General features: G+C 48.3%; 1 protein-coding gene and 1 long non-coding RNA gene across 2 annotated transcripts; one reads left to right on the forward strand and one right to left on the reverse strand.

Annotated features, from left to right (window-relative positions):
- Nucleotides 1-2,157: 2,157 nt before the first annotated feature.
- ADRA1D (adrenoceptor alpha 1D) lies at nt 2,158-22,536 on the reverse strand. Its single transcript, XM_036323492.1, has 2 exons — nt 21,090-22,536; nt 2,158-4,158 (listed from the first exon to the last, which is right to left on the reverse strand). The coding sequence occupies exons 1-2, from the start codon at nt 22,210-22,212 to the stop codon at nt 3,584-3,586; spliced, it is 1,698 nt and encodes a 565-aa protein (XP_036179385.1). The 5' UTR covers nt 22,213-22,536; the 3' UTR covers nt 2,158-3,583.
- On the forward strand, nt 6,326-10,120 carry LOC118663657. The gene is made up of 3 exons (XR_004970106.1): nt 6,326-6,441; nt 6,834-6,983; nt 9,885-10,120. It is a non-coding gene; the product is annotated as an uncharacterized LOC118663657 (long non-coding RNA).
- Nucleotides 22,537-71,409: the final 48,873 nt, after the last annotated feature.

Consider the following 71,409-nt stretch of genomic DNA (forward strand, 5'->3'; position numbering starts at 1 on the left):
GAATAGAAACAGGGTCAGGGGGAACACTGAGGAGATGGAGTTATGACAGGTCACTGAGGGGAGGGCCACCAAGGTCCCAACCTTTCCCCAGTGCCTGTCGGCACCTGGAGCAGTGGTGGTGGAGGGGGCCTTTTGGGGAGCTGGGGCTCCAGGTGGGAGGGTTGGGTGGTCTGGAGGGCACGTGGGGCAGGTGGTCCTGCAGAGGTGCAGGGTGCAGCTGGCTCTCCAGCTGGGGGAGGACTAGGCTTTAGCTCCGGAGTATTGATGGGACCAGATGGGGTGAGGGTCTTACAAAAATGGTGATGTTGAGCCAGCTACCAGGTGGACAATGGTGCAGTGTCCCAGGGAAGGGTCAGTGGACTCATAAATCCAATCTATATATATAAAAGCCTAATATGCAAATGGTCCCTGTGGGAGTTTGACCGGGAGACCAATCGCTTGCTATGACATGCACTGACCACCAGAGAGCAGCGCGGAACGAAAGCCCCAGCCGGCAGCCAACAGCCAGGGAAGGGAGGCCCCAGCAGGCAGCCAGAAGGAAGGCCCTGATCGGCCCTGATCGCCAGTCAGGCCTAGTGACCCTACCCATGCACGAATTTCGTGCACCAGGCCTCTAGTATTTAATAAAAACTCTTACCCAGTCCTGAGCAGCCATGAGAACAGACAGCTCTCTCCCTGATGGACACAGATGTGGATTCTATCAGTGGACTCTTAGCCAGGGTGATCTTGATGTGAGCTACCAGGAAGACTGAGAAATGCTCAGGGATTAGTTCCAGGCAAGGCATCTGGGAAGGAGGTCTTGGGAAGATAATGAGGTGTGGAGAGGACAGGCAGGCTCAGGGCCTTGGGGAGCCTGAAGCCTCAGCACCAGTGGCCTTGTCATGCCTGCACAGAGCAGATGAGATGCTTTGCAGAAGATGAGTGGGCTTGCACCTGGGTGTCTGGGGGCCATCTGGGGGAGAATGAACACACACCTCTGGATCTGGAGCTAGACCCTTGGGAGACATTTATGTATGTGACTGAGGTGATTTTGAATGGGTGAGATTGTGTGGAGAGTTGAGAAAAGGAAGAAGAAAACCCTGGGGGACATTTAAGGACAGAGAGAGGCGCCTGCGCAGGAGAGAGAGTGTGGTCAGGGGACCAGAGAGATCCCAGGGGCGTGGCTCAGCAGCGGAGGGACATCTCAGGAAGCAGGAGTGGCCACTAGTGTGAACTGCAGCACAGACAGATGATGGGAGGAAATCAGGGAAATGAAAGGTCCCAGGTGATTTGCAAAAGTGGTCCTGTGGAATGCTGGGGACAGAGGCCCTGAAGAGTGTGGGAAGCAAGGCAAGATGGGTGGTAAGAGCCCAGCTTGAGAGGGAGGGTGGACTGGAGCTAGAGGTTTTGGGTGGGAACAGGAGTGAGGCTTTCTAAGGAGGTGGGGGAGGGTAGGTCATTGGACAAATGCCAGTGTCTTTGGAGACTTGCTTTTTCCCCTGTCACATCTCACAGGACCATGCCCTTCTCACTAACAAACTCCCTCATTTCTTGAGGATTGTGCAAAGGAACTCTTACTCCCATTTTGATGGGTTCTGAGTCTTCCCTATTTCCCTAATCACCTTGGCATTTCAAGGTGATAAAAAAGGGACAATGGCCCCTTTTTATAGGCACGACAGGGACAGTCTTTAATGAGTTGTGTGGGCCAGGCTGCGGGTGGGAGGGAGCTAGGGCACCTGAGGTCTCAGGAAATGGTGCAGTGAATGCACTTCTTCCAAATGCTCCCAAATCACTGGCAAGAGGCTCCCTCCTCCAGAAGGGCTGGCGCTACTCCCTCCGTTCCTCTTGGCCACTTTACAACTTTCTGGCATGTCCTGAGACCAAGGGCAGCGGCTCAGTGCTTTATTGATGATCAGAACGGGGTCCCTGGATGCCCCTGTTGAAGCACAGCCTCTCTGGGGCCTCTCCCCCATCTCCTGAAGGCTGGGTACCTGGTATGGGGGGTACAGGAGGAGGCAGCTGGTGCAGAGCGGAGATGGCTGAGGCTTGAACATTGGACATGTTTTGCTGATCATCGTGCCGACAGAAAGTACTGGCCAAGCTGCCCACACTGCCTACCTCCATGTCCACTGTTATGGGGACAAGGAGGCTCCCTCCCCCACTAAAAACCCTCCTGATGAAGACTCCCTCCCCACCTTGCTCCCTGGTCCCCACTCTTGACCTCCGGTGGCTTACCTGCCCTGACATGTGGGAACCAGTGTTCACCCTGTGCGGGGACCCTCCCCTGCTAGGGACCCCTGCCCAGGAGCCCAGTGTTCAATCGTCTGATTCTGGACCCCTGGTTTGACCAACAGCCCCCACCCCTGTGAGACCATAAGGGCTGTCCCCCAGTGACCCCAGCTGTAGGGTGGCCAAAGTGCTGCAAAGTGGGGCCCTCTTGGGGTGCCAAGCATGGTTCCCGGGTAGGTGTTCTCTCACTCAGCATGCACACCTGTCTACTTGGGCTTGTATATTTTTTCTTGTAACGTTCCACCCACTTAACTGATGACTGCATCACAGGTACATCTGGGGAGACTGGCAACGCGGAGATTTGTGTTTATGATTACTGTTTTGTTTCCCAAGACTAGGCGTGTGAATTTAAAACCTCCTCCTCCTCCAGAGGCCTTTGGTTATGCTACAAGTCCCAAAGGGGCCGTTAAAGAGCCAGTTAAGTTGAAACTAGAAAGGTGCACGAATACCCAGTCTATCCTGTTGTGGGCCTTTCGTACTTGAAGAATTCTAGAAAAGAAAAAAAAGTAGTTCTTTATAGGTTATAAGCTAAGGAGGGACAGTTTGCACGGTTTGGACAAAATAGAAGTACTCTTGCCAATAAATATGTCTCAAAATGACAAATAAAGCTCTCCCCATGTGACAGCTCCGGATCCCAGCGGGAGGTGATGGGCACAGGCACAGGAGCTATGTACAGAGTGTAAACAGTAAGGCCCTTGGGGGGGGGGTACGGGGGGGCAGGGGCAGGTGATGCGGTGTGCAAGGAGGAGTACCGGCAGGGTCCACGGGTAAATACAACAGGCTTGTAAAAACAGTCATCCCTCTGCCACCAAAGCTTGCGGGTGGCGGTGACAGGTCTCCAGGTTCCTCCAGGCGGCAGTAAGGAGAAACTGTGTCCCAATGACGTTTTCCTAGGGAGGCAGTGGGGTGGCCATGCAGGCCCTCCCTGCCCCTTTCTCCCCGAGAGGAGGGACAGGCCTGCCTGGCCAGACTTGGGGCTGTCTACCCAGAGTTCAAGGCATGGATGGGGCAGTGTTTCTCAAATAGGGGTTGGGAGCAAATGGCCCCCCACCCAGGTCCGCACCACCTCCCTCGGAAAGGAGGAGCTCAGGCATCTGTGTCTAGTGGGGGCCCATCACCTTCCACCCACTCCAGGGCACCGCTCCGCCTCCCTTCCTCAGGGCCGCTGGAGAGCAGCTGCCCTGATCAGTTTCGGATCCCTGATCCACGGGCCTCTTGAACAAAGCTAGCCGCTCCTCACATCCTCGCCCTCACCCCACCTTATCCACCTCCCCTAGCACCCCCCGCCCCGACCCAGGCCTAGCTCTGGGGGTGCTTAAATATCAGTCTCCCGGAGGTCGTCGCTGTCCGCCAGTTCGTAGGGCTGACAGGTGGCGCCCTCCACGACGTTGTGGGGGACGCCAAGGGACACAGCCTCCACCTCCGCGCGCAGGGCGCTCCCGGCGCGGATCTTGTGCGACAGGCTGGAGACCTTGGCCCGCAGCTGGGTGGTGGGTCTCCGGAACGGCCCGGGCAGCCTCCACTCGCGGAAAGCGCACGGCTTTGCGCGGCCGGCGACGCCAGCCTGCGCCTCGGGTGTGCCCGGAGAGCCTGGGGCCGCGAGCTCGGCGAGGGCCAGGGGGGCCCCGGGGAGCGCAGCACCCGGGCTGGGGGTGCAGTCGGGGCGCGGCCCGCCGGTTGAGACCCGCCAGTGGTGGCCGTAGACCCGCCAGAGGGGGCGGCGGCGCCGGCGGCGCCGGCACTGGCAGCGCAGGAGGCGGAGGAAGGCGCGCTTGAACTCGCGGCTGGAGCAGGGGTAGATGAGCGGATTCACGCAGCTGTTGAAGTAGCCGAGCCAGAAGATGACCTTGAAGACGCTCTCCGAGGGCTTCAGCTCCGGGAACAGGGAACCTGTGGGGAGCAGAGACTCACGTGGGTTAGATGCTCCAGGAGGAGGGAGGTCCAGGCGGCCCCTGGACGGTAAGGGGCGACCCTCCCCGACCTCCAGGGGCCCTGGCTGAGCGGTTCTCAACCTGTGGGTCGCGACCCCTTTGGGGTCGAACGACCCTTTCACAGGGGTCGCCTAAATACATCCTGCATATCAGATATTTACATTACGATTCATAACAGTAGCAAAATTACAGTTATGAAATAGCAATGAAAATAATTTTATGGTTGGGGGGTCACCACAACATGAGGAACTGTACTAAAGGGTCGCGGCATTAGGAAGGTTGAGAACCACTGAACTCGGGGCTCTCAAACTACTTCTCCCCAAGGGGGTCCCTGATATAACTCCAGGGGGTCCATGAACTTAAATGGGGGAAAAGAGTCATCCTTAGTTTTACTCACAATACCGGAAAGTGAGCATTTCCCTTAATGATGAGGGTAGGCAACAAACCGGAGTAGAATTGGGCAAAACCATATGAAATTACAGTTTTTGTAGCTCGAAACTGGTGCAACATTGGCGGTTTCCTAAGGCTCAACCTAATATTACCAGGTCCTGTAGATATTTTTCTGTCACGTTCAGTTGTTGCAGATGTTCTGAAATACTGTCTATGTGCCTCACTATTGGAGATGATGATCACTGGAACACCCCTCTAGATCTCATTTCGTGCCTTAACGTAGAAGCACATTTATTACTATATCATAAATTTCACTTGAAAATATTTTGGCAAAGGGTTCAATGAAATCTGCCTCACTGGCAGACCTTTGTATTTTATTTAGTGCAGTTGAAAGGGTGACTCTGAGAAGGGCTCTTACATAGTCCCTAGCACAAAAAGGGTACGAACTCCTGACCAGCGTTGAGCAAGGCTTGCCCCATGCCAGGCACTGCGCTGAGCTCCCTTCAAACATGGCCCTGCTCCCTTGTTAGCAATGTGGACCCAATATCTTGGGAACGCAGGTGGGATCTCAGAGAACGGGCAGGAGCCAGCCAGGATAGGAAGGGCAGATGGTGTGGGAGTAGAAAGGACAAGAGGGTAACAAGTCTGGGGCCTGGGAGTGTTGTGTATGATGCACTCAGAAAACTTGGGACAGAAGGGCCTTAAATTCTGGGAAGTTCGGCTTTTATTTTGTGGGTAGTGAGGAGCCATGGATATTTTTAAGCAGGTGAGAGACAGGGCCTAGAATCAAACCTCAATAAACAATGTCCATGGTTGTCGGAATGCAGGACAGTGGGCTGTCCCAGTGGGCATGGTCAGGGAAGGCTTCTGGGATGGCTTTCGGGGAGCAGTGCCAGGCAAAAGGGGGTGGAGCTCTAGGGTCTGAGCTATGCCAGGAAGATCCTCTCATAAACCTGTCACCTGGCGTCTCTATCATGTCTCTGAGAAGCACCCAACAAAGCGTAAAGGCATGATCCAGGGGGCGAAGGCCACTCTCTCAGCCTCACTCATCCTCAGCAGCAGCAGGGGCAGAGGGTAGGTGGCAGGAGTGTCCCATTCTGGGCAGAAGCTGCAGGTGCCTAAGAGGCTGAGCAGCCAGGGTAGGGGGCCTTGACAAATCGTGAGACCTGCTCGATCTTCCCCTTCCCCCCAAAGAAATAAGAGCAGGGTCCCCTACTGGGGCAGGGCACTATGTTCTCCTCTTGAATGTGGGGCACTTGCATGTCACCCACCCCCATTTAGAGAATTGCGGGTGCTTAGAGACACCGTGGGGGAAGAGGAAGAGTACGCAGCATTGTGCGGCATAGGCCATTCAAACCTTGGTTAAGTAGCCCTGAGTCAGTTATTTGGCTAAGTCTCACTTTCCCTTTCTGTGAAATACAGTCAATAATATTTCTCTGGCTCGGCCGGCATGGCTCAGTGGTTGAGTGTCGACCTATGAACCAGGAGGTCATGGTTCGAGTCCTGGTCAGGGCACATGTCCGGGTTGCAGGCACGATCCCCAGTGTGGGGTATGCAAGAGACAGCCAATCAATGATTCTCTCTCATCATTGATGTTTCTATCTTTCTCTCCCTCTTCCTTCCTCTCTGAAATCAATAAAAATATATTTTTTAAAAATAATACTTGTCTGGCAGGGGTTTTGTGAAGATTCATAAATTTCAGGGTCTAGCACTTAACAAGTTCTTAATAAATACTTCTGTTACTCATGCCCCCTTTCCCTATTTCTGTGGCTTTTGAGAGAGGAGACCTCAGACCTGGAAGGCACCCACTTCCCAGCTCTGGAGAGTGGCCAGAAACAGAAGCCTCGACCTGGTATGTTTGGGGGAGGCTGGGACATCGGTCAGGGTGTGTTAAGGAGACACTATCCCCTGGGAGAGGAGTTGGATAGTTGTCTTTGGAACATGGGGTCCATCAGGGTTGCCCTCAGCCTCCAGGAAAGCAGCCCTCGGAACAGCATCCCTCAATGGCTGAGAGTAAGACAGAGTGCTGAAAATAACGTTCTGACTCAGGCCACAATTTTTTATATTTAGCCCAGGATGACAAATCGGTGGACTATGCTTTCAGCAAGGAGTCTGAAGCTGGCCAAAGGGCATTGTTATCAGTGTGGTTTTGATTCGGATTAGTAGGCGACATGGCATACTGTGTGGCCATGGGCCTTGTTGTAAACATTCACATGCTAATTTATTCTCAACCAACCTGTACAGGAGCCTGCCGCCAGCTGCGGATTCCTTACATAAAAGGAGCTGGGATTCAAACAGCCTTGCAGCCTCCGTTTTTCCTACTGTGTCCTGCTGACATCCTACTTTAGGCTCCCCCAGAAGCAGGCCCCCCCAAGACAAGTTGTTATTTGGGAGGTAAGTGAATCCTGGGTAGTGGAGTGGGAAATACGAGAGAAAAGACAAGAAAGCCAATAAAAGCCTGGGAGCTTTGGGAGCCAGTGGAGAACAGGAACCTCAGAGTTACCCCCTCCCCTGGGATGAAGTATCTATACACCCACTCCCATAGTTATTCCATACTTCCTGCCTACTGTGTGGGTGGGCAAGGGGGATTCTGGTGGGCAGAGAAAGCCCCCAGGCAGAGAGACGAAGGCAGGTGCTGGGGTGGAAGTTAGCCTACTAGTGCACTGAAGGTCTAGGTCTAGGGAGATGGATGAGGCACCGACAGCATCTGCCACAACTTTGTTTGCTCTCTGCCCACTGTGTGTAGACATCTTGCCTGAAAAAAAGACATCTGTGCCTTGGGCGCCAGCTTCCACAAGCAGTAACTCCCAAGAGACATTTCCTGTTTCCTTCATAGAAGGCAGAGTCTCACACCCACCTCTGCCCAGAGGTATTGTCAGCATTGTCCCTGCCCTGCTGCCCTGCTGCCCTGCTGTGGGGACATCAGTGGACAAGTGCTTCTCAGCCACTCCCAGCTTTCTCCTCCCCCAGCTACTCTTGAGTTATGGCTACTCAGGTTGACCAGCTGACTCCCCTGTCTTGCCTCCTCACTCCTCTCCAGCTGCCCAGCACACACCTTTGCCAGCACCTGTAGCTCAGATACAGGAAAACCTCAATGGACAGCTGGGGACTCTGAGACAAGGCCACTCTCTCAGTGCCTGGCAGCCCCCTTTTCTGGCTCTCTCTCCCACTCCCCACTTTGCCCACAGCCTTCCTTGCAAGCATGAAGCCCAGCTGTGCTAACTCATCTTGGCAGCCGTCATTGGAGCCAGAGGCTCACATGGCATGCCCTCCCTCACCTTCCCACCTCTCCATCCAGGAGCCCAGCATCGCCCCCTAGCTCCCTTTCCTCCTGTGGTTCCTGCTTCTCTCTGCAGTCTTACTTCTGTCTTTACGTGCATTAGGTAAGTGGCCACACTGACTTCTCACTGCCCTCTGGCCATAGCGGGCTCCTCAGTCTTGCCTTTGGGCTTTTGCACGTGGTCATTCTGGATGCCCTTCTTCTTTCCGCCACCTGGTAGTGCCAGCTCCAATGGCACCTCCTCTTGGAAGCCTTCCCCTGCACTCCCTCCCAAGCCAGTAGGGTTTAGTTGGACTCCCTCCTCCTCACCACTGCCCCCACCCCAGCATATCTACTCACTTCTAAATGCCAAGAACACCGCAGGTAGCTATCAGTTTCCTGTCTATCTTAACCTTAAATGGTAAGCTCCCCACACCATGCTTGGCATATCGTAGAGGCTCAATACATTCTGACGCCTCTCTATTGCACCCGACATCCCATCATTGCCAACTCCTATCAGTCCCAGAATCCCCCCACTGTGCACCATCCCGTAATCACCCTGGTCCCAGCACCATCAGTCCCAGCTACCGCATGCAGTGCCCTTTCAAGTGGACTCCTGCCCCATAACCCTGTTCTCCACAGCAGCTGGGGGATTCTTTTCAAACATGTCTGAGCATTTTATTTCTTCACTTAGAACCCATTTCCACTGCTGACTGCAGCTTCCCTCCCCCCTCTCTCATCTGTACTTTGAGCTGCCCGCCCCTTGGTTTCTCCCATCAGCTCTTTCTGTTTGCTTCCTTCTTGGCTTGGCTGAGACTCCAACTCTCTTGCAATGCTCCCACATCCATGTCTTCTCCAGCCAGATCCTAACTCTGGAGCGATTCACCCTAAACACACTTAAGGTCTCGACCTCAGTGTAACGTCCTTTATTTCCAGCAGTCTCGCCACTGTCCTCAGCCAGCTCTCCCCTATTGCTGCACTAGCTCCTTTGAGCCTTGACTCTTTTCTGCAAGCCTTGCGGTTGCCCCTTCACCTTCTCCAGAGCACTTGACCTCACTTCCTGTTTCACAGGGAAAACAGAAGCTAAAGAAGTTGGGGACGCGCTCAAACTTTCCTCCTCTCTCTTCCCCTTGGTCAGAAAGGAGTCACTCCTCTCACTCAAGGCTCATCACCTACTTGTGCTGTGGTGCTCTTGAGCCACCAGTCCCCCGTGAGCTTGTCTCTGTCACAGCTGCACCCTCATTCTCTCCACTCTTTCCATCCACACCTGTCTCCTCTTCCCTACCTACTTTTCACTCTACCACCTTGCCCCACAGTCCCAACTCACACAGGTCTCCACCCTGAAGACACTTATCCTGTACATCCTGGACACTTGTCATCTCACATGGCTTCCAGGTGCCACTCTCTTGGATTTTTGACTCTGTGTCAATTTCCTTTGCTGCTTCCTCGTTATGTCCCCACTGCTAAATGTAAGAGTTCCCTTAGAAGAGTCTTGTAAAGGCAGTGAGATCTCTCTGACTTTCCACTTAAAATTACAGTGTCCTCCCTATAGCCCTGTGCTCTCCACCTCCTCAACCGGCTCTATTGTTTTTCACAGCACACATCACCTTCTCCTGTACTATTTGAGTTACTCTTCACTGTGTCCATCAGCTTTGTCCCCACAGTTCACAGTTCAGAGAGGAAGGGAGAGGGGGAGAGAGAGAAACATCAATGATGAAAGAGAATCATTAATCGGCTGCCTCTGCATACCCCACACTGGGGATCAATGCCCAACCCAGCCATGTGCCCTGACCGGGAACTGAACCGTGACCTCTTGGTTTACAGGTTGATGTTCAACTGCTGAGCCACACTGGCCAGGCTGTACTTCTCATTTAACTCTCATGGCACTGGCATCCACCTTGCAGGAAGATTCTAGTTATCTCCAGAGGGCAAGGGATAGGGTCAAGTTCTGAACTTGAATCAATCTAGCCCTAAAGCACTTGGTCTTCCTGTAGCATCTTGTAAAGATAGAAATAGAACTTCTCTTGTTCTTCCAGGGATTCTGGAAGAACCATAAACACTAGCTGCCTCATCCCCACCTCTGGGCTTTCGCATGCTGGCCTGGCCAGGATGGCCCTCCTTCTCTCTCCATAGTGAGTACTCCCCTTCTTCAACTCGGGCCTAGAACCACCTTCTCTAGGAGTGTTTCTGTGATTAACCCCCCTGCCCTGGGATAGTAGTTTCTGGACTGTGTGTTCCTTGAGCACCTCTTAATTCTGCCTCCAGCAGGCTAGGTGGCATTTGTTAGCCTTCTGTGTGGCATCTAACGTGCCCCATGGGACCTGCCACATAGGACACTCATAAGAGCTGGGCTGTTTGGGGGAGCTACTTCTCAAGAAAGAGTACCAAACAGACCCCCACCATCTAGGAGGAGCCACAGAGCTGCTTGGCCATCTCCTTCCCCTCCTTCAAGTCTTTGCTCAAAAGTCACCCCTCAGGTTTGAAGTAGATGCTGTTGGTGCCTCGCCCAGGTGCATCAGCCCTCAGACACTGAGTGGTGGATGCTAAAGCTCATAGTACTTCCTTCTCTGGAGAATTGTCCTCGGCCAATGAGAGCTGCTTCAACTGGGAGATGACACCTCCACACCAAGGGGCAGCTCACAGCCAGGGACAAACTGATATGGGATAGGAAAAGCCAGCTCCCTGGCCTCCAGGTGGTACAATTCTGTGCTGCCAATCTTGCTCCAGGGCTCTGGTAGGACCAGGCTGAGGCCAGACTTTGAGACCATATCCTGGGTTAGCTCTTTCCTGCCCTAGCCTACTTCCTTACTTGCAGGTGCCTCCTGAGACCCTCCCTCAGTCCATCACTTGCATAAGAACCCCCTTCTCAGGCTCTGCATCTAGGGACCGGATCTAAGACACCCAAGGACTTATCTTCAAGCCATTTTGCTTGCTTCCCAACCTACAATGGTGGGATTACGTCTTTGTCACTGGACCAATTCTTCTGCCGACTGCTGGGAAAGGCAGGGCATGAGTACGCATATCTGTGTCCACTTCTCCCTACTCAACAGACAGGATGGTGCAAGGCAGGCAGACATCGCTGGTCAGAAGTGGCAGGGCCTCTTCCTTGTCAGCAGGTGAGCTCACTCTCTGGCATGTTGGCTGGGCCATTCTGGCCTACACATTTTGGGGAAACTGAGGTAGCAGCTTGTGAGGTTAGGGGTGTGTGTATTTGCAGTCTGGATCATCACAGTCTAGTCCCCTCTCCCGAGGAACAGGAATGGCCAGGCCCAGGAGTTGAGGCTGAGAGGCCAGTTAAGGCTGGTGGTGACCAATGTGGCCAAGCCTCATTGAGGAGTGACAGCTCCGAAGCCAAGGGGCAGACTGTGTGATTAACGGCATTGTTTTGGCCTCACCAGGGGGAACTCGTTCTTTCTTGGCGCAATGTCAGAATTCACAGCCAGCCTTGCTCATAACTTGTAGCCAACTAGGAAATATCAGGCTGCACCAGTCTTCCCTTCCCCTACACCTTAGTGGGGGTGGGGGCAGCTCCTAGAGCCACGGAGGCCACCTGGTGGGGTCCAAGGGAAGAAGATGAGTCACAGACCTGTCCTGAGTCCTACACTGGGCTCCACCCATTTCCCTTCAACTCTTCCCTCCCCTTTGCTCCCTTTCCACCTTCCCTATTTCTCCTCCTTCTTTCTACTCTTTGTTGTCTCTTCTTAACTCATTATTTCCTGATCTGTGGCCTTGGAGTAGCCATATCCCAAGCTCTGGGTGCCCAAGGCTGAAGTCCCTGCCAAATGGCTCTTGTGCTCAGCTGAACTGGACCCTGATCAGGGCATGAGCCTCTCAGCTCAGGAGCTGGGCTGACCGATGGCTCATGGGCCTGAGCAGATCAGTGCTTATGCCAGAGGAGAGAAGGTCCCCAGGTAGTGGGCACTCTGTCCAGGAGTCCCAGCACTGAGCTGCTAGGCATTGCCCATGAGGCCCTAACACCAGCTCTCAGGGGCCCAGGACCCTGTTGGGTGGGTCAGACAAACCCTCCAGCATTCGCAGGAGACCTTTTGGTGGGCATAAAGCTCATGAAGCAGGGTAAGGCAGGGCTCAGCAGGGCCTCAGAAACTTTCTCTTGAGGGGTGGGTTCAAGGACTCTCGGGGTCTTCTGAGATCTGTGAGAGGATCAAGTCACACAGGAAGTGGCCTTGTCCCGTGGCAATGCTCAGGACACCATTGTGGCCAGGATCTGGGGCGTAAGGGAGCATGAAAGTGAGCCTGGGGGATGAGTGCAGGGGCCGAGGGGTTCAGTGAGATTTAAAGCTTAAATCATGACTGCCAACTGACCTGAACCCTGGCCCTAGCCTGACCTCTGACCCCGGCAGGAAGTAACAAGGACTCTGGGGCCAGAGTGCTTGGGTTCCAGTCCCAGCTCTGACACTTACTTTGTTTTTTAAGATTTTATTGATTTTTAGAGAGAAAGGAAAGGAGAGGGAGAGAGAGATAGAAACATCAATGTGAAAGTGAAATATTGATTGGCTGTCTCCTGCATGCCCCCTGCCTGGGACTGAGCTCACAACCCCAGCATGTAACCTGACCAGAATTGAACCAGCAACTCCTCAGTGCACAGGATGACGCCCAACCAGCTGCGCCAGACTGGCCAGGGCCCAGCTCTGACATTTACGATTAAGATTAATATAAAAATATTTTTAAAAGAAGTTAAGCAGCACAGGATATTCTTGCAAGTAGGTAAAAAGCAGGAAAGATTATAGTGAGAAGATGGGGAGGGGGTGAGGGTGAAGGAGCCACAGGATTGAGGGCAAATCATTTTTTTGGGGGAAGTTCAAGACACATCTACATGCTGTGTGTATGCAGAGGAGAGGTGAAGACAGAGAGGGCTGAGCAGCAACAGATAGAGTGAGACCCTTAGGGCAGAAAAGGGTTGAGAGAGATTCAGAGCCAACAGGGGACATGCAGGACTTCTGGGGCCACTCTGAGGCTGCCCTGAGGAGGAAGCCTGCCTATGACAAGTGTGATTTCTCTTTAGCAAGTGCTCAGCTAGACACTGGCTTGCGCTGGCTCACAAGAACTGATTGTTAAATTTCCAAAGAACTTTGCAAACTAGCTGATGTCTCTTTGGTAGCTTGAAATTGATCTCAGTGGGAATAGTTACACCATGGAAATGAGCAGATGCTACAAATTAGCCCCCACTCCAGAGCCAATTGTTAAATATTTACTGGCACACTACGACTATGTCCCACATGAAAGAATGGCCAGATTCAAGGGCTAGGGCTCTCAGAAATGGGTGGAGGTGAGGGAGTTTAAGATGGCAAGAGAAGGTGAAGTGGTGGATCATGGCAGTAGCTGGGGAGGGAGGCCTAACTAAGGTAAGAATAGGGAGTTGAAGGTTTGGTCAAGGTCGGGGTCAATCAGCTTTTCCTGTACAGACTCTTCCAAGTAACCAAACAGGTAGTAGCAAATTCTTTTTAGAATTTCAACAAACAAATGTACAGGGAAGACAGAATTCAGGTCTCACCACTTTAAGTTCCCAGGCTAGTGACTGCTAAGACAGCAGTTTTGTAACAGGCTGATGGGACACTTTATAATGGATGGATTAGGCTGATGGAACCTAAAGCCTTGATTAATCTTAATATTACAAAAAAGAAGAATTATTGCCCAAAAACAGTTTACAGGAGGTATAGGCAACAGAGGAACACATTAATGGCACTATGGGGATGCAAATCCCAGACTTTGGGCTACTCCTGGAGGCAAACAATCTGGTTTCTTCACCAAATAAGTTGAAAGGATAAAGGTGGGTGAAGTAGAATCTTACCAATTAAAGAGACAGGATGCAAACCAACCATATGCAATGTATGTACCTTTTTTGGATCCTAATTAAACAAACTGAAAATTGGAGGCAACAGGCAACATTTGAACACTCGGTAGGTATCTGTTGCTGTTAAGCAATTATTTTGTGTTATAAATGATTATGGTTATTTTTTAAAGTTATTTTCTGAAATACATATTGAAGAATTTACAGATGAATTGATATGATGTCTGAATTTTCTTCAAAATAATCCGCAGTGGTGGGAAAATGGGTAGGGGTTCAGATGAACCAAGACTGGCCTTATTACTGATAGCTGTTGTAGCTGGGACACAGGTTCCTGGCCATCATCATACTGCTCTTTCTACTTAGTATGTGTTTGAAACTATCCATCATATTAAAAAAAAAGAAAAAAAAGGGTAAAGTCCTAGCCCTAGATAGTTTCTTATTCACAGTAATCATTCAGTAAATGTTAGCTGCTATGCTTAAAATTTTTTTCAGGTCACACAAATGGGAGGCCATCCCCAATGCATCACTAGTAAGGATGGTTGGCTTTACATAGAGGGCTGTTACCCTAAGGGAGATCAGCCATTCACAGAAGGACTGCTTGATTCCACTTGTATGAGGTATCTAAAATACAGGCACGCCTCAGAGATATTGCAGGGGTGGTTCCAGAACACCACAATAAAGCGAGTTGTGGCATGTTTGCTGGTGGAGGGTCTTGCCTTCAATTTGTAAAAAAAAAAAAAAAAAAAAAAAAAAAAAAGCAACATCAGTGAAGCACAAATAAAGTGAAGTGTGCAATGAAACAAGGTCTGCCTGCAGACAAATTCATAGAATCTAAGAGGGGTTGGAGGGAGGGGAAGTGGGGGGTTGCTAATCAACATGCATAAAGTTTCACTTAAACAAAATAGGCAAGTTTTAGAGACCTGCCGTACAGGTGCCTAGTTAACAATGCTGCATGGTATACTTAAAAATTTAAGAGGGTAGATCTCATGTTATATTCTTACCACAATTTAAAAAAAAAAAAGAGGGCTGTGCTTTGCCACCCAGACCTTTGCATGGCACGATGTGAAGAGGCCATGCCACTTCCTCCTTCTATGCACACTGACTGAGCATCTACTGTTGCGCCAGGTGCCACAAAAGCATAGATAGGAGACGTAATGCCAGCCCCTTCTTCGAACTTCTGGGCCAGGGGACAGAATAGAATAGCCATTATCGAGGATGTGAAGCACACCACACCTCTCCCCCTGTGTCTGTGACCGCAGGGAGCCTCTGGAGATGAGTCCTTTGCTGCTTGGCCAACACCCTTCAGACTCACACACTGAATCTACCCTCCATAGCTGGCTGCCAAAGTGTGCCTCAGTCTGGACACCAATTCCTCAGCATGGCTCATAGCCTCCTCCTGCCTCCTCCCTCTCTCTTTCTCTTCTTTCAGGCATAAGATATTGACAGCCTGTTTTATAAATTACATACATCCTAAGAGTATGGCTTGTTAAGTTTAATTATGCATACACCAATGTAGTCACCACCCAGATCAAGATAGAATATTCCTGGCTCTTTGGAAAAGTTTCTTTGTACTCTCTTCCAGCTAATTACTCCTCCCCCCATATCTATTTCTCTCTCTCTCTCTCTCTCTCTCTCTCTCTCTCTCTCTCTCTCTCACACACACACACACACACACACACACACACACGTAACCACCATCCTGATTAGTTTCACCTGTTCTGGAATGTCATATACACAGAATCATAAAATATGTTAGCTTTTCATTTTGGATACAGCTTGTTTTCCTCAGCATAGGGTCCATGAAGCTCATCTATGTTGCTATTGTCATCAGGTTTGTTATTTTCCTAGCTGTATAGTAGTCCAGTCAATGAATACATCATAATTTATTTATCCATTCAGTTGACGACATCTGGCCTCATCTCGTGACCTGTTTTCTCATAGGTTGTATATTCCAGGTTTTCCCAAACCACAGGATGACCCACAAAGACCTCCACTCCTCTCTGCCTACATATGTACAGTTTCCTCTGCCCTCTCACTGATGGTATGTGTAAGAATATTGACAGTGCACTGTGATAAAGGTGTGCGGAATGCTTGGAGCATGAGGGAGCACCTAATTAAATCCAGAGGTGGTCAGGGGACCTAGGCTGACAGTACAGGAGGGAGCCCCAGGTCTGGCTCCCACATGGCTGGGGTCCCAGTGTGTCCTGGGACTGCCACTATCAGAGCCTCCTGGTAGCTTATTCACCTGGAGGTATATCTCAGAGGGGCCTGTGGGCTCTGGGGCTGCTTTGTGCGACCAACATATTCTATACATTCAGAGGCTGACTAGGAGGCCAGCGAGGCATGGTGACTGCCCAACAAAAGAGAGCTAAGAGTGCAAGCTGGGCATCTGCCTGTGGCCGTTAGGAATGACAGGGGGTGGGACTGTGCGTGCGTGTCGCGTCTAGGTCTCAATGGACAGGTCCACCTCTGGGTATGGCTGGCAGGCTGAAGCCAGACTCAGTGGGATGCTACTGCCATGAGAACATCAGGAGAGATGGGGCCTCTGGAGACGCCTGGGAGAGGAAGGGCGCTCTCTGCAGATGGGTGCTTGCCTGCCCGGGACAGTGTTCCTCCAGTCCCTCTGTCCCCCTGTTGCCTGCAGGGAAGGTGACTGGCATTTCTACACCCAAAGGCTGTGGGTGAAGGGTACAGGGCAGAGGCTTTCTGGTGTATTTCTAGCTGGCCCACCCTTGTCATGCTCCCCTTTTTGAGGGGTCCTCCATGGAAGTCTGCAGGTTGCAGGTCCTAACTGATGCCCCTCCCCATATGCATGCTACAAGTTTGGGCTGCTCTAGACATCTGGCTAAATAATCTTGTAAGAAGGAGCCTTTACATAATGTCTTATGATTTTCTCAGGCACCTAGTGCTGCACCAGCTTGCTGGTGAGGGTAGGAGGCACATATCTCTCATTGGCAGGGCTGCCAAGAGCCCCTCCTCCAAGGACTGGAGACCACATACTCTATCGTCCAGACTAGAACATCTCTGAGAGTGAAAGGGGCGCTATTAGTAATCGTGCAGGTCAACAGGTATAACCAGGGCTGCCTTGGCCAAACCTGGATGTGTGGTCATTTTTCATGGGGCAGACAGCACAGCTGGGCATCAGTATGAACCACCAGGCAGGTGAGTGCCCTCTCATGGGGGTGAGTGGTATTTCTCATTCCTTACACAGCTCCCCATGTGTCCTGGAAAGGCAGGTGCTGCCTTCCCTGAACTTGCTGCCCTAAACCACAGGGTCCTACAGGTGATGTCTCAAGTTCATTGAGCTGACTCTCTACGTGCTGGCACATGTCCTGCAGTTGCTCCTCACTGGGAAAGGGGGCAGCTGGAGGTGTGGGGGGTGACCCCTAGCCCCTCTTCAGGCCACTCAGGATTTTAGGTGCCTGGCGTCTGTGTCCCAATCTCTCCTGGCCATTGACCCGGGCCCGCAGAGTCCCTATGGTTCAGGACACCCCATCTGTATCTCTCTCTACTCCTGCTCCAGCCTGACCCACAGCATTTCAGTTTATAAATGGCAGTCACTCGCTCCCTGTGCCAAGGGTCCTCTGGGACCCTGGGTTCCCTTCTTAAGGCTCTCAGTGCCCTCTGGGCTGTCAGGGCCACTCCCTGGCTATGTCACAGCTGTGCTGTAGCTGCAGCTTCCACTTGGCTTTGTGTCCAGAGGTGTGGGTATAAAGCATCCTGGGTCTTCTTGACAACCACTAGCTATGGCTCTACTGGGTGCGTTTGTTGCCATGGCTTATGGCCCTTTCTGGCACCGACTGCTTTTTCAACCTCTCCATCCCTGCTGCTCCTTACATCTGGTGTGGGACCAGGGCTTGGGGGAGCTGAAAAGTGTCAGTCCTCCTGGCTCCCCCCTTCTCTGCTGCCTCCTGATTTCTTCAAAGTGAGGGCTCCCCAGGCTCTGTCCTCAGACCCTCTTTTTTCTTTGCCTCTCCATCCTCTTTCTGCTTCTGCAACCACGCCCATTCTTGACCCTCTTATCTAAGTTCCCACCTCCCACCACATACTGGCACCTCCTATCAAGATGTGCCAACCCCCTGGATGCCACATTCTACCCCCCCACCCCCACCCCACAAATTGCTGCTCAGAATATTCCCTGTTCCTTCAATGGTGCCTTCCTCCTCCAGGCCGGGACCAGTGCTGGGGAGTGTCAGGACCTCCTGGCCCCCTGGCCCTCCTGCATAACCCTCAGGCTGCCCTTTCTCCACCTCTGGCTCCATCCTCCTGTTCTCTCTGTTGATCTACCCTCAGAGCCACTTCGTGGCGATTGGAATATTCTGTGTCCCTGCTTGGCCTCTGTCCTGTTTGTTTGCTATTGCCAGATTCCACTCAATTCAGCTCCACCAGCGGCCGTGGGCTCTGCTCTGGGGCACAGTGAGGTGCCCTGGGAGGCTGGGCACACCACAGACCAGTAGGAAGGTGGAGACCAGGAGAACCCCCTCCCAGGGTTACCACGCCAGATGTGAGGAGCAGCAGAGATGGAAGGATTAAGAAAGAGCAGTGTGTACCAGCCAGGGGCAAAGACCATGGACATTTGGGGATGAATTCCTGGAAGCGGGGGACACGTGATCTAGACCTCAGAAAACAGTAGCCGTTTTCCGTGTTGATTGTATCAGTGAGAAATTGGAAGCACGGAGCACTCAGCAGGAGACTGCATCAACACACCATGGCACACTCTCAAGCAGAGCACCACGCTGCTGCTGAAATGAGCCAGCGTGGACATGGATAAATCTCAACGACACCATGTTGGGTGAAAACGGCAAACTGAAGATTGATGCGCCAGGCACGCTGCGATTACATAAATCCTAAAGGCACACAAAACAATATTCTCTGTTATTATGGGTACAGATATTTGTGGGACGAGTACACATGTGTGGGAGTGATAAATACCAGATTTACCATTGGGGAGGGAGGGAGCAAAAAAGGACGGGAGAAGGGAACTTAGCTGTGGCTGTGTTCTATTTGAAAAAAGAGAGACACAGGGACCAGAGGCAAATATGGCAAAATGTGAACATCTATTCAATATGGGTGATTATGGGTACATGGGCACTTGCTATATTATTTTCGTCTCATGTGCATTATTCTGTAACTAGAAATTTGAAAAGAAGTTAAAAAACCATTAGGGGAGATGGCAGTCTACACACAGGTTGATTATTTTCTACAGGGGACTGGTGTGAACCAAGGGGCAGGGGAGGATGAGGGCACCTGGGATGACAGGGTGCAGCTGAGCAAGGCTGGAGCAGGGGTTGGTTGGGAGGGCAAGAAGCCTGGGTGATGGCTTGGGGTGGTTCTAAATACTAGGTGGGTGGGTTTCTAAAGGGGGGCACACAGACTTTCTCTTCCTGCCTATTTGCCTCTCCCTTCCCCCTCCCTCCCTCTCCTATCCCCACCACAGCCTCTGGCTGAGTGACTTTCAAGTTGGTGATTTATTCATTTCTTATCTTATATTGAGCATCCACTACCAAAGCAACAGCTCACACGGCACTCACCATGTTACAGTCACACATAATATCTCGCTGAAGTCTTATTAACACCCCTGTAGGTCGTCATTGTAACCATCACCATCATCCTTATTTTATAGATGAGGAAAGAGAGGCATAGAGAGGTTCTGGGATTTGCCAGAAGTTACCCAGCTAGTAAGAAGCAGAGATGGGGTTCAAAGCCAGGCTATCTGGTACCAGATCCTGTGGTCCTTGCTGCTGTGCTCTATTGCTCTTCATATGCCAGGCACTGTGCTGGGTGCTGTTTCTGACTTTCCCCACCAGCACAGTCCTGCCCTTGCAGAGCTTGTGGGCGAGTTGGGGAAGTCAGACACCAAACCAAGCAATACCCAGATCTGATTATAGCTAAGGAGCTAGTAAAGGAAGAGAGCCTGTGCCATGAGGGAGAAAATGCAGAGAAAGACACCCTGAGACTGAGGCATCTGGGAAGGCCTCTCTGAAGAGGGGACATTATGTAGAGACCTAAAGGATGGGGAGTTAGCCAGGAGGGGTTGGGCAAGGCAGGCCAGACAGAGGGAAGAGCAAATGCAAGGGCATGAGGGATGTGGGCAAGGAACCAGAAGAGGGTCAGAGAGGCCAGAGGGGCCGTGAGCAAAAGGCAGGGCAGCCAAGCCATGAGGCCAGAGGGCAGGAAGCCCATCACGTGGGGCTCTCCTTACAGGAAGGGGACCACAAGTCTGGGTTTGTCCCTACTGTCCTGGTTCATGCCTGTGGTCTAGGCATAAATATTCCTAATGTCCCATTTTGGTTTGGACAATAATACATTTGAAGGTCACCTTCTCATAGGCCATATTGGAGAGTTTAGATTTTGTTCCCAGGGCAGTGAGAAAGCACTGAGGGGTTTTCATTGAGAGTGACACTCTAATTTATAATGTATAAAGATCACTCTGGCCGCTGTGTGGAGAGAGCCAGCAGGGGAGCAGGAAGGAGGCCATTGTCCCTTTCCAGACTCAGCTGCAGAGTGTGGAAGGAGCAGGCCAGGGAAAGGCAGGGCAGGTCCCTGCGTGGCCTGCTGAGGTTGCAGCCATGGACGAAATGACTCAGGGTAAATTTGTCCCCGGAAATGCTGTTCTCCTTCTCCTCCCAGTGCTGACCCAGCCCCAAGGCTTCCAAGAGGACCCTCGGGTGTGGGAGGAAGCCCCTCAGAACAGCTGCCCACTTCCCAGGTCCGCAGGGACCCTTGTGGGAGAAACAGGAAAGTTTCTCAGAAGCGCTGAAAAACTCAGTAAATTTAAGAAAGACAACGAACAACATTAACTTTCCATTTGATCGTTTGCCCCCTTCCCTCCCCTTCCCTTCTTACCCCCACACAGCCCCTCCCCCAATTCCAAGAGGAGGTTGCAGAAGTTAGAGCCCAGGGCACTCACAGATCCCAGCTGGGGAGGGGCCAGCTCCCAAACTGAATGAGTGCTGGGAGAAAGCAGGTGGCTTCTGGTGCCTGCTGATGCACATGTTGACTGGCCAGGGCTTGCTGCCCATGCACGAATGTAGGCCCACCCTGTCTGTGTGCCCACCTCTGGGGGTTGACATGTATATCTGTGTGTGTGTGTGTCTGTTAACATATAGGTGAACATATACACTGCTGTTACATACTATGAGCTTGCACAGATTTCCATTGACCTTTTATATTTAGCGGCGTCCAGAGTGTAAAACAGCCCAGGATTGTAATGACAATGAAGGGGGAGTGGAAGGACAGAAAAGTTAGAAGCCTGTGAAACAAATTCTGTAAGCACGGAGAGCCTCTTGTTTGTCCCCCACAAAGCCGAGCCACACTTCTGTCTAAGGGACCAGGTTCCATGTTCAGGTGGGAAGGCCAGCCAAGCCTGGGTGCCAGGAAGGCATAGCTACAGGCTCAGGAAGGAAGGGCTGGTGGGAGAGGGGTCACTTACCAAGTGGCAGGACGAAGAAGAAGGGGAACCAGCAGAGCACGAAGACTCCCACGACGATGGCCAGCGTCTTGGCAGCCTTCTTCTCGCGGGAGAACTTGAGCAGGCGCACCGACAGCGAGCTGCGGAAGGTGTGGCCCTTGGCGCTGCGCAGCCCTCGGTGCGCGCCGTCTGTACCCGAGGCGGCGCCGCGACAGTGGATGCGCAGCACCACCTCGGAGGCCTTGCCCCGCTCCCGCTTGACGCCTGCCTCGAGGCTGCGCGTGGTGCTGCGGGCTACCACGTACACGCGGCAGTACATGACTATGATGACGGCCATGGGCAGGTAGAAGGAGCACACGGAGGAGAAGACGGCGTAGCCCACTTCCTCGGTGATGCTGCAAAAGCGCTCATCAGGGGGCACTGGCTCCTTCCAGCCCAGCAGGGGCCCCACGGACACCACGAGGGCCACAGCCCAGAGCAGCGCCAGGATGGCGGCCGCCTTGCGCTCCGTCATGATGGTGGGGTACTTGAGTGAGTGGCGCACGCCCACGTACCGGTCCACCGAAATGGTGCAGAGGCTGAGGATGGAGGCAGTGCAGCACAGCACGTCCACGGCAGCCCACACGTCGCAGAAGGCCCGGCCGAAGGCCCAGAAGCCCAGAACCTCCATGGTGGCCGAGAAGGGCAGCACCGTGGTGCTCAGCAGCAGGTCGGCCACGGCCAGGTTCACGATGAAATAGTTGGTGACCGTCTGCAGGTGGCGGTTGCAGGCCACCGAGAGGATGACCAGCAGGTTGCCCGCCACCGCCAGGAGGATGAAGGCGGCCAGAAAGACGCCCACGCCCACGCTCTGCGCGCTCACCACCAGACCCCCGACGGCCGCCGTGCCGTTCACCTCGCCGCCGGCGCCCACGGCCCCCGGCTCCCCGGAGGAGCTCCGGTTGTCCTCGCCACTGCCCGCGCCCACCACGCTGCCGCCGCCGCCGCTGCCACCCGCGGTCCCCGGCACTGCGCCCACCGCCGGGCCCTCGGAGGCGGCTGCGCCCCCCGCACCGCCCCCTCCGCCGCCCGCGCTGGAGCCCGAGGCGCTGCTGTTCGGGCGGGGTCCCTCGAAACTGGCGCTCAGTAGATCGCGGAAAGTCATCTCAACGCGCGGCCGTCGGGGGCAGGACCCGGGCACAGCAAAAGTGACTGTCAGGGAGGGGGCCGCCGGACATAGCCGTAGGGCTCCGGTCCAGCCCCGCGCCCCGCGCCCCGGTACCGTCGGAGTCCTGCCCAAGTTCCCGCGACGCGGAGCTCGGCTGGCCGCCAGCAGAGTGGGGCGGAGGCGCGGCGGCCGGGGCTCCCCGAGGCCGGCGTGGAGTCGGGCGGGAGAGCCGGGCCGCCGGCGAGCCGCTCTGAGCGCCTAGGCGAGCGGGTACAGCGCCGGCTCCCCGCCCGGGCGGTGCAGGCGGCGGCCACTGCGGCGCTCGCGACTGGGCGCGGGGGGCGGGACGGAGGAGGGGCGGCGCGGGGACGGCGAGGGGGCGGCCGGCGCGGGGGGGTGGGGACGCCACATTCGCCTCGGGTAGGGGCTGTGCGCTCCAGCCAAGCGGGGGTGCGGAGGATGTGGGGCGCTGCCGCGCACTCCAGCCCCGCGGCAGCCACCCCAGCCTCGCGGCGGGTGTCCACGGCCGCCCTCTCTCCTCGAGGTCAGCTCCGCGATCCCTCCCTCGACCCTCCCCGGCTCCACTCCCTTTCCCCTCAGCTGTGTCCCCCTTCCTCCCGCCCTTTCCCCAACCTCTGGGTCACTTGCTGGTGCCCTTGGGTTTGCGGAGTGTAGAAGGAGCGATTCTCGGGTCCCCGGGCTCCCGGCTTTGGCCGCCAGGGAGCAGCAAGCGCCTGGGATTGGGGGACGGCGGACTGAACCGCGCAATGGCGTGGTGAGTCCCCTCCTGGGACTCCCTGGATGGATCTGTCGCACCTCTTCTTTCTCTCAGGCCACTGGACAGGGGAGGGTCTTAAACACCTCTGTCCAGTGCGGTGGCGAGGAGAGAGCCTGGGAGGGGGTCAAATGCCTGTCCCGGCTTGGGATGGGCGAAGAAACAAGAGACTCTATGGTGACAGACCTGGGAGCCCGACCAGGACACATCGGTTTGCATATACTAACTTCTGCACTGTTACTTTGCTCCACGTCAGACGTCAGAAAAAAAGTCCTTGCTACACTAAATAAGCGGCTCCCTTCTGGGGCGGGAGGGTTGAAGTGCTGGAGGGTGGGAAAGAGCACTTGGTAGATGGTTAAGGTGGGGGCGGAGGCTGCAGACAGTCTGGCTCCAGATCTAGGCTCCACCTCAGATTAGCTGTTTGACTTCCTTGTGCCTCAGTTCCTCATCTGTAAAATGAGGCTAAGAGTAGTGTCTACTTAATGGCGTTACAATGAGCTAATGTGTTAAAGCCTCAGAGCTGGCCTGCATTTGCTAGCTGAATGGGTCTTGGTAGGGCAAGGTTTGAACAGGGAGCATAGAAGGCAGAAAGGGTCACAGAACTGGTACAAACCCTGGACAGAGGTGGAGGGGAGGGTTTGAGGAGCCTCTGCTGACTAGGTAGGACTGGGTAGGGAGAGATAAAAAGAGATTACTCATTAGACTGAAATAAATAACTTGGCCACGCTGCTGTCATGGGGTGAGCCCTGTGCTGGGCACTCTAGGTGGCAGGGGAAGGGGGAGTTGCAGGGAGGATAGCATCATTGTGTACCAGCAGCATGAGGAAGGCTCGTGCCATGCCGGGGAGATGAGAGCCTGTTGGAGAGGTGTCTGGGAGGAGGTGGAGAACTCACGGCCTTGGTACCCACTGGCTGTGGATGACACGGGCAGGATGTCTGCAAGACCTAGATGAGAAGGTGCTTTGAAGAAGAAACAGAAATGTAGAGAGGGGTAACCCCTTGGACTCCCTGCCCGTTTCCCCAGCCCAGGAAGCCAAAGCTGTTCTAGTCATAGTTTAGAAATAGCTCTTCCAACGCCCTTCCCAAGTTTCCCCATTACATCTTCCATCTTCACTTGGGTCTTGGATAATTGACCAGAGATGAAATGAAAGCAAGGTGAGCCTGGAGACCCCACTGGCCCTTGGGCTCTTTGTGATCCAGGGGTACAGCTTCCATTTAAAATGGAAAACTAAACACCTGTGCTCATCTCCTCCCCCTGCTGAGACCCCTTTAGAGCGAGAGTAAAGAAACAGGAAAGGTTCATCCTAAGAGTAGGAGTACGTTCACTCCTAGGCTGATAAACCTCAACTCCAGCCCCTAAAGAGGAGGCTTGAAGGACGAGGTCATGAAGGGACTATTCCTCTCCGGTGAAGATGGTGCAGGCAGTTTGCACTGTCAGAGTCAGATGCTGCATGAAAAAGAATGCTGATGGAGAAGGTGTTCCTGACAGGAATCCTGCTTGTGGGGATGAGCCAGTCAACCCCCAGCTCCCTTCCACCCCACCAAGCCTGGGCAACCTTTATTATCCATTCAACACAAGTTAACGAAGCCCCAGCTTATGCCAGGAACTGTTCCTGGCACTGGGGATATAATGTTGAATAAAGCAAAGTTCCTACCACCCCGAGGCTCACATTGAAACAGCAGGGAGTGCTACCCAAAAGAGTCAGGAGGAAAGCTGTTCCATTGTGATGGACAAGTTTCCTCTGGGTTGCATATCTGGGTCCTGGAGATGATCTTTAATTAAATCTTCAAAGAAAATCCAAATCCAAACTCTTCCAGTACCTCCTCACCTCTGAATAGCAGCCGAGCCTGAAAGGGTACAAAATCATGCACGTCACTGGCAAGCATGGCTAAAGCTGCCACTTCCTGGGGTCAGTGCCTATGAAGAACATGGACTTCCATCCCAATCTTCAGTTGCAAAGGGTTCTGTCGCCCTTGTCTGACTTTTAAGCTTCCTGTGGTCTGACTTACCCCTGGCTACAACCTAACCCACAACCTAAGCCTTCCTGATGCCCCTAATTGTGCCATTTACACCAGATACACACTGTGGTCAGGGCTGGGTGAAGGGGTGAGGGCTCAGTGCTACCCTCTCCCAGGACAGCAGAGTGGTGCTTAGAATAGGCCACCTGTGAAGTTCCAGAATGAGGAACTCGGGGTTAGGGCGTATGTGGGGAAAGCACGTTGTTTCTGCAGGAAGGAGAAACTTTGCAATCCATCCTCCCAGCACCATCAGAGAGACTGCAGGGGACTTGAGGCCAGTTTATGATTTGATTATTTATGCTAATTTTTGCCTAAAATTAATGGAGTCAGAAGTTAGTGACTATATTTCCCATCATGGTAGAGACGGGATGGGTCCAGTGGAATGATATTCCTACTCAGAGTCTGGCAAGCAGCCCACTGCTCGGGAGAACCTTGGGGTGACTGCTTGCAACTGTGTTTGCTCCTAAGAGATATTCTTTTTTCTTTTTCTTTATTTTTCTTCAAGGAGAGGAAATAAGCTGGGAAGCAGGATATTGGATACATTTGGAAGAACCACTAGGACGGAAAACTCAGAGTGGGGCAGAGATTAGTTACGGTGAGTTAAAAACTTTATTTCTCATTTACTCCGGCAGCTCTGGTGGACAGAGCTCCAGGTGGCAAGGGCAACTCAGGGATCCACGCCCCTTCTAATGTGTGGCTTCACTGTTGCCTAGAGCCTGGGAATTCTCCAAGGGCCTGGAGTCCTCCTCTAGATGGTCTGTATTCAAAGGCCCCCAAGAACCAATGGGGAATGTGGAGGGTTACATAGACATTTTAGGAGGCAAGCACACCACCTGTGCCCAAGGCCATGCCTCCACTCAGATGCAAGGGGGAAACGTGGTTCAGCCAAGTGCCCAGAGAAAAGGGGAATAGATTTATTTGATGGCGATCCAGCCTGTTCAGGCTGCAGGACAGGAAGAGTTGCAGGAAGACTCAACCTGAACATTAGTTAGGCGATGCCTGATGGATAGATTATGAAAAGAGCACATAGATTGGCTGCTCTGACGTTCCAGTTTACACTCTACCCAGCAGACCCGGCCCAACATGCATATTTCTAGCATGGCTTATTAAAAAAGGGTCAGAATGGGAATGGCATTTGGGAATGAGCTGGTGACAATGACAATTCAATGCACTCAGCTCTCGGAATGCAAAAGGAGAGTTGAGGTGGGCAATGGAGTTTTAGCTAGCATTGCTCTAACCTTCTTGGAGAGTAAGCAGTCCCTCTCTGGTAGAATCCATCTAGTGACAATGGGAATCTCTTTATTAGTGCTTGAAATTCCACCTTTATAATTTGGGTTATTTAACTCCAAGAACCAGTGTTTTTCATTGCATCACAAATTCTTTGACCTCCTAGTAGAGGTGACATACAAGGTTGATATCTCTTCCCATCCCATGAGATCTGATTATTGTAAGATGGGGAGCTGGGACGAGTGGGGAAGATGTTCCATAGGGATATTCTGTGGTAATGAAAAGAAAGATGAGAGAGTTCCAGGGATAAACTTTGCTAACCTGACAAATTCTCTGACCCCCAAATGGAGCAGCAAATGCAAATGAGGGAGATTTCCTAACACAGAATTAAAATAAGTCAGTCAACGCAGAGGAAGTGGCCTATAATCAAGTTGCTAGGCCAAGCAGGGTTGCATGACTCCAAACCCAATTAGGGAGGCTGAGACAGCTTCTGCTGGGATGTCCGCCCTCCAGCTCACAAATGAGATGGCCCGGAGCCATTTTCCATTTCCTTTCTCCTGGGCCAAGATTCAATCTCTGGAGAAGAAAGTGAAGAAAAGAGGATTTCTTTTGAATAATTCCCTGGAGGAATGGAAAGATGGAAGAAGCAAAAAATCCCAAGTGTCCCAGGAAAAAAAATTAGGTGAGGCTGGCCTCCCCACTTCAGTGTTCGCTATGCCTTATACTTGATATCCTGCCAGTTCTCCCTCTCTCTCTCTTCTCGTGAGTTCATCACTTAATCTTTCTAAACCTCCATTTGTAAAATGGTGATAACTTGGTCCCACATGACCATTAAGTGTCTGCAGAAATCCCATTTACCTCCCAGTCTGGGTCCCCTTTGACTTATTCCTCGGTAGAGCGGTATTTAGTAATTCCAGTGTTTTCCTGTGTTACCTGGAGATAGTGACCTGCTAGGGCTTTCCAGTGACGGTGGCATTTTGCCTTTTTGTGCTCAGTCGCTAGTGCAGTGCTGGCCTCTTGAAGTTGCTCAGTGAATGTTTGTTGAGTCAGTGAATGAAAGTACGAATCAACAAATGAATGAAAGTATGAAGGACTGTGTATCTGAGTGTCACTGAGAGTTAGACTATATGTCTCTGTCCCAGAGTGTCAGCCTTTTTGCAAGAGATGACTGGGATGGCTTTCGTACATTCTAGGGAACTTGGTCTGTCTAGGGCATGACTCCAGGGCAGGGGTGGGCAAACTTTTTGACTCGAGGGCCACAATGGGCTCTTAAACTGGACCGGAGGGCCGGAACAAAAGCATGGATGGAGTGTTTGTGTGAACTAATATAAATTCAAAGTAAACATCATTACATAAAAGGGTACGGTCTTTTTATTTTTATTTTTTAGTTTTATTCATTTCAAACGGGCCAGATTCAGCCCTCGGGCTGTAGTTTGCCCACGGCTGCTCTAGGGCATGAATGGGCACCTTTCTCCTAGGAGGAGTGCTTCTGAGGGGCACCAATGGGGATCTGGATTAGAGTGCTACATGCCCCTGCTCCCAAAGAGGGAATAGAACGTGCCTAACCTGTGCTTGTAGTTCTTGGCCTGGGTTATTGTCTAGGGCAGGGGTCCTCAAACTACGGCCTGCGGGCCACATGCAAATACAAATATTGCATTTGTTCCCGTTTTGTTTTTTTTACTTCAAAATAAGATATGTGCAGTGTGCATAGGAATTTGTTCATAGTTTTTTTTTAAACTATAGTCCGGCCTTCCAACGGTCTGAGGGACAGTGAACTGGCCCCCTGTTTAAAAAGTTTGAGGACCCCTGGCTAGGGCCTCAGGCCTTTGAAGGAAGGTAGTCATGCATGGACCCTGTGCATGCTTTGATCTGGGAATAAGGCTGCTCTGGTCTATACATCCATAGTGGAGGAGAATTAATGACTCACCCACTTAATATCCTTTGAAAACATCTGGTTCTACCAACTGGCCACCTTGAGAGTGATAGATTATGTGAGTAAAGGTCACAACCATATTTTTTTTTTTCCATTTTCTATTTTGAAAACCAGAGGCTAAATGTTGGTATTTTATATTGGCTTCTTTGAATCCCTCCAGAGATCTGTTCTTTGGTGGTTTAGTTAGGATCATAACCTTGTATAGTGGGTTGAATGGTGGCCTCACCACCACCCAGACATATGTCCACGTGCTAATCCCTGGGACCTGTGAATGTTACATTATTTAAGAAAAGCGTCTCTGCAGATGCAATTAAGTTGAGGATCTAGAGATGAGAAGAGCATCCTGGATTATCCAGGTGGACCCTGAGTTCATTGACAAGTATCCTTACCTGAGTGAGCCAGGAGCAGATGAGATCCAGACCCAGAGGAGAAAGTGATGTGAAGGCAGAGGCAGGGATTGAAGTAATGTGACTACAAGCCAAAGAAGTCCAAGGATTGCCGGCAGCCACCAGAAGCTGGAAGAGGCAAGGAATGCATTCTCCCCTAGAGCCTTTGGCAGGAACGCAGCCTTGCTGACACCTTGAATTTTGGACTTCTGGCCCCAGAACTGTGAGAGAATAAATTTCTTTTGTTTTAAGCCACTAGTTTGTGTTATTTTGTTACAGCACCAACAGGAAACGAATATACCTTGTCTGCTACAATGATCTGCCAAAGCATTTCCTTTCGAGTGTCACAAACAGTGTCAAGACCTTTTCCTGGTGTATGCATCAAATATAATGGAGAAGGTACGGGATATCACAGCAGACATAACCTCATTGTGATAGAAAAGTCCTTTGGAACCTCAAGAAATAATTCTTCTGGCATATAGTTGAATTACAGTAGTCCCCCTGCCCCTTATCCACAGAGGATATGTCCCAAGCCCCCCAGTGGATGCCTGAAATTGTGGATAGTACCGAACTTCAAGCAACGTCTTCAACTCTGCTGCAAATGTGGCAGCAACTTCTTTATGGGCAGATGCAGCCTCTTCAGTCATTTTTATGTTTTTCAGTCTAAACCTATTCCTGAATTTGTGAGTCATCCCTTTCTTGTCATCCACTTGGATATGGCTTTTAGGAGGATTTGCCCTACTTCTGGGCCTGTTTTTGACCTTAAGGTTTATTGTGGAAACAGGAATTTATGTCAGTTCATGTAAAATTGATATAGATCAGGTGACCCTCGTTCATATGTAGTCAAAAGAATTCTAAATTCTTCTATGAATAGTTGCTGGTCTTGTCTGCGTTTAGGGAAATGCTTAACTATAGTTTTTAATTCAGTTCCATCCCAAGGTTTAAAGTATACAATTTCCTACATAACTGGTTCATGGAAGGGATGTATCTTTAGAGGCAACTGGCATTTCAGGATCTTAGGAGTTCTTGGGAAAGAGTAGGGGCTGGACAGGAAAAGAGGAGGGCAGAGTTAAGAGGGATATGGAGGGGGAGCAGTTGGAAGGATAAGGGGGATGAGGCAGGGCTGGGGTTTGGGGGGCATATTTGCCTTTCTCTGATTGGCCCTGAGTTGGAAGCAGGTACAAAAAATAAAGAAAATAGAAGTCGTTTACTAATTCCTGGCTGTTCTGGGCTGATTGCTGTAGGCTTTTTGGTTTCCTGGGCTGGTAGCTACAGATTGTGGGACATAGTTCTATTGTTATATATGGTCTGGCCATTATATATTTGTATATTCAGTCTCTGGGGATTGATTGGTTTCTTACCCCAGAAAGTTCACAGTCTGGGTAAGGAAAGAATATGTACATTAAAGGACAAGAGTGTGCCTGGGATTAGGGCATCCATCTGAGGCCAGGCTGAGGGATCAGGCTATGGGAAGAGTGAGGGTCAAGTGATAGGCAGAGTGAAGACCAGACTGTGGTAGAGAGTACTCAGGGGTTGGGCTGCGGGCAGGGGAGGAAGGAGGTTGGCCAGCAGCCTCTTTGTGAAAGTAGGGTACCAAGAAGGGCTGATTTAGTGAAGTTGGCCCCATCTCTTCCTACTTAAAAAATATATACATTTTTATTGATTTCAGAGAGGAAGGGAGAGGGAGAGAGAGACAGAAACATCAATGATGAGAGAGAATCATTGATGGGCTGCCTCCTGCACGCTCCCTACTGGAGATTGAGCCTACAACCTGGGCATGTGCCCTTGACTGGAATCAAACCTGGGACCCTTCAGCCCACAGGCCGACGCTCTATCCACTAAGCCAAACCGGCTAGGGCACTTCCTACTTTCTTAACATCTTTTTTGGCATTAAGAGAGCTTCCTCAGCTGTACCTGGCACCTTTGGCGGGGGGTGGAGGGTGGACTTTTAGATATATTCTAAGGTTGGGAGAAAGTGATGTGGCTTTGATAATAGGGGCTAGGGAGAAATTACAGCCTGCAGTCTCTCCCTGCTGTGTGAGAAAAGCGCCGTCACACCTGCACACAAAGATGCTTTGACAGTTGCATCCTCTGACAACCCAGAACTGCTCCTGTGCCATTGTATTAGGAATCAAGATGCTGGATGCCCCCAATCTCCCAGGCTGGTAGGGGTGAGGAGATGGCAAGTATGATAGGACCATTGTTCCTTTCATTGTGCTGTTGAATGCATTTTCTTCTGCTTAAAAGTTTGGCTGGAGGAGTAACTATAATCCAGTCTCCACTTATTGCTTATCTAGGATGATTGCATGGGGAACCAACAAAACCTCACTTACTGTTTGGCCACAATTCTTCACTCTTGGGTTGAGCATTGCCTTTCATTTCTTCATTTCTTCACACCACAAATATGTATTACACATGTACATTATTTATCAATCACTGTATTGGTCACTGTGGATAAAATGTTGAGTAAGATCTGGCCTTGACTTTAATAGATCTTATAGTCTATCATGGGAGATAGCTGACAAAAACAAAAGTGCAGGCATAACTGGTTTGGCTCAGTGGCAAGAGCGTCGGCCTGCGGACTGAAGGGTCCCAGGTTCGATTCCAGTCAAGGGCATGTACCTCGGTTACGGGCACATCCCCAGTAGGAGGTGTGCAGGAGGCAGCTGATCAATGTTTCTCTTCATTGATGTTTCTAACTATCCCTCTCCCTTCCTCTCTGTAAAAAAACCAATAAAATATATTTTTTAAAATTTTATTTAAAAAAACACCAAAAAACAAAAGTGCAATGAATCTAGTGAAATGAAGAACACACAGGGCACTGTGACAGGATCACGGAGGGGATGGGGCAACTTAGGTAGAATGGTGAGGCCAGGCCTCTCTGAGAGGGTGCCATTTCAACCAAGACTAAATTTTTAGAAGTACCAGATCCATGAGGATCCAAACTCACCTCAGGCAGAAGAAAAGCGTGTAGAAAAGTCTCAGACCAGGAAAATCTTGCCATTCCTGGCACGAAATGAAGGCTAGTGAGCTTAGAGCATAGAGAATGAGGATCGAGGGCACGAATTGCAGCTAGAGAGGGAGCTGGGGGCCACAGAAAGGTGTCTGTGTTTAATTGCAAATATTCCACACAATGGAATGTTTTCAAGTAAACTTTTTATTAAAGTATAATGTATGCAGAGAAAAATACACAGGTCATAGGTTAATAGCTTCCTGAATTTTCATAAACTAAACTCATCCGTGCAACCATCATGTAGATCAAGAAACAGAATTGCGCTATTCCTGTCCCATTGGAGACTCCCTTTGGGCATCTGGACCTTCTCAGTTGCCTAGTCCTGGGCAAGGAGAGTATCCTCCATTACCCAAGCAGGTCCAGTGTCATCACAGGGTTCTTAAATGTGGATAAGGAATGCGGAAGCATTAGAACCAGGATGATGGCGGAAAGATTAGAGTGGCCTTTGCTGGTTGAGAAGGTGGAAGGGGCCCACAAGCCAGGGACTATGGGCAGCCTCCAGAAGCTGGAAAAGGCAAGAAGACATCTCTCCTAGAGTCTTTAGCAGTGAACACACTCTGCTGACACTTCAGTTTCAACCCAGTAAGACCATCTCAGACTTCTGACCTGCAGAAGGATAAAATTATAAATTTGTGTTGTTTTAAACCACTAAATTTATGGTTATTTGTTACAGCCACAGTACAAGAAATACAGTAACTGTATTGCCAACAATAAGACTACTAGGTACAGTTTAAGATTTCTTTGTGGTTCATTTGGTCCTCAGAATGTAACTCACTAGCGATGTTTAGTCAAAATATTGTTTCTAAGTCATTTGGAATAATTATTCTTGGTATGATTATTCCACCAACTTTATATACAATTGGCTCATTTGTTTCAGCCTATTATTATGACTTTTAAAAAACAATTTCTTTTAAAAAATTGATTTTAGAGAAGGAGGAAGGTGGAGAGGAAGAGAGATGGGAGATAGAGATTGAGATAGAGAGAGAGAGAGAAAAAAAAACACATCGACGTAAGAGATACATTGATCTGTTGCCTCCTGATTGCACCTGGACAGTGGATTGATTCCACAACCTAGGTATGTGCCCTGACCGGAAATTGAACCCGCCATCTTCTGGTATACAGGATGATGCTCCAACCAACTGAGCCACACTGGCCAGGGCTCAGCTTACTTCTTTTACTTTTAGAGATGCTTTGATTCCTTTTTGCACAACTTATTTAAAAAAATGATATAAAACACATGATTGCAAAATTCCATTCCATATTCCAAGTTCTCTCTTTCCCTTTATTGTTAGCCATTTTAAAAATTAGCTTTTGGCTTACCTTCTGCTCAGGACTGACTGGTTACTCTCAACTTTATATGTTAAAACCCGAATCCCCAATGCGATAGTATATGGAGATGGGGCCTTTGGGAGGGAATTAGTTCATGAAGTAGAGCCCTCAAGGGGCGATAGTGCTCCTGGAAGAAGAGACATGGAAGAGCTTGCTTCCTCCCTCTCTCTCAGCCATGTGAGGAGGCAGCCAGAAGGCAGCTGTCTGCAAGCACAAGTGGGCCCTCACCAGGCACTGACTCTGCTGGCGCCTTGGTCTTGGCCTTTCTGCCTCCAGAACTGTGAGAAATAAATCTTTGTTGCTTAACAAAGAATACTCATCTTGTTTTAAGGTCAGCTGATTAGCAAACTTAAGGATTATAGATGGTAATACCATTGAGAAAAAAAATCGGTTCCTGGCCAGGGCCACTGTCTGCATAGGGTGTGCACATTCTCTCCATGTCTTTGTGGGTTTTCTCCCTGTACTCCGCTTTCCTCCCCCCCACCCACATCCTGAAGATGTGCATTTTAGGTGAATTAGCATGTCTGCCTTGTGCCAGTCTGAGTGAGACCCTGATATTTCAGTGTAGCTGGGTGAAGATTTTGCATTTCGGGTGTACTGAGAAAAGTAAATCAGTCTGGACTCATTTCTCCCTGAGAAAGAAAGTGGGGCAAATGCTACAGCATCATTTCTTAAGCAGATGTTATGTCTATCATCGTCCTGGGAGACTCTGAGGGATATGCACTGACAGATGCATACTTGCAAAGTGCTATAAACGATATACTTCCTTTTGAAATTTGCAAAGCCCATTGCTTTAGTAAAAAATAAATCGTTTATCTTTATTTATTCACACAGCCCAATAATAAATATTATGCCTCTATTAATATCCACAGATAATTCTCACTACTTTGGGAATTATTTGGCAGCAGAAGTCTAGGATTGTGACTGAAGAATTCTTGGTTTCACTAAGTTGTTCATATGTAAGAGTAACAGGATTATATTATCTACTAGAGGCCTAGTGCATGAAGTTCGTGCACTGCAGGGGGTGGTGGTCCTTCAGCCCAGCCGGCACCCTCTTGCAGTCCAGGACACCTTGGGGGATGTCCGGGACCCCTTGCTCCTTACCGCCCACCAGCTCACTGCTCCTTACCACTTGGCTTGCTGCTCCTTAGCGCTGCTGTGGAGTCAGGAGAGGCTCCCGCCACCACCGCTGCACTTGCCAGCTGTAAGCCCAGCTTCTAGCTGAGCAGTGCTCCCCCTGTGGGAGCGCACTGACCACTAAGGGGGCAGCTCCTGCATTGAGTGTGGTCAGTGCGCATCATAGCGACCGGTCATTCTGGTCATTCTGCTGTAACCGTTGCTTAGGCTTTTATAGATAGCTAGATATGCAAAGTCTAGGAAATGTATCATTCCATACATTGTCCCCGCCTGCAAGGACACTGCCAATGTGAATGTTAGGACCATGTTACTGTGCAGGGTTTCCTTAGAGATGGGATGGCCAGAGGCAGTGGTGTGGTGGAGAGAGCATCAGACTGAGAGTCAGAAAATAGGATGTTAAACATAACCCAGGGTATGTCAGTTACTCCTTATGTGATCTGCAGCTGGTTACCTTAACTTTCAGGGTCTCTATTTCATCCTCTGAAAAATGAGAACAATTCCCATGTCCTTATGCTGCTGGAAGATTAAATAGGAAAAAAGATATAGAATTAAACTTGAAAGGATGATAAGAATGCATGTATAATTTCAGTTAGGGTACCCTAAGAAGTAGACTCTTGAGACAAGGATTCCAGTACAAGTAGTTTATTTGGGAGGTGATCCAAAGAAACACCAGTTAAGGAGTGGGGGAGTGAGACAGATAAGGCAAGGTGAGTTATCAAACCAGTTACTACTGTGGGCAACTGGGGCTTGATCCTCCTGGGAGCTCTGGGAGACTGTGGAAGAACAGGAACCTCAGGGTTATCCCAAGTGGGGTGAGGGGCTGTGGTATCTATACAGCCATTCTCATCAGTCATTGGTATGGCTGTTAGGATAGATGTTAATTCCTTGTCACTGTAGCCTGTTTCTTGCTTATGCAGCCCAAGGGAGCACCTAAGAAAAAGGTTGCAGGTGCTGGCAGGTGGAATTTATGAAATAGGTGGGTTAAGGGTACACTGACAGCATCTACTACATTTATCATCTTCCCAGTCCCATTTCAAAGAGTATGTTAATACTCATCAAGACATATATTTGGATAGAGATACTTTACTATTTCCCCAAATGTTTTCAATATTATCTTAAGACCTACTTTGGCCCTGGGCAGGGTGGCTCAGTTGGTTGGAGTGTCGTCCCTACAACAAAAGGTGGCAGTTCCATTCTTGGTCAGGGCACATACCCAGACCATGGTTTGGATCCCCAGTCGGGGTGTGTGTGCGCAGCCAATCTATATTTCTCTTTCTTTCTCTTTCCCTTTCTCTCTCTAAAATCAATTAAAAATAAAATTTAAAAATGCCTACTTTGTCTGTGGGGACAACTCCAACCCACACTTGGCTCTCAACACCTACCACCCTATTTCATAGACCTTGTTCAGCCCTTCTCATACTTGCTCCTCCTTCACTCTCCCAATCCCTGTCCCCCACCCTCCACTCTCCCACCCTCCCTGCCAGGGATTGGCAATGCATGGAAGCCCAGGAAAGACTTGCTAAGTGACAGAATTAAATTCAGGATGCAACTTGGTTTTTCACTTACACATTCTCATTTCCATCCAGAAAACTTCATCTTAGAGGCAGATGCCTCCTGATGAGAATGGGGCACTGGAGAGGCCTGCATAGATAAAACTCATGGATGATAGCCAACCCTCTTCTTAAAAAATTAGATTTCATATTTCCCCCTACCAACACACTTAGTGGAATTGCTCACATGGAGCAAAACAAATTGGCTTGAGTTACTTGCCACTCTAAAACAAACCTCTTGGGAAATTTGTGTTTTAAACACATGTTCTTATCTCAGAATCTTCTCTCTACCCCCCCACCCCCCCGATGCCAAACCTTCCTACCCCTGAACTCTATCTCTTGGGTGCCAGACCCTGTGGTCAGGGCCGGTGCTCTTTTAGCCTTTGCTGGCTTGGCTGACTGTCTAGGTATCTCCTTCTCTCTTCTGTAACTGTGTAGGGAGGTGCATCAAAGTTGCTTTTCAGCTGGAGGTGACTTTACAAACAAAAGACACCCCACTGGCCTAAGACCTGCTGTGAGTTAGGGGGTCAAGAGTGACACAAGATGGTTCTCCCCTGCAAGAATTTCTGTCTCCTCTTCCTCCCGGATGACCCTACATACCAAGGCCGTACGCACTCCTGGGAAACAATTGAGGGGCTTGACTTTTTTGGGGGGTTCATAGGAGGTGAAAGCCCCTGAAAACTCTAAAAACAGTGCCTAGAACAACCCACTTCATATTCTCAAAAACACCAGTGAGATGCTGGCGGTTTTATTTTTTGATAGCACGCAAAGGAACTGCCTGCATTTTTTCCCACCCAATTGAGTGACTTTTTGATGGATTTGACTGGTTGTTTTGGCATCGTGTAGGCACAAACATGAGCTGGGCTCCATAGAGGCGGCGAAATCAGACATGAATAATAATCATAATAAACCTTCACAGCATTTGAAAGTTTCCAAAGAGCTTTTTATGCATTTACCTTGTTCCATCCTAAGGTGCCAAGTGACATAGGCGGGGCTGGGTTATGGCTCCCATTTTCCTCATGGAGGACATAGAGGCTCAGAGGTGGGTATCGCCTTGTCCCCAGCCCTGATCAGACCTGAATTCTTTGTCTGGGGCTGTTTCCATATTGGAGGGGAGGTGGTGGGGAGGAAAGAGAGAGAGAGAGAAAGAGAGAGAGAGAGAGAGAGAAAGAGAGAGAGAGAGAGAGAGAGAGAGAGAGAGAGAGAGAGAGAGAGAGCTGCCTGGTGGGGCCTATATGGCAAGAGACTTTAGAAGATTTGCTTGGATAGAACATTTCCTCTTCAGGATATCAGGTTCTGAAGAGGAAAGCAATTATCAGGCATGGGATGGCAGCCTGAGACCGAGATCCTGGTGAGAGCAGAGGTAGTCCCAGGACTTTGCAGGGGTCCAAAGACACCAGGCACACTAACAAGCCTGCCGGGCACTTCGACTGCTCATCTCTTAGCGCTGGCGCCAGGCACAGCTGTAAGGTGCACACTTGGTCTTCAGGGTCCCTTCTGCCATGCCAACCTTTCTAACAGCTCCCATTGGCCTCTGGACACATTTTTGCTCCTCCTTGGCCCCGCAGCTCACTTGCCTTGGCTTCAACTTGCTGGCCTCTCCCTCCCCTTGGCCCACTATTTCTAGTCTCCTTCTCCTCAGCGAAACTCCCTGTCCCCCCCCCCCCCTCCACCCCCCACCCCTGCCCCCCGGGATCCAGCTCTCTTTGCTCCTGGATGTAACAAACTGCTTGCCAGAGAACACCTCCCTGGCCTCTCTCTCCTCAGGTGAAATGCATTAGTTTTTACTTGAGTCTTCTTGGGACGGTGCTCCCTTTTGCCTTGGCCCAGGCTATCAACCTGAGATGTTTGCTCTCCATTGGTCTTCCCTTGGAGGACCCTTCAAGTCTTGGCTTTCTTGACTGTTCTGGCCCACCCTGATCCCAGGCTTCTGTGACCTACTGGGAAGCTGGGTTGACTGGGCTGTGGCCCCCTGCTTCTCCTTTCTACTTCTCTGGAGCATTCTTCACCTTTTCTCCACTCATCACCTGCCCTCCTTCTCCCCCTCCTCCTGCCTCTGTCATCACACACATAAGGCGGATTTCCTGTGTCCTCCTTCATTCTCTACTCTTCGCATCAAAAGCTTCTAGAGAACGGATATGCCCCTTCCCTCGGGGTTTTCAGATCTCAAGGGAGTGAAATGGAGCTCTCCTGGTGACACTCCAGGCCTCAGAGGGGTAGGTTTGGGTGAAGTAGTGAGTTTATCTGAGAGCTCCTGACTACCGGAGGGACCGTTTCTGAGGAGGTGACATGTCCTAACTAAACTGACTACTTGTGACATCTCTTGTTTCCAACTCTTGTCTCCCAGTAGCCAGGGAGCCTCTCCTCTGTTGGAGGGACTTCGCACAGTGATCTACATGGCACGCTGTCGCGTGGTGAGACGGGAGAGCGGAGTGAGTGTGGGCAGAGCAGAGCTTGCCGATCCTGCCTCTGCAGCCTACACTGGCCTCTTGGTGCCTCCTCTGCTCGGGGGATGGAATTTCCTCCCGGCCTCCTCTGCTTATGGCCCCCAAGATCCCCCGGGTACAGGCAGCCGGTGTGAGGTCAGCACGGGGTGCCCAGCCAGGAAGTGAGGGCAGATGGTACTGGCCACTGTGGCCTGACGCAGGGCACAGACTCTAGGGAATCCCTAGGGATGTGTCATTGTCCCCCTGTGGATCATGGGGGTTGTGAGTTCTCCCCACACCACCCCAATTTTCTTTTGAAGAACCTTACAAAGGCAAGGTCCCTCTTCCCTGCCTGCTGTGCCAAATGTGAATCATATTTCATTTATGGCATTTTCTTTCAGTGAAAAACACATAGTTTGACCAATTAAAGCCTCTTTTGGACAGAATTGGAGAGGCAACAGAAAAGGACGTCCTGTTCCTATGGTTTTCGTCTCTCTCCTTCTCTCTCTCTCTCTCTTTCTCCTGTTTTTCTTTTTATTTTTTTCTCCTTGGTCACAAGTTCAGATTTGGAGGGAAGCAGCGATGAGAATCAACTCTGCGCATTCTGGCCTCAGCTCCCTCTGTGCAGGCAGGGCCCCAGAAGCAGAGGCCAGGTCTGAGGGGCAGAAATGGACACAGAGAGGTCTGGGTGAGCCTCAGAGCTTGAGAGAGGAAGAGGCTAAAGGGGGTGCCTGGAGCCCATGGGCTGCACCTGCTGGGGAGGGGCAGGGGCTGTAAGGGAGTCCACATTGGGTGTGAGAGGAAGGGGCCTGCTCAGGGGAGCAGAGAAGACAGGATGGAGAGGGCAGTGTGGTCTAGGGCACCCCTCCCTGGCTGAGCCTGGTGGAGTGAGGGACTGTGAGCATAAGCCAAGGAGCATTGAAACAGCACTCTAGGCAGGGTCACCTGTGCTGTCCTGTGACACTGACTCCATGGGTCCTGGAGGTGGGGCTGGGGCAAAAGAGGAAACACAGGGAAGATGTGATGTGGTGAAGGTAGCTGAGGGGTAAGACCCTCTGGGGACTTGCAGGATCACTGAGTAAGCAAGGTGGGTAGGGGTCCTTCAGAAGCAGGCGGGCCAAGCACCAGCAGCAAATGCATCTTTCCTGTCAAGGGGACCCACTTGTACCCAAGGGCTGGGAAGACTGGGGGAAATTGAGTCACAGGAGAGTAGAAGGAAGGAATGAAAGTTAACTTGTTGGGTAATTTGTTGGGTAGATACCATATACCTGGCATAGTATCAGGTAATTCACATGAACCTCATTTGATCCCAGCAAGAACTCAATCATTCATTTGACCATTCAACAAACACTTACTTACTGAGAGCCTTCGGTGTATTAGCACTTTTCTAGACACCAGGGATATAAGTCAAATGAGACATGACCCCTCTCCATAGGAGCTCCCAGGCCCAAGGCAGAAACACTGACCCTCTGTCAGGCTGGATATCATGGATGGCTTTCTGGAGGAGGTAACCTTGAGTTAAGTCTTCATGATGTAACTAAAAGGGACATTAAAGATCCTGGGGAAATGGGGCAGTCTTCCATGCACAGAAGGAATGTGAGTGCAGACACAGAGATCTGAAGCATTGACATTTTCGAGGAAATATCAATGGTTCCATGTGGCTGAGGCCAAGGCTTTGAGACAGGCTCCGAGTGGGGAGGGCCTTTTGGAGGCCCAAAGGCTGTAATAGGTCTGAACACAACAACGAGACTTTATAGTACTTCCTTATTTATTTGGTGGATGGCATAACAAGATTACTGTTTTACATATTCCATTCTGACATCAGTGTCAGGGGGTCCAAGTTGGACTTAGGAAGTCCTGTTGAGGACTGTGGCTATGATTTGGGGGAGAGGTGACAAGGCCTGGGTTAGGACAGTGGCTTCAGAGGTGGAGAGAGGTGAATAGTTTTGGGACTAGTGGGGGAGTTGAATGGACATGATTGATGTGGAGGGTGAGATGATGGCCACATCTTTTAGCTTGTGCAATTGGTGTGTGACCCCTGCTTTCAGACCCTGCTATTAAGACAAAGAATTTAGCAGAGAAAGACATAGAACTGCTCCGTCTTCCATAGGAATTCTAGTCTAGGTGGGAAGACAGTGAACAAAAAGTGATGAGAGTGGTGCACGCTACAGAGGGGCAAGGAAGGTCCCCCCTAATAGGGACTTCAGTATCTGGCTATGCTCTTGGATGGATTTGACTAGTGCAGGACTAGGGAGATAAAGGAAACCAGATGGGAGAGGGGGAGGTTTGAGACAGGGGGTAGAAAACATGACTCAGAGAAATTCCTCCTTTCAGATGACAGGGCCACTGAGTGGGCATCTCTGGCTGAAGGCTGGGGCACATTGCTGAGGCCTCACGGGGAGGAGCAGGATTGCAGGTCTGGATACACTGAATCTGGGTGCCTGTGGGACCCCCAATGTGGTGATGTCCAGAGGATGGTCAGATAGATTAGTGTGGCATTCATTAGTTCAGGGCTCATGACTGGATATTCACGTTTGGGCCCATTAACATATATATGGCAGTTGAGGCCATGGGATTGGGTCATTCAGTGAAAAGGACAAAAGGCAAAGAATGTATAGAAATCATTGGCTTTCCCTCTTCTCTTCCTTCCTCCCTCTCTCTCTCTTTCTGATAAAGCAGTACAAAACTAATTGACTTTTTGAGAAGATAAAATATGCACATGGTGGACTTTCAAACAGTACAAGAGGATGTATGGTGAATGGCGAGTCCTCCCTCACTCCTCATCCCTAGCTACTGAGGCCCTATCCTCAGAGGCATACCAGTTTCTTATGTATTCTGGAAATGTCTAAGCCTATAAAGAAAGTAATTTTATATAAATGTTAACACATTTATCTTTTTACATCTTTCTTTTAAAATGTAACTAAATATTTTGGTGACCATTCCTTTTAGTACTGAAAAAAAATCTCTCTCATTCTTTTATACAGTTTCATAGAATTCCATCATATGCATGTCCCATAATTTAATTAACCGGTTCCTTACAAGTGGGTATTCAGTAAGTTTCCAGGATTTTGCCATATAAACAATACTACAAAAATATCTTTGTATCTAGAAACATCATTTAGGGATTAATTTTGGCTATATGTAAGAGAAAGCTCAAACAATAGAGATGCAAACAATACAGAGATTTATTTCTTCTCATGCCCTGAGAAATCTGGGGTAAGCAAATGCTGGCATTAATTTAGTGGCTCAATGATATCATGGCAAAGTCTCCTTTTTCTTATGGTTACAAGAAGGCTGCTCCATATCCAGCCACCACATCCACATTCCAGGCTGGAGGCAGGAGGCAGGAGGCAGGAGGCAAGACAACAATGGGGAGAAGGGTGTATCATCAGCTGAGTCTGTTATTCTTTTAAAGAAATATTTTTATTGATTTCAGAGAGGAAGGGAGAGGGAGAGAGAGATAGAAACATGAATGATGAGAATCATTGATTGGCTGCCTCCTGCACTCCCCCTACTGGGGATCAAGCCTGCAACCTGTGTATGTGCCCTGGCCAGGTATCCAACCTTGATCTCCTGGTTGATAGATCGATGCTCAACCACTGAGCCACTGCGGCCAGGCTGAGTCTGTTATTCTTTTAAGGGGATTTTCTGTAAGTCTTCCAATTTTTTCCCCTTACATCCTATTAGCCAAACCTGTGTCAAACAGCCATCCCTATCTCAAGGGAGGCTGAGAAATGTCTTTTAGTTTGGCTCATTGCTCAGGTTCTATTGTAAAGAAGGAGGGAATGAGCATTGGCTATATGTCTAGTAGTTTTATCTCTAATACAAATTCTTATAAATGAAATTTCTAAATTAAATCCTTTTATACATTTAACATTTTGATTGTGCAAACTGCCCACCAAAGGGGTTTTACCAGTTACACATTTACAGTGCACAAGAGTGCCTACTTCCCTACCCCATTGCCCATAGACTATTGCCAAACTCTTCATGTTTTGTTAATCTGATGGGTGAAAAATGATCCCAGTGTTTTAATTTGCATTCCTTTTATTGTGAGTGGAGTTGAACATCTTTTTATGTGCTTAAAAACACTAGCATTTAAAGGGTGATAGAAAAAGAAAAGGCCACAAGGAAGAATGAGAAACAGCGATTTGGGATGGAGGAGAAATCCAGGGAAGTTGGGGCCAAAGAAGGGAAAGAGAAGGAGGAGGAGAAAGAGGAGGAGAAGAAGGAGAAGGAGGAGGAGGAGACGGAGAAGGAGGAGGAGGAGGAAGAGGAGGAGGAGGAGGAGGAGGAGGAGGAGATGTAAGGGACAGTGTCAGATGCTACAAAGAGGTAAGATAAGGACAAAGGAATGCCCGCTGGGCTTGGTAACATGGAGGCCACTTGGGACTCCAGAAGTATAGGGTGAGCTGGAGTGGAAACCAGGTGAGCCTCCTGACCTGAGAAGTATGACATTTTCTGCTAATTAGATGAGTAAATGAATTCAGAGGGGTTAAATAATTTGCTCAAGGTCATCGAGCTTGTAAGGGGAAAGCTGGGGTTTGAATCTTGGTGTATTAGGCCTGTGGAATCTCTGAGAGTGAATTTCACAGAGGCCCTGGTAGGGGGAGAAAATGTGTTTAGAACTGCTGCCTTCGCCATGGGAGGGGCCTTTGACATTATGGATCTACTTGCCCCGTTTAACAAATGTGGAAACTGAGTGCCACTGTGGGGTAAGAGACTTGCTAGAAAGTGTGAGTTTTGCAAGAACAATCTACTCTGATTCAGGCCTTTTGTGAGATCACTCCTTTCTCCAGCAGGGGCGCTAGTTAGTAGCTTGGACTAAGTGGAACTTAAATGAATCAACACCTTAAATAAAGCAAGTAACTTCCCTGGGCCCTGGGAGGAGTCCCCAGCCTCCTGGAGGAGACATGAGTCTAACTTATGTCCTCAGAAAAGATCAGGCTATTCTTAAGTTTGGGTTCCATCAGTAGCCCCATGGGAGTGGTTTGAGAGCTTAAAGAAGACCCTGTGCTCTTCTGAGAATTGCTGCTTGATCTTCTCGCATGGGAGAGCCTCTAAATTGCCCCACCTGGAGTCACTAACATATAGGTTATCATCTATCCTTGGCTCTCAATATAACCAATCAGATGGCCATACGCCCAGTTGTTTGATGGTTTATTCACCTATTCATTTAAAATATTTATAATTAGGCTTAAAATAACTGGTTGTTATTCTAATAAAATATGGATTATCACCCAGATAATCCCTGTTGAGGAGTTTGTTTAGAATGGCAATGTGCCCAGCCTCTGAAGACAAATCATGCTTGGCTAAGCCAGTCATGGTAATATGTTCCATTTCCCCCCCCCCCCCAGATATTCACTTTCCTAGAAACCCTTGCAACTGGATGGTGGAGGGGGTCACGTGATATAGTTCTGGCCAATGATTATATGAGATAGATGTGAGAAGAGCATACTCTGGCATTAAATCTTCTACCTTCTTCTTGCCTTTAATGTGGATATGGTGCCTGAAGCAGAGGTAGCCTCCTGGTAGCAGAAAGTGATAATAAGAGATCAAACAGCTGGGGATGGAGGAACAGAAAGACGGGTTCTTGGTGACTTTATTACTAATCCTGGACTCCCAATTTTCAGGTTTCTGAGATACCAGATAATTAAAGATCTTTATTGTTTAAGCCACTGCTACAGTTTTCTGAGTATTTGTAGCTTACAATATTCCTGTTATACTCTCAAGTTTTTAATTTATACAAAGGCTCACGTATTATTCAGGGAGTTGCATTCTTCTTAATATGTCTTGGAGACTTACTTTTATCATCACATACAGGCCTGCCTAATTCTTTTCTTGTTAGAGGCATGGAGTATTCCATTACAACAGACACACTATGATTTATTGCTCATTTCCTTATTGGTTGAAATTTATCTTGCTTCCAGTTTTTTGCTTCTACAAAGCAGCGCTGTAACCAATATCTTAAACATATGTATTGGCCACTTTGTCAGTTTATCTGATCTGAAGGTTAATTTGCTAACAGTGGAACTGCTGGATCAAATGCTATATAAGTTGTAAAATTTGGTGGTGCTGCCAAGTTGTCCTCCAGAAGGGCTCCACCAATACGCACAGCCACTACCAGTGCCCACGCATGCCTTTTCCCCCAAACTCTCTTCAAATGGCTCCTGAGAAATGCTTGCATTCTTGACGTACAATCATTTTTAAAAAGATTTTATTTTAATTTGCATTTACTTACTTATGATTAACGTCAAGTATTTTTTCTTATGTATATTGGACATCTGCATTTCTTCTTTTGTAGCCTCCTGTTTTTATACTTCCCTCCTTTTTCCTATGGGGTACTTAGGCCCTATCTGATTTGTACAACTTTCTTTCCATGAATTTGGAAAGTCAGCCCTCTGACAAATGTGTTTCAAATTTTACCCCTGTTTGCTGTTTATCTTTTTTTACATTTTTATTTTTTATTGTTGACACTATTACAGATGCCCCATTTACCCTTCCTTTGCCCACCTTCACCCAGCCCCCGCCTCACCTACCTTCTCTTTGGCCATCACTGTTATCTGTGTCTATACATTATGCATATGTGTTCTTTGGCTAATCTCTTCACCTTCTTTCATCCAGTCGCCCCAATCACCCTCCCCTCTGACAGCTGTCAGTCTGTTCCATGTATCCATGTCTCTGGTTCTATTTTGTTTATCAGCTCATTTTGTTTACTAGATTCCACACATAAGTGACATCATATGGTATTTATCTTTTTCCGGTTTATTTCGCTTAGCATAATAATCTCCAGGTCCCTCCAGGCTGTCTCAAAGGGTAAGAGATACTTCTTTTTTTTACAGCTGCCTAGTATTTCATGGTGTAAACATACCACAGCTTTTTTTATTCACCCATCTACGGATGGGCACTTTGTAGCTGTTTCCATATCTTGGCGATTATAAATAGCGCTGCTATGAACAGAGGAATGCATATATTCTTCCTGATTGGTATTTTGAGATTCTTAGGATATATTCCTAAAAGTGGGATCACTGGGTCAAAGGCAGTTCCATTTTTAATTTTTTGAGGAAACTCTATATTGTTTTCCACAGAGACTGCACCACCAGCAATGCATTCCCACCAGCAGTGTACTGGGATTCCCTTTTCTACACATTCTCACCAGTACTTGTTGTTTGTTGATTTATTTATGGTAGCCATCTGGCAGGTGTGAAGTGATATCCCATTGTGGTTTTAATTTGCATCTCTCTGGTAATTAGTGACCTTGAGCAATTTTTCATATGTCCATTGGCCATCTGTATGTCCTCCTTGGAGAAGTGTATATTCAGGCCCTTTGCCTACTTTTAAATTGGATCGTTTGTCTTCGTGGTGTTGAGTTGTATAATTTCTTTATATATTTTGGAAATTAATCTCCTATCAAATGTATCATTGGCAAATATGTTCTCCCAAACAGTGGGTTCCCCTTTCATTTTGTTGATGGTTTCTTTTGCTGTGCAGGTATTTTTCATCCCTCAAACCATTTTAATTTTCAGATTGTTGTATGTATCAATCATTTCTTTTATGGCTTCTGGGTTTTTATCTTGTTTAGAAAGGACTTTGCACTCCAGGATTATAAATACATTTATCAAGTTTTTCCTTCTAATACTTCGGTTTCTTTTTACACTTAGAAATTTGCTTCAACTGGATTTTATTTTAGTCTAAGGATTAAGATAAGGACTTGCTTTATGTTTTTCCAAACAGGCCCTTGTGCTGCTGGTTCTGAAGAGCCAGACTTGCATTTGAGGATCTGGGTAAGTCATGGCTATCTTCCTGTTCCCTTCAGATCTAGACAGTCTTGGGAGTTTTGAAGGCACCAGGATAGACAATGTTGTAACCCAGGGGAATGATGCTCTGTGAGAATGTCCAGGTCTGAGGGTAGGTGGGGTGGGGAAGGAAACTGAGGAGTGGAGAATCTGTTTGGCAGCCTCTACTAAAGCCATACATACTTACATCTTATGACAAAGCAACTTCACTCCTGGGCATATACACACTGGAAATGAGCACATATAGTCACTGAAAGACATGTTGATAGCAGTAATGTTTATACTAGTACCAAACTGGAAATAATTAAAGTGTTGATTGATAAGAGAATGGATAAATTGTGGTAGAGTAATACAGTGGAATATAATTCAGCAATTAAAAAAAAAAGAACAAACCTCATTGTGGCATTATTCATGGTAGCCAAGAAATGGAAACAACCAAAGTGTTCTTTTATTTTTTTTAAACAGCCATCTTTATTCTTTAATTTATTATTTCAGAGAGGAAGAGAGAGGGAGAGAGAGATAAAAACATCAGTGATGAGAGAGAATCATTGATCGGCTGCCTCCTGCATGCTCCCTACTGGGGATTGAGCCCGCAAACGGGGCATGTGCCCTTGGCCAGAATCGAACCCAGGATCCTTCAGTCTGCAAGCCAGTGCTCTATCCATTGAGTCAAACTGGCTAGGGCCCAAAGTGTCCTTTGATAGATTATTGAATAAAGAAGATGTGGCACATACATACAATGGAATACTACTCAGCCGTAAGAAAAGAGGAAATACTGCCATTTGCGACAACGCGGATAGATCTTGAGAATATCATGCTAAGTGAAAATAACTCAGATGGAAAAAGTCAAGAACCATATGTGAGATATAAAACCGAAAGCAGCAAATGAACAAACAAGACAAAGAAACAAACAAAAAGCAAACATAGACACAGCAGTATGGCAATTACCAGAGACAAAGAGGTGGTTAGGAGGGCAGTAAAGGGTAAAGGGGGTTAAAGAAAAGAGATCTGACTTTGGGTGGTGAACACACAATACAATATGCAGATGATGTATTATAGAGCTGTGCACTTGAAACCTACGTAATTTTATTAACTAATGTTACCCCAAATAAATTTAATAAAAAGCCAAACAAAACAAAACAAAGAACAAATCTGTATTATATGTGTTATGGGCTGAATCGTCTCCCCCTCCCCAAATTCATATGTTATTGAAGTCCTAACCCCCAGTACTTAATGTGACTGTACTTGGAGATAGGATCTTTAAAGAGACAATTAAGTTAAAATGTGGTCATGTGGGTGGCTCTAATCCAATATGACTGGTGTTCTTATAAGAAGAGAAGATTAGGGGACAGACACACACAGAGGGAAGACCATGTGAAGATACAGGGAGAAGATAGCCATCAACAATCTAAGGAGAGAGGCCTCAGAAGAAACCAACCCTGCTGCTCCCTTGATCTCTCTAGACTTCCAGCCTCTGGAATTGTGAGAAAACAAATTTCTGTCATTTAAGCTACCTAGCCTGCGGAATTTTGCTATGGCAGCCCTAGCAAACTAATACAACATGTGACTACCTGAATGAATCTCACAGATATTATGTTGAGCGAATGAAACAAGTGGTCAAGCATACACACTGTATAATTCCATTTATATGGAATTTAAGAACAGGCAAAACGAATTGGTTAGCTTCTGGGGCTGAGTATTGACTGGGAAGGGCATGAGGGAGCCTTCTGGGGTACTGGACATGCTTTATATCTTGATCTAGGTGGTAGTTATATGGTTATATACCTTCGTAAAAATCCATCAAGCTGCATACAAAAGATTATTACGATTTGTCCACTTTATTATATATAGGCTATATCTACTAAAAGAAAAAAAGACAAATTCTTGAGAAGAGACATGAGCATTTTGGGGTTGGCCTCACCTCTGTGTGGCCGGTTCCACCAGCGATGGGAATGCAGGCCGAGTGAGCACTGTTCAAGTCAGCGCCTTCTGAATTTTGAGACAAAAATAACCCTGTCTCAAGTATGTTCTTTCCTTTTTTTCCAAATGGGAAAGGCACAGGCTTTTTTCACATCCCCAGCCAGAGGGAATCTTTCTCAAACTTTCCATAGAGATTCTCCTTTGGGCAGACACCAAACATGGACATTTTCCACCAGGGAAAAACTGCTGGGGAGCTCCAGGCTTCTGAAAAGAGCCAGTTGGGAAGGAAATGATGGCAGAGCTCCCCTCCCCCAACGGGCCTCACCGCAGTCCTCTGGGAGCCACGCTAGACCGGCTGTGGGTTGTCACCACAAGGTCGCTGATCAAAGGGACCATGATCCAGCTTCTGCTGCTTCCTGCGGACAGGGGTGGGAGAGTGGACTGGGTCAGATAGCGGCCAGGCTCCAGCCCTTCTGAGCACCTGGCCTTGTGGGAGGGGAAGTGTTGCTTCTCCACCCACCCCCTCCACCCCACAACGGAAGGAAGTCACAGATATTAAAAAGTAGAGTGTAATGCAATATGTAAAATATGGACAGTGGATGGAATGTCCCAATTCTGTCTGGCTCTGTCCATCTGTCATATGTGGAGAAGATGGAGGCTGGTTTCCTGGCCGCACCTCCTCTCTCCCCTCCTGGGACTCCTCACTCCCACCGCCATCCCCTCTTTGCCCAGCCTCTTAGGTTGCCTCCTCACCACCCACCACCGGAAGTGCCTGAGGTGGGGATAAATCTTTAGGAATCACCTGTGTAGGGCAGGCACTGGGATGACTGTGCCAGGAAGGAGTTATTTTTCAGATGATAACACCAAGTTTAGGGGTGTCATGATCTCTAGCCTGAGATCATGTGCCTAAGAGGCGCCGGAGACAGGATTAGAATCCAGGCTAGTGGGAAACGGCGCTTGGGCTCTGTCCACAGGGCTCAGCTGCCTCAGGTCTCCTTTGAAGGACGTTTCTGGACTGTTATATGCTATCCTGCCTCTCAAGATAAGTAACATTCGATGCCCTAGCTGGTTTGGCTCAGCGGATAGAGCGTCGGCCTGCAGACTCAAGATAAGTAACATTCGAATGAAATATTTAAAAAATGATGAATAAAATATAAAATTTAAAAATAAAGACAGGATCAGTATTACTGATTTTTCCCTTTGCTTCAGGCTCTCATATGGCACAGTTATGCGGGCTTATCCCTGGGGTCCTCAACCCCTGCCCTGTCCCCAATATACGATGGTGCTTCTAAAGTCCAGTTTTGGACCTGTTGCTCTCCTTGGCCCACTCCCTTGTCTTTGAAACTCAAATGGATAATATTGCTCTCAATTTTCATCTCAGTGTGGGCGACTCCGAATTCTACATGCCCAGCCCAGGGAAAACGACTTCCTTTGGGTTCATGTCTTATATTTCCACTGACGTGTTGGAAATCTGCCCCTGAACACCGCTGACCTCCTAAGGTCAACTCGTCCTCAACTGGACTCCCCCCTCCCCCATCTTGTCCTCAGGTCTCCTTTGACTGTCCTGTCAGTGTCAGCAGCCGCCTGTGGTCACCTAGCTTTCCCCTCATCTCCATTATCTATATCCAGTCTGCCATCAAGCCTGGATGGTGTTTATTCTCGAATACCTCCTATAGCCGCCCTTTCTTTTCTAATAACCAGACAGATCATACGTTGAATTGACAACTTGCCTGGGGGGCGGGGGGGGGGAGGTACAGAAGAGACGACATAAGCATTGTCATTTGTCAGAGGAACGCAGAGGCAAAGATTGAAAATCAGTTCAGTGCTTGAGAAGCTCACAGTCTATTGGGAAGACAGAGCCACAGATAAATCCACAGGGGCATGTCATTCTGGGGCACTGAGGAGGGAGCAACCAATTGTGCCTGAAAAGATAGGCAGGGCCCAGCTGGCAAGGCTCAGTGGTTGAGCATTGACCTATGAACCAGGTCATGGTTCGATTCCTGGTCAGGGCATATGCCCGGGTTGCAAACTCGATCCCCAGTGTGGGGCATGCAGGAGGCAGCTGATTAATGATTCTCTCTCATCATTCATGTTTCTATCTCTCTCTTCTTCTCCCTTCTTCTCTGAAGTCAATTATATATATATATATATATATGATTAAAATAAAAAGATAGGCCGGAGAAGTTGCCCACAGGAGGGGAGGGGATGCTGAACTGAACTTCCATGTTGGTTCGAATGGGGGAGATGACTGATGTCATTGGTAATGATGTTACTCATTAGGATGGGGAAGAAGATGAGGAAACTCACCAAGGTGATAATGATACACAGGGAGAGTCCATCCAGCTGGAGGTGGTTGGGCTGAGGAAGGTGCTCCAGCTTGGTACTTCTGGTGGTAATAGATTGGATAGTAATATCAGCCATTTCAAATTCGTCCAGGGAGGCAGCCTCATGTCCTGACCTCAGGTGTCCTCTCACATTCATAGCTTATGATCCAAGGTATAGCTTATCTGTGCCTTTTTTCTTCTTGAATGAAGAAGCATTCAGAACCCAGACATTCCTTTGGCTTGCAAGCAGAACATGGATGTAATGATTTTTTTTTTTTTTTTTTTTTTTGGCTATTCACTTAGAAGGACTAGCCTGCTCTGGGATCATAAAGAAATATTCTTGCAATTGGTCTTGACTTGACTTTAATCTGAATAAAAAGTCTCAAAGAATGGAGGAAAGGGGATTTTCACACTAATTACTAGTTAATCAGTTGGCACAGATGTCCGACATCTGGTCCCCATTCTGCCTCCCCTACTGCAAAGTCCACTGATTCAATATCCACAGCTTGATGGGCCTGGGTCCCAGGGGAGCATCTGCTCTGTGTCCGGAGAGCTTGTGGAAGATTAAAAAGGGACCTGTACTTCCTACACTCTTCCAGTTCTAGAACCACCAGCTCTGGTGACTAATAACTCCAGAGGGGCTTCCTCACCCCAAACTATCTCTCCTATTGGTCTGTCACATGCTCGGACTCTCGCAATTAACACATCATTTCCTTGGCTTTGGTCTTGCATTTCCAGGCAAGGATGGAGAGAGGAAGATATGAAGACATTGTGACTCCCAAGCATTTCAGTGTAACAGAGTTTACAGCTCATGATGCCCTGGGCCTCTGTGTTTTAATGGTGGGGAGGAGGGAAGACCTGCTCAGAATATGGGCCAGCTCTCAGTGAGCCGGTTTGGGTGAGGATGTGTAGCAAAAGCATCGGCAGCTTTGGGACCTCTGAGGACTGAAGGTGATAAGAAGTGGGAAAAACCCCCACCAGTGGGCCAAAACCTTGGGTTGAGCAAGGGTTAGAAGTGGACAAAAGGGCTCCCAGTTTGCTTGAAGGCATCAGTTGGGGGACCCTGCAGAAGGAACGATCAGAGATCCTGTGGACATGCTGGAGTCCCTGCCTCTCACCTGTGCCCTGCTGCCACTCTCTACAGCTAACCTTTGAAAGGTGGGACCTAATCCCATGATGTGATTCCTGGCAGACATGGCCTCCCAGGAGCAGCAGCATGGCAGGTGAGCAAGGCCTCTCATCCCTGATCGCTGTAGGGACTCCAACCAGTCCTGGGTTTGCCCAGGCTCCTCTGGTTCCCCACCTCCCACCCCGGCTCTTCTTCCTCCAGGATGCTGTCCGCGTGGAGATATCAGGATGCTTTGGAGATTAATGTTTCAAAAAAACTCAGAGGGCACTCAGACATTGCTTTGGTTTTAACAAGTTTTAGAAAAGCTTTTCCAAGATCCACTTTTCTGCCAACATAGAGGCAGTGTTGGTTTTTCTTCATAATCAGCCACGTTCCCTAACTGTATCTTTATATGAAACAACTTGTCCTTATCTCCTTTTCAGTGGCAAGAAGCCAGGCCTTGGGGACTTCAGAGAACTGAAAATCCAGGGCTGGAAGTTCCCGGGAGCACACCACCTGGCTGAGCCAGCTGTCCTGTTGCAGAGGGTGGCATCCACCTTGGAACCTCGTACTCATATGCAATCAGGTTCTAATTTTAGAAAGTTCTGAGAACTCGTTGGGTAACTCTGAGTTATCTTTTTAAAACATGACATAGACATTTGCGAACCAGAACTTAAGCCTTATGACTCTAAAACTGCGTCTCCTAAGTCACCAGGCATGCCTCTCATTGGTTTGCCCACAGACCCATTTCATGCCCTTCTCCCTGATCTGCTCTGGGTTGTGGAGAGCTACATTTCCCAGACTCCTTTGTGCACAAACCCACTTTATGTACAGGGAGAAACTTGGAAATTGTAGCCTGGGGACTGCTCTGAACTAATGACTGCCAGGTGTGAGGGCATCAATGGGATGTGGCCCTCTGAAGTATTAATCCAAAGTTACTCTTCTGATACTTTGAGCAGAAACTTGAGAAGTTTCCTTAAATGGGTGCTTTCTTCTCAGCCTGTGGGCGGCTGTGTCAGTTCCAGGAGCTCTGGGCTCTTGTAGGAGGACATCAAGCCCAGGACCGAGATATCGGTTCCTTCTTCTTCCACAGCAGCATTCACTGTCAAAATGAAGCAGTTGCTCTGCTTTCAGAACCTCATGTGCCCCCCGGGATCCAGCGGCTCGAGGGTGAGTGCAGGGTTTAAAGACGTGCATTTTTCATTCTGGTGCTCAATTTTAGAATTAGCTTTCTATTCCAGAGTTCGACTACGCTGGTCTCCAGTGTGGTGACTTTTGAAGGGATTTTTAAGAATCTTAAAAAACAAAACAAAAACAGAACGTGATTTCACCTTACTTTAGAGCCCAACCTGTGAATTAAATGTGATTCTATGATGTGTATACACCTGTGCGTGTGTGGCAGATTTACCAAATACTTGCTTATCAGAGAAAACGTGGTTTGTTTGTAACCACTTTGCTGTTTTCTTATATAAACTCCCTTCACTCAGTAACGGTGGAAGAGACCCGATCCCCCGCCCCATATCATAATGCAATATTTTAACCAGTCCCCTTTGACTAATGCCTGGGATCTTCTAGATAAAATTGCTTCTCCTTTCAGCTCTCCCCCCTCTTTTTCTGTGTACGGACAAGGGGCTGATGTGCCTTTGTAATGCTGGGGAAGATGAGTATTCTGCGTCTGTCCATTGCGCTCTGGCTCTTTGGTTTCTGTCTTGTTCTCATTGTCACTTACCCTACTTTACTTGGTCTGAGGTATGTTATAGGGAAGCCCAGTGGGCTGGACTCTGCATAAATCTGGGGAAGCCTCCCTTCCTCACCCTTGCCAATGCTCACCTGTGCAGGCTGGAACTCCTTTCTCCCTCTGCCCCTCTCCCCTTCCCCCAGGGAGGCCTGAAGGAGCTTATGTGCCCCTTCCCCAATTTTGCTTAGCCTTCAAGACCTCCACAAGTGTCCCAATGTACTTCACCTCCTAGGTTCTTATACAGGAGGCAATAAAGTCTCTCATTTAGCTCTTACTCCTGTCTGGAGAAAATATCTTCTCTTTTTCCAACAGCAAGCTTTCTTACCCCACTTTCTTCCAGGAGTGCCCTCCTTTCTTGCTAGTTTGAGTCCCAGCCCTGGGTAAGGAGTCAATGGCCTAATGGCTGAGGGTGGGGGCTTGAGAATCAGCCAGCAACCCTGAGTCTGAATCCCAGCCCTATCACTTGCCAGCCATGTGGCCTTAGGCAAGTCATTTTGCCTCTTCAGGTTTCAGTTTCCTCATCTGTAAGATGAAATAATAGTATCAGACTCTCATTACCATGAGGATTAAATGACACTGAGTGTTCAACATATGTTTGCTGAATGAATGAGTGGATGAATGTGCAAAACAAATGCACTAGCTGGTGGACTGGATCTTGGAACTTTATTTGTGAGCATTGTCATGTTAAGATAAACACTGACTAGACTGTGTGGTTTCTCCTCTCTACTACCCTCAAGTAAAACTCAATGATTGCCTATAATTGCGTTTCTCTTTACTGTGGGTTGGTTTTATCTTCTTAGCAGATGATTATTTTTCCAAGGATATGGACTGGTTCTCCTTCCTCCCTTCCTCAGCTTGGCAGATGCTCAGTAAATGGTCACTAATCATTGTGTCCTATTTGGTCAAAATGATTCCTGAATGCTGGCTTGGAAAGAACAGAGGTCAGGCTTGAGATGAGCCCTTGGAAGTTGGATTGTGGGGGCAGCTTCTGCCCTCCCCAGCCATCTGGAAAGCTCACTCTTGTGTCCTTGATTTGGAACTAGCTTGTTGTGTCTGAGACATTAATCTACATTTGGGGTAAATACAGGACAGCTCAGCCCAGCTGGTGTGGCTCAGTAGTTGAGCATTGACCTATGAACCAGAAGGTCATGGTTCGATTCCTGTTCAGGGCACATGCCCAGGTTGCGGGCTTGATACCCAGTAGGGGCATGCAGGAGTCAGCTGATCAATGATTCTCTCTCATCATTGATGTTTCTATCTCTTTCTCCCTCTCTCTTCCTCTTTGAAACCAATAAAAATCTTAAAAAAAAAAAGACAGGACAACCCAGGGACTGCCTCTCAGAATCAAACACATAAAGCCAAGAGAAAAATACTCAGGGAAAGAAAGTAGGTGAAAAGTTTATATCTGGTTGGAATAATGTGCAAATGATTGACAGTTGCGGATAAGACTGTGATTCTGATTATGGGTAGGATAGTTTCCTGAGTACTCAATGACCCCTTACTCATACATCAGTCAAGTCTCTACCAATCACACACAAAAGTGCTTTTAGGAGAATTTTCAACAAATTCAGTTCCATCCCTGGGGAAAGAACTCAGATCTCACGCTATGGTGGACCACAGTGCTGTCTTTTTAAGTATTAGAAGAGCATGTGTGATAATACTTGGCCCTTTCACACCCATGGGCCCTTCTAGGTGGACTGTATCACCCTTGCTGATAAGGGAGGTGGCCACTGGTGGTGGCCCACAATAGGCCCAGCAGTAGACAGTGCACAAGCTGACCATGAGGAAGCCTGTGCATGAAGTTCTTCTTAATAGAGTGAGGTGAATAATTAGGGCAATCAGACAATCTCTTTATGGAATGTTATCAGAAAGTTATGGAAAGAACCAGCCAATATATATAAAGGGAAATAAGAAGACAAAAAGAAGTAGAGACCAAACTGGGGGGGGGGGGGGCAGGGAGTCGCATTAATGGTGGAGAACAAAAGTGATGGCAGGGACCAGAGCACCAAACAACTCATCCCTGGAGTTGCCTCAGTGCCTCCCAGTCCCCTTGGATGGAGTTACTTGGATGGGTCTCTGTTCGTTCCTTTGTTATGATTAAAGGACTGCTGTGCAGACAGAGTTTATCAAAATGGGAGCTCTAGCCAAGTCCAGCGGTAAGGCCAGGCTGAAGCCAGTGCTTCTCAGGCTTTAATGTGCATCTTGTTAACATGCACATCCCCATTCAGTAAATTTGGGTGGGGCCTAGGTCTAACTTTCTAAAAGCTCCCACTTGAGACTGATGCTGGTAGTTAGAGGATCACATTTTGAGGAACAGGGGCTTAAGCAAAACACACACATGCACACACACACACACACAGACACACGCACATATGCATATACACACACACCATCCATCACCAATTTAAAAATTTTGCACAGAAGTTGAGATTCCATGAATAACCAACAGTTGGTTGGCTAAGCTTGTCGCTTTTTTACTTAGCTTTACTCTAGAGCTGGGAAAAAAATGACTTCTAATATATTCTTGGCATGAAAATCCAAGATGTGTTAAAATTAATAGTAAAAATACTTTAACTCAACAAAGATTTCTTTTTTACTTTAGGGCAAGAAAACACAGGTTTTTAAAAAAATACAAAACAAAACAAAACAAACTGTAAGAGTTTATTTAGCCTCCTGAAATTATACCTTTAAATGTCTCCCTTGGGTGGACTCAGAACAGTAGGGAAGAAATGGATTATTCATTAAATGATTCTGGAATAATAGTTTAGCAACTTGAACAAAAAAATCAATTTAGAGTCTCATCTTACTGTACACCAAAATAAATTTTAATGGATTAAAGAATCAAATATAATATTAAAAATACTATAAAAGCATGAAATAATCTCCAGATTGGGAATACTTAATAAGGTTAAAAGAGTTGGAAGAAATCATAAAAGTTACGAATTTTATTGTATAACATTTAAAGTTTCTGTCTATAGTCCATCCTGTTCCCATCTCACCATAATTAAACAAACATCAAAATCGTTGCAGAAAAGTGTAAACATCACCAAAATCAAGAGACAGGCCAACTTTATTAACTCTACATTTGTGGAAACTCATAGACCTGTACCAGCAACAGAGCAAATCTTACTCTATGTACATTAAAAAATAAATTGCAAAAGAGATATGAAAGAACAAAAATAGCTGCTGAAAACACACAAACATTAAAATACCAACTAATCAACTGGGAGAAAAATCTTACAATACACACCACAAATTAAAGGTTGATGTTCTCACTATATAAAAAGCATTTTAAATTTGTAAGCATAATATTGATATGTCAGTAGACATGTGGGTGAGCAGACAAGTCATAAAATAGAACATTTAAGTGGCAAGATAATAAAATGAAAATTAACTTGTCATTGATATTTTAATGTTCCAATTTATCAAAATAAAGGAAAAACGGGAATACCTGATGTTGGAAAGAGTATACCAGTAGTGTAGTCTAGTCTGAATAATGTCCTCTCAAGATATCCATGTCCTGGGCTGGAAGAGATTAACCAAAGAATTTATATGCATATATGCATTGCCCTTGGACATAGACAATAGGGTGGTGAAGGCCTGGGGTGGGGTGCAACCTGGAGTAGGGGCAAGGGGAAATAAATGGGGGACATCTGTAATACTCTCAACAATCAAGATTTTTTTAAAAAAAATATCCATGCCCCAATCCCTGGAACCTTCAAATATTACCTTATAGGGCAAAAGAGATGTTTCAGATGTGATTAAATTTAAGAATTTTAAGATTATTCTGGATTATCTAGGTGAGCCTTAAATGTAATCACGTGTCCTTATAAGAAGAAGGCAGAGAGATTTGCTTGCAGAAGAGTAGTAGGAGATGTGAAGAGACTGGAGTGATTTGAGGAAGGGGTCACAAGTCAAAGAATATAAGTGATCCTCAAAAGCTAGAAGAGGCAATAGATGAATTTTCCCGTAGGGCTTCCAGAAGGAACTACGGACTTTATCCCATTAAAACTGATTTTGATCTTCTGGCCTCCAGAACCATAAGAGAATAAATCTGTGCCCCCAGATGTATGGTAATTTGTCACAGCAGCAACAGGAAACTAATGCATGCAGTTAAACAGCCTTTCTCATAAATTGCAAACAGGAGTTTCAACGTGCAACCTATTTTGCAAAATTTTCACAATATGTAGGAAAAGCTATAAAATTTTATATCTAGTGATTTAGTGATTCTATATCTGGAAATCTATTTCAAAGAGACAGTTTGGCAATGTAAAAGGCTCTTGCATGAAATGTTTATCAGCATCAGTTCCTCAACAAACTGGAAACAAATTACATGTTCAATGGGAGGGGAAAGATTGAATGAACTATAGACTGAGGATAGATTATTATTAAGCTATAAAGTACTATAAATATTTTGTAAAAAGATGGGAAATGCTATATTGTATAAATATTACATTAAGAGTAAAAGCTAACACATAAAATTATATATACCTCATGACCTCAACTATGTAAAAATTCATAGAGATAAGACTAGAAGGATATAGACAAAAATATTTCTTGATTGTGGGTGATTACTTTTATTCATTCAACTATTGTGTCTTTTCAAATTTTCTATAATGAGTGGGTATTAGTTTTGCATTCAAAATCATTATTAAGATCAGTAAGTGGCCCTTTTTGAAATGGAGGGCAAGGGGCCTGGACCTTGAGGCTGGTGTCATGGCCAAACCTTGAAGGAAGTAGGAAATCTGAAGAGGTTGATTCTCCAGGCTTTGACCAAAGAAGCCCACTTCCCCCTTTGCTGCTGGCTGCCATTTTGCCATCTTGAGAAGCCGGCCTGAGAACAAAGTCCTCATAGAGGAGAACAGAACTGAGGGAATCTCCAAGAGATGGAGCCAGAGCTTGCCTTACCTCTGTACTTCCAGTTATGTGAGCGAATACATTTCCTTTTTGTTTAGGACTCACGGTGTGAGGGTTCTAATGTAGAGTGCAACAGAGTCTAATAATTTTTAATGAAAAACTTCAAAATATTTAGAATGTCTAGAATTAATTACTGGGAACTTACCCTGGGCCAGACACTGTGCTGAGCACTAATGTTATGCAAGTGGTTCAATACCAAGCACAGATTTTAATCTGGAGAAGAAGCTAGCTTTCATTAGATTGACAGGATGGGACAGACAGTTATCTTTTTGTTCAATATGTGGCAAGTAGGAACCTGCTGTCTTGGGTTAGGGTGTGCTTCGATCAGAATGAAGTACTTTGTGTTGCAATAACAAATCCAACAACAAAGGCTCATTTGTTGCTGTCCTACATGTCTAACACAGGTGGGGTGGGGAGGGGCTCTGCTCATTGTGGCTCTTAGGGATCTAGGTTGATGGAGCAGTCACAATATGAAATGTTGCTGGTGTTTTTGTTGGAAGGAAAGACAGATCTTCGGAGTGTGTCACATAGGTAATTAAACGCTCCCACCCGGAAGTGACATGGAAAGCCAGCTTCATGGCCATGCAGCCTGTGCAGTTGTATAAAGCCCTAAGCTCGGAAGGGCTCTGTGCTTGGTTTAATGCTCTGCTGTTGCCATTTTGAAATAACTAATATTTAAACAAGGCGCTCCCACATTGTCATTTTGCAGTGGGCCCTGTAAATTATATAGGCAGCCCACGCTACATCTCATTGGCCAGAGCTGATCACATGGCCCACCCCTACCACAAAGGGGCAGAGAAGTGCAATTCTATTCTGTTCCAGAAAGAACCAGAGCATTTATTGTGAACAGCGTAGAAGGTGGCCACAGAGTGCCTGGCACTAGTTTCGCTTTGCGAGGCCAAGGGAAATCTGCCTCTTGACGTGCAGAGCTCTGCGTGGTAAAACAACTGATTCGCACCGGGGTCCCAGGAGCTTCTGTGAGCAAAAAGGACGAAGATTTCAGCTTCTATTCCTGGAGATTCAGTTAGGGAAATCTGTTGGTGTGGACCAAACCCAGAGGCTGGGAAGAGCAAAGAAGTTCCAGAAGTAGAATTAACTAGGCCGAGGATGGTGCTCAGCATGAAGACCACAGGGTATTTGAGGGAGAACTTGTTGTGGCCCAATGTATGTGAGGCTAGGAGTCCCCTATCACAGTGGTCAGCTCTGGGGTATGATGAGTGAACCGGGGCTGTAAACCAACAGAGCTGCAGCCTCAGATCCCAAATGGGGCCATCACTGCATCTGGGCCGGGGAAGTCAGCTGTGGACAAGGATGCACAGGCCCAGTTTTGTACACAGACAAAAACCAAGAAATTATAGCCCCAGAAGTTGGTGGGACTTTAATTCTCTCTCTGGCTGGCATTTGGAAACGAGAGTGAGCCCTCTTCAAACTGAGTCACACTCCAAGGTTCTTAAAATATTTGCAAAGAGGAGCCTGTTTGGGGGAGAGAGAGATGTTGGACTTCTAATAGGACTTGAATGAGTGACTAAGGCAATGTGAAAGGAGGAACCCTATATCGTATCTTGAATTGGAGAAAGCAGCTCAGGTGGTTACTGTGCAGCTTAGCCAGAAGATCTCCCAGTCCTTGGGGCAGCCTAGCTGAGTGCCAGTGTGACCACAGACAAGTTTGCTGAACTTGGCTGTAGAGAAGCTGCCATGGGGGTGAGAAGTACAGGTTCCTGGGGTCGGGACTGAGACAGAGGGGGAGGCTGGGAGAAGCTGTGTCCCAGAAGACTTGCTAGGATTCATGGCATACCGATGGCTATGTGAAAGAGGCCTGTGGGACCACTTCTGCTCTTCACTTGTTCACGGTAAGGCCAGGGTTCTGTTGGCTTTTATAGGGAGTCTCCTGGAAGGCAGAGGCATGGCGAAGAGATAAGGATCTGATGCAGTGAGCTTGACAAAACGAACATTTCCCTGCACTGGATGCTGTTGGGCATTGACTTTTGACCTGTGGCCTCTCACCCCAATCCAGCTACATGAGCCGCTGAGAGCAGCTGTGCTTGGAGAACCTCCACCCTTTCACCGGAAATATCCTGCATGGCCTCAGTCCCTCACAGTTCTGCACACTCCCCATTTCTCTTCTCTTTCTCTCTCCCCGGAATGTCCTAGTCTTGTCTTTTGGATTTCTGGATTCCCTTTACAGAGCTTCTGACAACAGTCTGACCGTGTCTGTAGTCTTTTTCCTGCTTAAAATCTTTCACTGGTGTTCACAGACCTTCTTAGATCTTCTGCATGGCTTAAAAGACCCTGCTTGACCTACCGCTCCCCATCTTTGCAGCAGATCTCCCCAACCCCATCACCTCCTGCCTTGGCCCTGCATAGCACACAGCTATGTTTCTCAAATTACGCCTCATCCATCTGTGCCCTTGTTCCTGCTGTTCCTTCCCCTAACATTACCTCTCTCCCTAATTAACCTTTCAAGAGTGACCCAAACTACTTTTTCCCTCTGAGCTTTTTGTCATCCTCAGGACAACTGCCTATACCCCTGCTTTGGGCTCTTTCTTGTCCATCTTCCCCTCCATCATTCATCATTGACTCTTAACTGGTAAGAGCACCAGTGTATTGCACTTTTAAGCTCTACAGATAGACTATAAGCTCATTGGGGACAGGGGTGTGTCCAGGACCTTTTTGAATCTCTGGTGCCCTGCACAGCGCACAGTGCCTGGCACAAAACGCCTGGGATGGACACTGTACTGGATTCATCATCCATGCCAACTTTCTTCTCGTGCCCTTTTAGAGGGTCTGGAAAAGCAAAATCCGCATTTCCCGGACCCCTAAAACTTGGGATCTGAATGGGATTGAGACAGAGGCCAATGTTCTGCTGCTTCCGCTGGTTCTGTTGGCCACTAAGATGATGGGTTTCCCCAGCAGTGCATTCCAGTGGCTGCTCACTGATTTCATGGGTGTTGAGAGGCAGAGCTCCGAGCTCCATGTTTTGTTGGTGGAGGTCCAAAGAGTGTGGCCTTACTCTAGAACAAGCGGTTGCACAGGAGACCTGTGATCCCTGGCACCAGTGAGGTGACATGTCCCTCTGCGTGTGGCAAAGGACTCACCTCCCCTGCTGAGCTCTTTCTGCGCTGATTTGGGTATCATGACCCTTTCAACTTTCCCCCAAATTTTCTCAGTACCTAGTTGCTCGTTTAATACAGTTCAAGTAGTTTCCATTCTCTGTGACTGATCTCTAGCTGATAGGTATGTTTGCTGAATACTAAAAAACCAACTGGTTTTCATCTGATGGGCTCATTTCACCATGAGGGTAGTGAAGCCCAGAAAGAGAATCACATTTCACTGGTAGAGCCGGGACTGGAACCCAGACCTCTCACTTGTTAATCTAGTGCTCTTTCTCTTGCACCAAAGTGAATTCTGCCTTCACTGGACCCGCCCTTCCCTGCCTCATTCTCTAGAATGTATCTCTCCCTTCAACAGGTGGGATTGGACCATTGTTTTAAATATTTATATATTACCTCTGTAATATTTATACTTTAATATAAATAAGTAACATTTCCTGCTTTCTCTTCCCTTCTTCATCTCACTTCCACACCTGCCTATTGTATTCACCAGAGTCACTTTATTTTAATAAACTGCTTGCTCTAGAAATTTTATCTTAGGGTTTGCTTTGGGGAAATCCAAATAATATAGATTCTTCCCTGCCAGTAGGATGGTGAGTCCAAGGAAAGGCTACAGGCCCTGAGAGGGTAGTGTAGAGAGCAGATTGGCAAGGGACTTATAGATAGAGGGTCCTTGTCAGAGTTCACTGAATTTGTCCCTGGGGATGGGCCACATGTGGACTCCAGGTTCCTTGCAGGTGTTGTCCCTCCATGCTGCTGCCAACTGAGGTCCTTGCTTTAGACCCCAAGGCAGGCTCCAAAAGTAGATTAGTTTAGTAAAGTCTCTAATGTCAAATATGATCATGAAAGAGGATGAATATCTCGCCCCTTTGTCAAACAACAAGTCCTTCAGAAAATGGAATAATTAGCCCAGCCAGTGTGGCTCAGTGGTTGAGCATCGACCTATGAACCATGAGGTCCTGGTTCGATTCTTGGTTCGATATGCCGGGGTTGCAGGCTCGTTCCCCAGTAGGGGGTGTGCAGGAGGCAGCCAATTAATAATTCTCTCTCATCATTGATGTTTCTGTCTCTTCCTCTCCCTTCCTCTATGAAATCAGTAAAAAAAATATTTTTAAAAAGGAAAGAAAATGGAATAATTACCTTGAATGTACTGTTTGAGTCTATCTAACTTGTAAAACAAAAGGTTTGCTTCAAGGAGTCACACCTGCATCTTTCCAGGCCTAAAAACCTCCTGAAAACTAGCACAGGGTATATGGTCGCTGTCCTCACAGAGCAATGACGTGCGGGTGAGGGCCCAGGGGACACAGAAAGACGATAGTGACCCACGGCCTGGGCCTCCTTCAGCACTCAGCCCCAGGCAGTTAAAAAAAAAAATCTCCAGAGAAATGATAAGGAGTTTTAAAAATAAAAGCCAGTGGGGCAGCCTGCAGCATCTTACTCCCCGGCACCTCGTGATTCTACCCTTGGCTCTCAGCACACGGCAGGACCCAAGGCCCAGTCCCCAGGGCCCTGTTCTCCAGCCTCCTCAGCCACCTTGGGCCTGAGACCTCTGCCCTAAGGTCCAGCGTGGCCAAGAGAGGTCAGCAGAGCAGAGAGAGTCAGAGTGACCCACATACTCAGAGATAAGGCCACAATTTGTTGATTCAGGGGCTTGGTTATACTCTGAATAAATTTTCCTGTTTCAAAAACTTCTCTTACAACTGGAGCTGAGTGTTTCCCTGTTCCTTTCCCAGGGGAGAAGCTTGTGTTTGCTTTTCATAAATTTCTGTAAACTGTTCCCACACTCACACCCACCAGATACCAAGCCCCTTTGACCCTTCCTAGACTGGCCAGGGGGGTGGGTGCTTGGGCTGTGATGGAAGTTACACATTCCCTTGGAGTCCCATGGGGTTCCGTGGGGGTGAGGGAGGGAGAGGGTTTCTGCTACAAGGACCCTGTAGTGCACGCGGTTGGTGCCCAGGCCGCAGGATCCTCCCCAGTAGCTGCAGGCTTGGCTGCTAACAGCTCACCCCAGGGACCTTCTCTGGGAGACGGACTCTGGTTGGGAGCTGCCTTGTGGAAGAAGCCTGGGAGAGCAGGAGCTCACCTGGGGCCATTATTTAGCCCGTGATTTACTGAGTTGGGGGTATAACAGCTTAGCCTGCTTGCCTCTGGGAGGGACAACTTTGCCCCAGAGCTCCACCGGACTGAGGCTAGATTTTAGCTGGAAACACACCCTCACCCAGCTCTCTCCCCACCCCCCACCCCATCCTGCCTTGTATCGCTCACTCTCTTTCACCCAAAACCCCCACTCCCCCCAATAACCCATGTACATCTGAATCTGTGTCTTAGCCTCTGCTTCTGAGAAACCTGAACCAAGACAAATCCTACAGAGTATGGCCTGAAGTCACACAGTTGGTGAAACCATATAGTCAGAACCATATACCCCTGATCTCCAAGTCTACTGCTCTTGCCAGTTCAACCCCACTCCTTCTCTCCATTTCTGGGTATGGGGCCTGTGGGGGCTGAGTAACAGTTCTAGTATTTGTTGCTCCCAAGCTTACCATAAGGGAAACATTAAATGTCCATAATCCTATGAGGGTCCTAAGTATTTGCTAACATTTTCAGCTCCTCTGTTGCCTCACAGGATCCAGCAGTGACTCAGACCCAAGTGGATGGGAATTGCTGAGCAGGTTCTATGGCTTTTGGGATCTAGGAGGCTGGCAGGACTGAGGGCCACCAGAGATCAGGTTTGTAGGTGGAGGGCGTGTGGGGTGGGGTCTGCTCCCCCATCCCATGTCTATTCTTTTTCTTTTTAAAAAATATACATTTTATTGATTTTTCACAGAGAGGAAGGGAGAGGGATAGAGAGTTAGAAACATCGATCAGCTGCCTCCTGCACACCCCTTACTGGGGATGTGCCCGCAACCAAGGTACATGCCCTTGCCCGGAATCGAACCCGGGACCCTTCAGTCCGCAGGCCGACGCTCTATCCACTGAGCCAAACCGGTTAGGGCCCCATGTCTAGTCTTACATCCTGGGTATGAGCACAGAGGGGGGAAGGTTGCTTCTGAGTTCCCAGCTCATAAGGCTTTATAATGTGGAGCAGAATGTTTCACAGGCCTTATCCTGTTTAATCCTCAGACCATTTCGCAGGTGAAGAAACTGGGGCTCAGAAAGGGAAGGTACTTTGGTCAAGGTCACCTAGCTGTCAAGTGGCTCAGCAGAGACTCAAGTATAGGGGACTATGTGTACAGTATAGATGCCATCTTCAGTAGTTCTGCCTATCTCCTCTGTGTCCCACCTGGTTCCTTTTGGAGGGCTTGGGCACATGCCCTGCTGCCCTCGCTGCTCCAGGGCAAGCCTCTGAGCATCCAGGGGGACCAGGCTGCATGTTCCCCAGTCATGCCTCTGGGAAGTACTGCCCTTCCGCCCGGACAGGTGGGGCCCCTGACCTTGTTCTGTGTTGTAGAGCAGAGCCTCTCAAGAATTCATGCTGAAGGACCAGATTTAAAATTTTTCCAATCTGTTGTAGACCGGTGCTTTTGTAAAATACAGTACAAATGAATTACTAGAAAAATAAAATGTAAAAAAATCAATAACTAACAAAATAAAGGCCATTTTTTAAAATTAGATTTAAAAGACATAACATTAGGTAGTCAAGTTGCTATGCAGTTCCTAAATGCTTACTTAATTTCTGTGCTAACCTTGTCATGGGCCCCTGACACATGGTTCTTGAGGTGACACTGCTTTGAGGACCAATTTTGAGCAGTTTTGCTTTAGAAGAACTTCCCATCTCACCGAACTGTGCCACAGAAACCTGTCACCAGCAGTTCCCTCCTCGTTACCTCCTTTACCCTCAGGCCATACTCAGGGGAAGCAGGACTTGGGAATTCTCTTTTTAAATGGCCTCAGCCCACTTCTGTGCCCTGGGTGGGCATCTTCTCTGGGTCTGTCTTCCCAAGGTGAGACCATGCCATAGGCGAGCATCCCCAAGGAAGGTGGTGGTGGTCATGGACAGAGCTTGGACTTGAAGGCTCTGTCGTCCACACATGTGCATGCAATACCCCAGAGTAGTGACATGGGTGATGTGAGAAGGTGGGGGGCTTCAGGTGGGGACCTTTCTTTGTACTCTTGTCTCCAAATGTTGGGGGCAGACCTGCCTCTGGGCTTACAGTGTTTCGGGCTAGGCTCTGACTGATAGAGAGCATAGAGGTAGGGGGTCGAGAACCAGGGCTCCATCCCCATGCCCTGGCAACCTGGTCTACAATCAAACAAGAGCCATGGGACTTCTCCTGGGAGCTTCCTGCATAGTTGCAGGCAGGACTGTAGATGCAAGTGGTCAGGTGGGGAGGAAGTGGCCTCTTGGGCTCCTGTGCCTCCCATAGACCCTTGCAGCAGCTCAGCACTTAGAGAACCAGCAGTGATTGTGCTTAGACAGTGGTGGTTATGGGTTAAGATTAGGGTTATGATTCAAGTTGGCAATCAAATTCCAGGAGATGCAAGTGCCTTATGTTTACTGTGGTTACTTAGTATGAGGGCTAATTTTATATGTCAATTTGGCTGCACCACCGTTTGATTGAACATTATTCCGAGTATTTCAGTGAAGGTGTTTTTGGATGAGATTAACATATAAATCAGTGGACTTTGAGGAAAGCACATAGCTCTCCATGTGGGTGGGCCTCATCCAATAACCTGAGGCCTTTCTAGAACAAAGACCGACCTCCCTGAGAAAGAAGTTCTGCCAGCAGACTGCCTTCGGAGTCAAACTGTAGCTATTCCCGAATCTCCAGCCTGCTGGCCTTCCACATCTGATTTTGGACTCACCATTCCTCCATAATTTCATGAGCCAATCAATTCCTTAAAATCTCTCTCTCTCCCTTTCTCTTTCCTCTCCCTACCCACTTTATGGAAAGATGGAAGAAAAGAGGGACAGGCTACCCAACTTGTCCTTATCCAGAGATCATCAGCTCCCCAAGTACACAGCTTCTTTGATTTCCTCAGTGTCTCCACATGGGGTGTGTATGGGCTGCCACAGTGGGGAACCAAGGTGCTTGCAGTCACCTTGACACAGAAACCACAGCTTTTGCTTCCCATTAGCTTTTTATTTTTATTTATTTATTTATTTTAAAATATTTTTATTGATTTCAAAGAGGAAGGGAGAGGGGGAGAGAGAGAGAGAGAAACATCATTGAGGAGAGAGAATCATCAATTGGCTGCCTCCTGCATGCCCCCTACTGGGGACCAAGCCTGCAACCCAGGCGTGTGCCCCTGACCTGAATAGAACTCGAACCCTTCAGTCTGCAGGCCAGCATTCTAGCCACTGAACCCAACTGGCTAGGGTCCCATTAGCTTTTTATACTGCCTGAGTGAGGTAGGCCCAGGGCCTGCAAGCCTCTCACAATGTTTCAAGTTTATTGTGTAGTTCCCAGGAAACAGGCAGTGAAAAGAGGGAGGCTGAGGTCATTCCCAAGGAGGCCCACATCAGCCCAGATCTGATATTAACTGTTCACACACAGGGATGCAATCCTCCCTGCTGGTAGTTCTTATTGTTTCTGAGCCTCCACTAATTATGATTCATGGGTGAAGGAAGACAAAGAGTCAACATTTAGCTTTTGATATTCAATAAGCGCTCTTAAGGAAACCCTTTCAGAATGAGAATTGTGGAGGGCAAGAATTTGTGTTTGCCAGAGCTGGGCTTTGTTGAGACACAAAAGGGCTTTCTAAATTCCCCAAAGCTTCTCTTTAAATATTGGGAAAGCTCAGTGCTGTCTAGTTCAATGTCATGGCATGAGGCCATGCAGGTTATATGCCACGTGGTGGGGGTAAAGGGGACGGCAACCCTTTCTGGGCTCAGGGAAAGGAGCTGGGGGTGGGGGAATAAGAACTGGAGAGTTGCAGTCTGCTCCCTGGCCTCCTTCTAGGTCAGAATCCAGGGACTGGGGGATGTGTGGCTGATGAGAAAGGTTTGGAAATTCCAGGCAGTGGGGAGCACCCTGCTGCCTGCCTGGAGAGGATGCAGGACCGTCCTTGGAAAGTGGCCTGCACCACCAGGGAGAGGCCTGATGGAGTAGAAACAGCGGTGAGGCTCTGTTACACTGAGAGGCTCTGACTTTTCCCTGCTCACCTCTGATCCAGCCTCCCCTGGGCCCTGTGGAGCTTGGAGGAGATCCAGGAACATGCCTGGGGTCCCTAGAGAGTGGCAGGAAGGGACTGAGAGGCATCATGCCAGCCAGAGGGCCCCTGTGATGGCAGGCAAGGAGACTCTGACATCAGCCCTGACAGAAGGTGAGGAATGGGCCACCTCGTGTTGGGAGCTGGGTTGAATGAATAGTGGAGCCTCCTTCAAGGGTCTGCAGCCCCACTGATAGATAAGACAGCTGCTTAGAGCCAATTGCAGGGCCCAGCTCATTCTGGGAGGGACTGAGATTGGGCTTAACTTCTGCATCCTACTCACAGGTCTGGCATCTCTTATCTGTAGAGTGGCCTTCCCTTACTGCACTAATTTTCCATAAATCCCTCGAGTCAGCACCAATTCCCTATGATTGGAGAGCAGCCTAATAGCCCGTGAGTTTTTTTTTTTTTTTTTTCCTCAGCAACAAATTAAGTTAATGAGCAGAAGCTGGCCATTCATCTCCTTGAGGCTGGCTGGGGGGTGGGAGGCCTTGGTACTGTCATCAGCAGCACCAATACCACTCTGATTTTCCTCTTGGATTAAAATAATAAATTTTTTCCTCTCTGCCATAGAGTTGGGAAGAAGGGAAGCGCTGCTGTGGTTGACTGACCACCCTCAAAGTTCTCAAAGACTCCTCTCAAAGTCTGATGAAGAGAAACTAAACAATCTTGGTGTCATGACAAGTTAGTAAAAGGACTCCACCTGCTCCCAGCACTGGGAGACCTTCACTGTCCAAATCCATGGAGCTCCAACCCCCCCAGGCCCTCTCTCAACTTTGAATTCGTCATGGTCATGGTTGTGGAGGTAGGGCACCATGACAGCGGGGAGCCCCTGTATCCATCTCCTCCCCTGGCTGGGTTAAACAGGCCAGGAGAACACAGTGAAGAACTGGGGGGAGGGGCAGAAGAGACCCCAGAGTCCAGTGTTGAACACCTCGAGTACACATCTAGTGGCTCTGGTTATACAATAACGGAGAAGCTGGAAAGCTCTGGAAGCTTGTTGGGAAGTGGTATGGGGGGCTCAGGATAACTATGTCCTCATAGTAATAGTTGGGCTGTGGGCTATGGGTTGGGTTCCCTGGAGAGATAAGGATTAGGATGTGAAGAATTGAGTTGGGAGGTGAAGGAAAGTCCAATAGACAGGGAAAGGAAGACAGCCGATGAAGAACGTGCCATGAGTCAGTTTCCATGTGGAGAACTCTGGGAGACAGTGTAGGACATACACCTTAGGCTTTTCCCACCTGCGCGGGGAGGGAGCTGGGTATTTACCCACCACTCCTGTCCATTATGGCAGAGGGCTGCTGGCTTGTCCTATGTGTGGACTGAGTGAGCTCCCACAGTCAGAAAAGCCCACAGTCAGTGAATGGCAGGCGTTCCCAGGGAGCAGCCCTCAGTGTGGAGAGGTGAGTGGGTATATCTGCTCCATGGCACTCAAGCTAGTTCTTTAGCTGGATGTCCCTTTCTGTGATTTGCTCCCACATTCTCTGTCTCTTCATGTCTGGACCTTGCTCTCCTTAGAGACCTTCTTCCTCCTACACTGCCAGTCATCAACCACCTTCTTTGAGTTGGTTTTTGCTGGGTTTCACCCACCAGCTCCCTGGGCCCTTCCTCTTCTGTGGTAATGGCAGAGCCTAGCCTAGACCAAGGAGGTCTGAAACTCAGACCTCAGCAGGTCTTCTTTATGATCAAGCTCTTACCTACAGAGACTAATTTCGACTGCTCTTTCCCCTGCCATGGCTCCCCATTTTCTTCAGGACCACGCCTACTTCTCTTATTCTGGCACCTTCATTTTAACCCTGTTTCTCCTCTTCAGGTTCATGTTTCAAAACTCTTTTATGTCCCATTCCAAACAGTGTGCTCTGAGTGCTAGATCTGTAGTTAGCTGCCTCTGTGTTCATGCTGTTCCCTACCAAGCATACTTTTTCTTTCTTTTCTTTTTAAAATATATTTTTATTGATTTCAGAGAGGAAGGGAGAAAGATAGAAATATCAATGATGAGAATCATTGATCGGCTGCCTCCTGCTTACCCCCTTGTGAGGATTGAGCCCACAACTTGAGCATGTGCCCTTGACTGGAATTGAATTTGGGACTCATCAGTCTGGAGGCCAGCGCTCTATCCACTGAGCAAAACTGGCTAGGGCTCCTTCCTTTTCTACTTAAACAATATTACACACTTCAGAGACCAATAGAGATGGAATCAGAAACACATGAGCCCATGCTGAGGAGCACTCGGGTCCCTGTGTGTGTGTGTGTGTGTGTGTGTGTGTGTGTGTGTGAGAGAGAGAGAGAGAGAGAGAGAGAGAGAGAGAGAGAGAGAGAGAGAGAGAGGAGAGAAGCAAAGGCAAATGAGCACTTTTCTGAGCTGCACAAATTTTCTGGGGTGGGGCCTGCCAGTCAGCCTTGCCTGGCTGGACACATCAACAAGACAGCAGGGAGCCTAAGTGAGATAAGAAGATATACTTTCCATTAGAAAGAACTATTCTGGTCATTATCCTATAAGGAAAAATAAGATTGAAAATTAGAGGGATGCAACAAAGCAGTCAGTTATTGAAAGTTATCCAATAGTTCCAATTTGATTCCCAGTCAAAACCTAGAATATTAATGCCACTGAACTGTATACTTAAAATGGTATATTTTATGTATGTATATTTTTACCATAATTAAGAAATGCACTAAAGAAAAGTAAAAAAAAAAAAAAAAAAAAAATCTGTGTATTGACCTCCCTCCCAACAATCTAGAATAGCATAATTGTTGGGGTTTTGGAGGGTGGGTGGTTAAAGGGGAAAACTTCTGGGTGACATTGATAAATATGCTTTACAGTTTTTCAAGACCCAGGGTTCTGGCACAAATTTGTAACCTGGACCAGACAGAAGGCAGTTTCTGAAAGACAGAAATAAGCATCTGGACAATTTTTATAAACACCCTCTCTGGCACCAGAATAGGGAGCTTGCTGCAGACATGTTTTGGCCAAAGCACAAGCTGTCTAGAGAGAAGCATGCTGGGTATGAAGGCCAGACTTGTCCTGAGTCCCACTGAGTGAGGGAGGAGGGGAAAGGCTTCCTTGCTTCCTACCGAATCCTCCAGCAAAGGAACCATCAGCTTGGTGAGTGAGAAAGCTCGGAGGAAGTACAAATGTTGTAAAGATTGTCCATTTTCCCCAGGGAGAGGAAACAAGTCCCAGCCTTGGTCCTCCCGGTTGGAGGAAGGCATGCGATCCTCCCAGCACAGTACTCTGTCCACAGCAGGAGGCCCTGGCCAACCTTCACCAAGGTTTTAAAAGCAAACATGGCACCTGTGTTTAGGGATCCCGGGGTCAGATGTGGCAGAGCTCTCACTGTCTTCAGGGATCTCTGGGAATTAGAAGTGTGCTTGGACATATCATTTGGGGATAGGAGTTTCAGGGGAGGGGGGAGGAGCCAGGAATTGCCTGCTTATCTGAAACAGGTCCAAATGAAGCCTATAATTTCCAAGCAGCCTTTGTCAGTGTGGGGACCTATCCTCTCTCCAGCAATGTAAGGGGGAGGCAAGACATTGAGCTCACTCCTCAGCTAAGGCCTTTCCGCCCCTACAGATGAAAATAAACTGGACTCAACTCCCCAGTGTCATGGCCTCTAATGGGCCGAAGTATTCCCTGGGTTATTTCTGTGGATCCTAGAGGGCCACCTTCCTCATGGTCCCCTTGGTCCTAGAATCTAAACATCAGGTCTCTATGCTGTTCCCATGTTACAATCTGGACACACTCAGACCTTTCATTGTCTCCCCCCTCTCCCAAATGGCTGTCACACCCACAGGTTTATTGCTCTTATGGAAGGTGTGAGGGATCATGGCACATGGTTAGCTAATTTTGAAAGCTCTCCTTTTGCCCCTGCCTCCTTCTCCCCCTCCCATCTCTCTCTCTTTCTCCCCTTACTTCTCAGGAGCCAGCTCCTTCCTTGTTTTAGCAGAGTGCTTTTCCTCCTCCACTCAAGTTTGGCACCTGCTGACAGCCCTGCCCACCGTGCTGTATTCCAGCCCAGCAGGGTTTCTCCAGGCAAACAAACGTAATGCTTTCCCAGGAGGACTTCTGATAAATTCAGCCTCCCCCATCTCCTTAATTAGAAGCAATTTAGCCAACCTGGGAAAGAGACATTTTATCACCAATTAGTCAAAATACCATCTCCTCTCGATGAGGTGGATCAAACAGAGAATAGAAGTGATTAAACCTGCAAATATTGGAGATACAGACTCCTCAAATCTTCAGATCAAAGATTTTTTTTTTAAAGGAAGGGTCCAAATGCAAAAACCATTAAAGTGTGCTTTAAACCAGTGCTTCTCAAACCTCGGTGTGCACACAGATC

This window comes from Myotis myotis, unplaced genomic scaffold (assembly GCF_014108235.1).
Source record: "Myotis myotis isolate mMyoMyo1 unplaced genomic scaffold, mMyoMyo1.p scaffold_m19_p_9, whole genome shotgun sequence".
NCBI lineage: Eukaryota > Metazoa > Chordata > Mammalia > Chiroptera > Vespertilionidae > Myotis > Myotis myotis.

Bases quoted from the DNA above. Each gene is read 5' to 3' on its own strand.
- ADRA1D (XM_036323492.1), bottom strand. From the start codon at position 22,212: ATGACTTTCCGCGATCTACTGAGCGCCAGTTTCGAGGGACCCCGCCCG. The intron at 4,159-21,089 runs GTAAGTGACCCC...TGCTCCCCACAG, and splicing joins CTTCTTCGTCCTGCCACTTG to GTTCCCTGTTCCCGGAGCTG.